The sequence below is a fragment of the Magnolia sinica genome, chromosome 18 (assembly GCF_029962835.1).
Source record: "Magnolia sinica isolate HGM2019 chromosome 18, MsV1, whole genome shotgun sequence".
Taxonomy (NCBI): Eukaryota; Viridiplantae; Streptophyta; class Magnoliopsida; order Magnoliales; family Magnoliaceae; genus Magnolia; species Magnolia sinica.
Window position 1 is genome coordinate 55,745,061 of NC_080590.1, and position 72,089 is coordinate 55,817,149.

At 41.3% G+C, this 72,089-nt stretch overlaps 1 protein-coding gene across 1 annotated transcript; it reads right to left on the reverse strand.

Annotated features, from left to right (window-relative positions):
• Window positions 1-836: 836 nt before the first annotated feature.
• Window positions 837-40,597, reverse strand: LOC131232544 (binding partner of ACD11 1). Its single transcript, XM_058228849.1, has 8 exons — window positions 40,527-40,597; window positions 40,273-40,376; window positions 39,972-40,053; window positions 6,999-7,064; window positions 6,800-6,865; window positions 5,557-5,897; window positions 3,985-4,108; window positions 837-1,248 (listed from the first exon to the last, which is right to left on the reverse strand). The coding sequence occupies exons 1-8, from the start codon at window positions 40,536-40,538 to the stop codon at window positions 1,228-1,230; spliced, it is 816 nt and encodes a 271-aa protein (XP_058084832.1). The 5' UTR covers window positions 40,539-40,597; the 3' UTR covers window positions 837-1,227.
• Between the last annotated feature and the right edge of the window lie 31,492 nt (window positions 40,598-72,089).

The following is a 72,089-nucleotide window of genomic DNA, read 5'->3' on the forward strand; positions in this document are numbered from 1 at the left end:
TCAGAAGATGATGGTCAAAATCATCTGTTCATCCTAATTTTGTTACCATGGCCTGCTAGCATAGATTCCACAACACAGACGATCCCAATAATCGGGCACTCAGCAAATGCCCACATGTCAGTTCGGATCATATATTCTATATAGCAGTCAATAGCATAGATCCTTCCAATCATGAACTTTATTTTCCATGCAGACATGATTTTTTATGTTTATAATTATGTATGTTAGTCATAATTCAGTTATCTGTTGTTGAATTCCAGCTTTTGAGCTGGTTGTCGTTGTATTCTAGCTTTAGGCTTTTTTAACTTCTTCTAAGTTGTATCTTTCTCTCTCTAGTGTCTTCTAGGTTTCTCTTTACGTTTTTTCTAGGTTTTTTTTCTTGTTCTTTTTGTTTTCTTTTTTATATCTCTTTGGCGTTCTTGGTCTGTTCTGTCTTTGATCTCCCTCTTCTTCCATTAATAAAATTTCATCTTTCAAAATTTTAAATTTGAAAAAAATAAAAAAAATAAAAATAAAAATAAAAATAAAAACCCTCATTTGCCTGTGTACTGCACATAATGTCAGGTTTGGGTTGAGTCGGAATAGGTGAGGTCTCAAAACAAACCCCACCCAACCTCGGGTCAGGTCAAGAAAAAGGAACAAATATGTCAAACCTAACCATTGAATGGCCCAACTTGGTGTAGATATTTTACACCAAAACATCTGTTGACACCAGTCTTTATGAACGGCAAACCCAAACCCACGAGAGAAGGGAAAAGGGAGAGAATGAAAGAAACCAAATGAGAGAGAGAGAGAGAGAGAGAGAGAGAGAGAGAGAGAGAGATACACCAAGGAACTGTAAAGAATAACAATCGATTTCATTCATATTGGGCAATCAAACATGAGAAACAATAAAATTTTGAATCAAACATCCTATGGAAAATGCAAACAATAATACAAGAAAATACACAGCTCCCACTTGCAAACTTACACCTACGAATGGGGGGAAAGGAAATCAAATGAATACAAAGCACAATTGCATATCTAAGCTCACAAAGCCTACCACAAAGCAATATGAAATGAAGAAAATTTCTCGCATTCATCGCTTCAACGCCATTACTACACCCAACTTATGTGCCTTCAGATATCAATCCATCAACTGTAGAAATTATGTATGGAGAAGCCCAATTCCTTCAGACAATGACCTGAAGAACCTCCCAGACATCATTGAAGCTAGAAGCTACTGGCTTACATTGTGGCAATGGGATCCTATTTTCAATAAAAAGAAAAAAGAAGTTAGTAGAAGAAAATGGGAATAAGGATACTTGAATTCAAAAATCAACAAGATCTGCAATTTCATGAAAAGAACAGTTTCTCCTCTTTGACATCAGACTGTTAGATTGAAACAAAGGAACCCAAGAATATGATGAAAAGAGTATTCAGCAGTTAAGCAACATTCAAACAACAAGTGTTGAGAAATGATGGGTGTCAAAGACCAATACAAGCACGAAGCATTGGTTCTTAAGAAAACCAATCAGCACGAGAAGAGTCCATGGTTCCATACTTTATATTTACTGTCTACTAAGTTTTTGAATACAAATAGAAGTTTAAGTTGAACAGGTCTCCAATAAAAGATTAATATAACTGAACATAAAAATCTTGTTTCTAATATTTTTTATTAACAGAAAAAAAAATGATATGGTTTAATTTTAAAATCTAGAATTCAATGCTACAAGTAGGAAGTGATTACATGCAAACAAGATGATATCTTTCCATCAAATAGTGACTGGGAGAAGAAGATCAAACAGCATTGACAAGCTTGGTCGTGAAGAACAAGCCTTTGAGGAACCAGTTATTACTAAAACAGTGATTGTTGATTACTATAAAAATAATAAAAATAATAATAATAATAATAATAATAAATAAATAAATAAATAAATAACTTTATGCTAAGAATTCTTTCCTTGGACCCAAGATCAATAGTCAAGATTTTATCAATTTCAGTTGGAGGTCAGCATGTGATTTGAAAAGTTCAAAGAGTTTGAGATCAAGAAGGGTATAAGCAAATTTGTGGCTTTTATGGAGGCATTCCATGAGACAAGCTAGACTCAATAGTGATGATAATCAAGGAATTTGGATTTTATTTTTATTTTTTTTCAAAGACCTTTTTAATCCCAGGGAGAACCACTCTAATTAAGGCTAAAAAAAAAAGAGAGGCTAGTCTCTCCGAGTTTCCCATTTACTTCATATCCTTACTAATGATCCTAGTAATGGTTCCTAAAAAGGGATCAAGAAGCTTTCAATGGTTCTTTTTTTTTTGTTTTTTTTTGGAAGGTTAATATACAAAATTATCTTTACTTGATAAGTTTTCAAGAAATTTCCTTTGGAATGGGAGGCAATGGTCAAATATTTCCTTAATACTCTGGAAGTAATGCACGGGTATTTTCACACCAGGCTCGAGTGGGGTGGGCTGTGAGATGCAGGGGCACACTCGGGGTGAGCGGCCCGTGGAACCCATGGATTTGGGGTTCATGTGAGGCAGGTGACTCGTGTGAGGCGGAACCTATGGATTTGGGGCCCACAAGGGGGCGGAACCCATGGATTTGGTACCCACGAGGAGGGTTCGACTGAGGACCTAACCCATGAATTTGGAGCCTAGGCTATGAGATAAAGGGATTGATTCGCCATGATCTATCAGTTCGAGCTTTTAGAGCAAGTGGTTAATTGCCCTGGATCAAATTGGTATCAGAGCAGGATGTCTCGTGTTCGAGACTCTTCATCGAGGGTGATTAATGCAGGGGCATTTTCACACCAGGCTGGAGTGGGGTGGGTTGTAGGATGCAGGCGCACACTCGGGGTGGGCGGCCCGCAAAACCCATGGATTTTCTCTGGATGAAGGTGGTTGTCACTAACTCATCATCATCATCATCTAACCTTATCGCAAGGCTACACGAATCTTGTTCCACCATTCCACTCAATCAAGGACCATATCCTCAATTAAACCATAGGCAATCAAATCTTTTCTTACTATCTCCCCCATCCTTCTAGGGCTTCCCCTTACCCTTTTAGAGCCTCCAACTTGAACCAACTCACTCCTAACTAGCACAGTTCTTGGTCTCTGTTGCACATGGCCAAACCACCTACGTCTACTTTCTCTCATATTATTACCTATTGGGAGTGGGGAAGCATTTGTTGCAGGAAGCAACAAGCGAAGCGGCAATAGATTTGAGTGTGGGAGTGGGGAAGCATTTGTTAAACAATGCCAGCAAGTATAAACAACCATGAAGCGACAGTGGGAGCACAGGTCGAAAGCAGAACTGAAAGCATTGGTGGCACCCGGTTAGAAGGATTATGCAACTAAGACAGTTGCTGGAATTGGGTATCATGGTAGTTCTGGTTGAAACCACTGCTCTATAAGAAAGTCAACAAATATCATGTCTTTGAGTTTCTGGTGCAGGAGGAATTGCAGTAGCAAAGCACCTCGTGTGTTTCTCCAAGTCTATTCATAATCGACTGCATGGAAATATTATGGAAGGATCCTAAGCACCGAATGGCAGTTACCAAAAAGGGCATGCAGGAATGGATGCAAGAGTTAGGAGCAGCAATGGCGAGTAGAAGATAAGCTATTTATGACCCAAACCACCAAGAAATTGCAAGGTACTGAAGCTGGACCAGTGCTTTAGACCTGCCACTGCTTGAGAAATGGTAACAGTAGGTTACAACCAGGCACTTGGACATTCACCAATCATTTTCAGCAGTCAAAAGAAATCCCAGATGCAGTTCTTTTTGGATAGACAGAATTATAAGGTGACTATGGCATTTGCTAAAAGACAAGTTCTCCAAGCTTTAGATAATTTGCGAACATTGGACACTCATTTGGGTTACTCCATGTAGACAATGCACTATTTTTTCATGACTCTAGCTTTTAAGATGTAGAAGAAGAGAAAATCCAGCAACCACATCATTGCATGGTGTACTGGGAAGAGGTGAGATAATGGAGCTTACCTTTGCAGTTAAGTTTGACACTGCCAACTGGAACTTCTCTCTTGTTTTCACACCTGCAACTTGCCCAGCCTTCGCCACCTTGCTAAAAGCACCATTTAGCCACGCCGTTCCTGCAGAAACATACCTGTACAAAAACAGGAAAATAACAAAAAATGTATCAAGCCAACAGGATTACTGTGCACCAAGGGTCTATGAGCACCAATGAGCAGATACTAAAACACAAACAGATGTCAATTGTGTGTGGCCCACTTTTCCAAGTCATAATTTGGTTATAATTACTTTAGAGGTTCAACCTTCAATGTACGGTTAATCTGGATACATTTTCTATCTGATGCTTTCAGTAATGGGCATTCTTCCTGGCAATTATATGTTAGTGTATGTTTTGATATTGCCAAATAAACATATAGATTTGTCATTTGTGTGATTGTCAGGCTGTCGAGGACCACCATGTCTAACCGTGACACAGTGTCTAAGTTGCATAGGTCATGATCAGTTTGAGAATCTGAAGTCAACAAATAATATCTTGAAAGTGCAGTCAATCATTATTGATACTCTTCGACTCCCAATTCAGTCCAAAAAGTGACCTACGAAATCACAATAAAGGAAATGGGTGATCCTGTTAAGCATGAACTTGGTTCAACATGGATGGGGGACACAACATAGGGGATTTTTCCTTCAAAAATCTGCAGATTGGAATATCCTAAATTCAATCTTCAGTTCACTGTTGAATGGAGACTGTTGCGGTATTTTGTTTGTAACTACCCATTTACAGGCTGTCGATCAAGTAGTTGGGACTGTTCTGTCAGGGGGATCATTGGGCAAAATACCCCATCAACAGTAGATCCATTATACAAAAGATTTGGATCACCGAGCCATGGCCCCCACTGATTGCAACTGAGAGCTCGAAGCTACCATGTACATATCCTCAAGTAATAAAAATAAGTTGACAATACACCGTATGGTCTTCAAGATTTCTATGCTACATATAGCCCAATGATGGGTCTGACCCTCTCATTTAGGCATTAAAAGATCCCTGACCCAAGGATATGCATAGCATCCACAGGTCATCTGTTTGAACAAGCAGGGTTAATAGATTGATGATCTAGATCACTGGTATGATGGCACCACAAAGGATGGAACATGCTACAAAACTTCCCCAAACTGAGATGCTAGTGATCCAATACGTGGCCTTTTGTCCATTGAACAACGACAGTTGTTTTTTTAATAATGGTCTAGAATCTATTTGTGAGTTAGCAATCAAGGGTTAGGATGTCCCATAAAGGAGGCTTTCAGGAGAGTAGGTGTCCTTGGTGGGACCCATCAGATAAATGGACTGGGTAATCAATCCCTGGGCAAAAACCCAAGTGTCATCAATCATCAACAACACCTTGTATTTGGTATTGGATACTCAAGACCAAGGATGCTATTAATACTATCCTCAGATCAAGATATATGACCAACACATAAGTAACTACTTAATGGATTCACCATCTTCATATTTGCAAGCATGATCTTGATAACATGATTCATCAGTGATTTTGCACATTCCATACCAGAAAAGGTCCTTCGTACCTGTTCGTTTTGACAGCAGATCCTGTATCATTCAGCTTCTGTTCTGCTACAGTTAACACTGCCATAGTTTTATCTGATACATGCAACCTTTGATCAACGGACTTCACTTTCTCATTAACAACTGAGATGCCCACAGTTAGTTTCTCAGTGAGCCCAACCCTTCTATCAAAGGAAATGACTTTAGCAGATGCATTGGCTGTCAGGCGATGCTTCTCGTCGAATGCTCTAGCCTTGTTCATGGCATCTTGTCCAATAGCTGAACCCTTTGCAAACATACTCGTGACAACATCTTGAGCTTTACTCACATATACCCGTCCATTGCTAGGAGAGGTGTTTTCAGACTACATGAAGAGGGGTGAAAGGGTAGAATTTGAAGAATGGTCCATAAAAACAAATGAAATACCTCAAAATAAATAAATAAATACAAGAAATGACTTTTAAGCAGTACTCGCACCCCCTTACTCTCACACCTTACTCAAAGCCTACATGCAAACATGGGACATCTAAGCGACTCGTCAGGAGGACCCACCCATTGAGATGAGAAAATACAACAATCAGGCTTATGAGATAATCCTAGGCATTTGAAGATGGAGTTTTAGAGAAAAACTTTGATCCACTGGCACAGCATGATGGATAATACACACACAGCCAGGCACTTAGAAACTACTCAAAAATTCCACACATGGCATACAAGTAGTCAAATTGAACCACCCAATTATGGGACCCAATGCAGATGTATCATGAACCAAAAATTAAGCTTATTTGATTTTCCAACTATAAGATTGGTGGACAATGATTGGATGGATAAGGATGAAAAATATGCAACGGTACTATTTCCACAAACAAGTGTCCACAAATCAGAGGTTAGGATTGTTCAACCAATCTGATCTTGGAATTGTGACTTAGAGAAAGTGGTCTGCACAATCTAGTCAGTTTGTTGGATTGACATATGCCACATGTACAATTTCTAAATGCCTGCATATCAAGCATCATATGCACCCTGAGTGTCGTGTCACTCAGAGTTTTATCAACCATCCATCCTTTTTTCCCAAATTCATCCATCTGAGCAGCCTGAACTTTGGATGATCATCTCCATGGTGACACCCTCTTGCCGTGCAAATTGCATATAACACATGTACAATGAGTAAGGCGCATAAGATGTGGAAACCACATCATTTCAATTATAGAATATTGTCCAGCAATGAGTAAAACAGGATATAGTGGGTCCTAAAGTTACGCATACCTCAACATCTGGCGCACGGTCATCAACAGGACTTATGCTCATGGTTTGTTCTACCATTGCCGTTCCCTGCATGCAATTGCAGCGGACATAAAGGAAAAAAGAAAAAGAAAAAGAAAGAAAAAAAAAGAAACAATTGAATCTTAAAGAAGGAAGTTAAAATAACCGTAGTCTAGAGATATAATCTGGAGTTGACTCACACCTCAACTTTTGGTACATAGTTTTCAGCAGGAGTTATAGTCACAATCTGGTCTACTATTGTTGCACCCTGCAAAAACCGCAATAGAAAATTTAATAATTCTTTAGTGCACCGTGGAAGATCCATATCCTCTTACTATAAAAGATTTTGGTGTAAAGTGGATCTTCAATCATTTACATGTCAATGCTAAAATTGAGGAAATATTTAAAGCCAAAATGGTCAGGTGCATGGTTTATCCAAAATGCCCTGAGCAGAAACAGAGATAGATTAAAAGGCAGCCTTCCCCAATCTATTTTGTTTTGGCTCCTCAGAAAGAAATAGATTGGCTAAGAGGATCCAATTTGCTCAGAGCTGATGCACATAGGCCCTGAATATAAACACAGATCTGGAAGTAAATCCCTTCAGCAGAGGAACAATCACAAAAATAAGCATAACAATGAATTTGGAGGCTAACTCTTAGAATTGAACCCAATATATAACTAATTAACAAAAAAGATTAATTAGTGCCAGCTACAGCAGGACGGGGTGGACACGGGCTAAATGCCAAGAAGCTGGAGAAATGGCGAAGGTGAAGAATACTCACATAAAAGGATTTTTATTTTATTATTTTTTTTTTAATGGCACGAATAACACTCATTGACTCGGAGTGGATAAAATCCAAACCATCCATTGATAAGCACATACTTTAAAAATTCCCTAAATATCCCAGATCTATGCCGTAATCCATTTTAATGTCCTAATAAATCTCAATGTTTATGACTCTCCTAGCAAGCAAACAATTCTGCCAACACGAATTTTTTTATCCTTCAAAAATAATTGCATGGGAAAAAATTCTGTTTACTACCAGTGTAATCACTAGGGGCTATCATGTCCGTGTGTTATTGCAATTTGCAACTAGTAGACACCTAAAATGAACCTAAAGTCGTGTTTGGATGATTGAGGGAAAGCGAAGGAAAACTAATGAAAGCAAATATTTTTCCTTAATGTGACATTTCCTCTATTTGAATTATATAAAAAGAAAAAGAAATCAATTTTCATTCCTTAGCAAGGGAGTAGAACCTTCTTCTTCTTTTTATCATAAAGTCAAATGGTAGGAAAAGAGTTTTTCCTCTGATGTGACGTTTTAAATGGCAAAATTTGAGAGAAAAGAGATTTCCCTTTAAAAATTACAATCCAAACACTAACAAATGGAAAGGGAAAGCATTTTCCTTCTAATTTCTTTAGCAAAACAAACAAGTGTAAGGTATTTCCTATCCTCACTTATGTCAACTTTACACTCGCTTATGTCATCAACTATGTTTTACTTTCCCTCGTTTTTTTCACCCAATCCAAACCTGGCTATGTGTCCTTGTTAATAAAAGACTAAATGGTGACTACTTCTCCCAAAAAGCCACAAAAGTAGACTAACGACAGCCTCAATGCATCGGAACACCATTGGTAATGGGGATTATATATATATATATATATATATATATATATATATATAGACGCGCACACACACGATAAAAGTATAAAACCCTACTAGTCACATAATGCGTGTTTGGATTGGGGGTAAACTAGGGCTTTAAAGGGAAAGTAAAAGTTTGACATGACTAGATGGGTAAATTGATATAAGTACAAGGGGAAGAAAACTTTTTGCATTTGTTTGTTTTGCTATAGAGAATCTTGGAAAATGTTTTTCCTTTGCATTTTCCATTGTTCGGGTTGCACTTTTCAAAGGGAAACCTTTTTTCCCTCCAATTTTACAATCTAAAACATCACATCAAAGGAAAACCTCTTTTCCCACCATTTGAATTTACGCAGAAAAGGTTTTACTCCATTGCTAAGGAAAAGAAATGAATTTCCTTCTCTTTTTGTGAAATCCAAACAGACAAAATGTCACATCATTTTTCTTCTTTAGCTTTCCATCATTTACCCTCAATCCAAGCACGCCCTTAAGGAAAATTGCTTTAGATAAAAAGCCCTAACTGATCGATGGACTAAAACCCTAACTTAGCAACTTTGTCAAAATGGCAAAACATCCCTGTTAGAAAAATAAGGAAAACTGCAAAATCATTGATTTTCCCCAATCAAATGGAATGGGATCTTCTAGCCTTTTATATGCCATCCAAAGTTCCTTTGAAAGCCTAAAATACCTTCCATGGATTATTTTATTTTTTTTTATGCTAGAATTTTTTTCAAGGAACAAAATAAAACTTCACTAATTGACCCAAGATCCCAACACAAAGCAAATCCAGCTCACTACAAAATTTGACAAGGTTCCCTATAAGATCATTAGGGGCAAGGTTCTGTATATTAGTATCATATCGGCTGTGACAGCATATTGGATCTGTATCAAACAGTAACAATACACATAACAAGGTAAAACCAGCCATCTCAAAAGTCAGCAGGTGATGGCCCCTATTAGGACTGATACACCCCCTGCATGTCGCATTACAGCCAAGATGCTTATAAAGAACTGTAATTTTTCTACTTTCTTTTTATTCAATTTAACCTTAGAGGAAGATTAGAAACCCATTTTGACTAAATCTAAGCATATTTGGAAGATTAGAACACAAGACAAGACTGGAGCAAGATTCAATGAATCAAAGTGGAGTGGACTATTTCAAGAAAAACAAGCAAAACAGGTAAACCATCACTTGTTTTTCTTTCCTTTGTTTCTTTTTTCTTTTCTTGTTTTTTTTTGTCCTTTTGTTGTATTTCAATATGCCATGCCATAATCCACCAAATCGTGCTTGATTGTGTTCACTTAGGATTAGGACCTACTCGGTTGATTTTCCCAAATTTTCACATTTTTAACCTTTATTTTTCTGTTTTTCATTTGACCAATTATAGCTCCTTATTTTTAGCCTTCTTTATTTTCCAGTTTTTCAATGGTGTGGGTTCTATCGATAAAATTCCATTACCTTTCAGAAGAAGAAAAAATAGCTCTTCATATTAAATAGATCAATTGAGATTTTTAACACTATAAAATGGCATATATTATACGCTTTGTTGGTGCTCCCCCACCCTAGTTGTGGTATTGGATTATGTCAACATGCTTACAATTACTTCCATTAGGATATGTTCATGATATTTGTGATTGTAATAACATATATTTTAATTTTGAATAATCTGTGGCGATTAACTATGAGTTTGGTTAAAAATAAGAAAATGTAATAAAAGTATAAAACCCATTATGGTAAGAATTGACGGTCAACCAAAGAATTTGTAATATATGCTTTGTCACTAAATTTCGAAGTGAAAGACTCGAAACTCAGCTTTCAACAGGTCAACCTAGTAATAGTGTTTATACCAAAGAAGGGCCTGATACACCATTGAATGCATGTTAAAAAAAAAAAAAAGTAAATGATCGATTCTTGTTCTTTGCCTTTAGAAATCTCTAATCGCCCAGCCATGTACTTTGGACACTAGGTCCTGGATGTTTTAATTTTAATCAGTTGTTTGTTGCTTGCTTGTTCAAAAAAAAAAAAAAAGGATTAATTCTTGTGTTTACAATTTTTCTTCCTTTTCTCCTGACACTTCCCAACATTTGTTGGCCAAAAAATCCATTACGACCACATAGCCGTTTGAAGATGCCCTCCAATATCAATATTTAGAATCTTGATTAGGACATTCCTTGATCAAAAGGGGATTATCCACCCAAAAAGATGCTCTACAATGGTGCTCACTGGCCATTACCATGACCTTCAAATTTGTGAGAAAGTCCGTAGCCAAGGCACTCACTAACAGAGCTCTTAACCCAACCAAAGAAGCAACAACGGTTATCTTCTTGTTGTCAAATATGCATCTATTTCTCTCTTTCCAAATGTTCCAGAACGTGGCAAAAGTAACCGATCTCAGAAGCAATCTTTGAACCTTAACATCTAATGCCTCACAAAGAACCAAAGTGTTATCCTAATTGAGCAATATCTGAGCAGGCAAGTTACCCACATTGTAATCCAAGATTAAACCACCATCTTCAACCTTTTAAAACATTTTGCTAATAAGTTCAACCATCACCAGAAAGAGGAGATGAGATGAGATGAGAGTTTCCTTGCAATGGCCCCTAGAACTCGCAAACTAGTCAAGAGAAGAACCATTGAAGGGGATATTAAAAGAGGCAGTAGCTGTACATTCCAGGATCTTCACTCTCCATTGATTTCTGAAGCCTATACACCTAAGCATGATTCACAATGTACACAGGCCATAAGGCTTAATCATGTTGATTTTGCATAGGGCACCCAAATTTTTGCCATTTCCCTAACGAACAGAAACAGGCATCAGCAATACACACAACATGGAGAATTAATCACTCCATGATAAATACATCTTGAAAGGGGACACCATTAACTACAGGAATTTCTAAAACGGTACAAAAGGTATTCATGAGACTAAGAGTTGTGAAATCTAATCTTTCATGTCCAGCACAGCCACTTTCTTCAAGAAAAAGTGTGCCAAACATAGACTTCGTACCCCTACTAAATTTCTGCAAGAATAGCTCACTCACTTCAAATAGCCTACACTTTGCATATGTTTAAAAGGCCTTGGCAGATTGACATTTCCTTCTGTGCAATCCACCTGAGATAGTGATATGGATGGAAAAAGATTTTAAAGAGGAGAAACTAAGAGGTATTCAAATAGGGAAGTGATAATCTTACATGACCCTCTTAATTTAATTACACATCTTCTAGCATCCATACAGTTGAAGTAACTGGCACTATTATCTCCTTCCTCAGGGCATTGGGCTCTCAATTTTTGCCTCGACATTGTTTCCTCTCTTAATCACCTCCAAAAAGCCCTTTCTTTAGCAAAAATCTTCATTGTTTCTCCCCAATCGACAACACCCTTTCTTCTTAGTCCAAATCCAAGGATTTGATTTTCTGAAGTTTCCATTTTTATTCTCTCCAATCTTTCTAAACTAATCAATGTTCCACTTCTTTTTTAAAAAAAATTTGAAGATTGCAACTTCCTATGAAATTTCAACCTTGCCAATCTTTCAACACCTTGCTATTCCACCATTCACCACCTTCTTATTTAAGTCTAGGTCATGAAGCAACATATTCTCAAATTTAGACAATCAGAGGCCCCAAAGAAATGGAAGACATCTAAAACAGCACTGGATTGTAGTCTGAAAGAGGACTGGTCAAAGAAGACCAAGAAAACACCTCAAAAAGAGTATACCAATCCTTAGAAACAAACACTTTGTCCAGTCTGCACATAATGAATAGTCCAGATGACCCATTGGCATACCAGACACAAGGATTAGTCTTAATCATAAGGCAAGTATCAGTACCAATCAGGCATCAACAACACCTAAAACAGGACAGAGCCTTCCTCAGTTCCTCTACAGTGTGTACGTCAAGCACATTGGCCTGTGAAAGAGGGCACTAGTAAAGATTAGAAAGAATGAAGCAAATAAATCTTTGCCCAAACTTAGTTGCATGAACCTTCTACCAGGTGATGCTCCCACTTTAAATCATGTTTCAGACACACACTCCCATTCCTTAGCTATTTACACTTGCCAACACTCCAATCCTGATGCAGGATATGAAAATTAAATATGATATGCAAGATTTCAGGCTTAAGATCATACTAATTTGGAAACAATCATAAAAATATTCCACATCCCACATAAGGTCAAGCATTCAACGAGGGGAATCTACAAGGGTCCAAGCCTACACATGTTAGAGCTGATCAATTAAAAATTATAGACCAAACAATGCTCAAAGGAGAGTAGATTCATCCACACATGCAAAGGATTATTACCCAATCCAGGGGATTCACCATGTTTCAATTCAGGAAAGCCTAGGGTTTGTGAAAGTGGAATAGAACTTGGAATTTAGAATTATCTAGGGTTAAGGTTAGGGATTTAAGGCGAGAGAGGAGAGGATTAGAGGTGAGAGACAAACCTGAGGTAGTCCACACGTGTGGACTGCAATTGGGTCCAGACGCACGTGCGTGGGATCATGCCCGCATGTGTGTGGGGCCCACGAACCAAAAAGGGACAGCTTGAGGTTGGTCGGCCAGGGGTGGGCCACCCACACACCAAGTTTCAGGCCAATAGGGCGTTCGGTCTGTGCACAGTGATCCGCCGAAGTTTTAAGCCTCCTAGAGGGCCTGATTTTGCAAATCTACTGTAGAGGAAAGATTGACTGTCAAAAGGGGGTGGTGGATTTGAGGATTGGATAGCTATGGGAGATGATGAATATCGAGGGTAGGAGGTGGGGGCGATTTGAGATGGGTGTGGCTTCGCACGACGGTAGTTAGCCCTTCGAAGAACAGAGGGTTTTGCACCCAATTGGATTCCTCAACTCAGAGAATTAGAGAAGCAAGAAAACGAAGAATTTTATTCATAATCTTTAATAATAATAAAAACTACAAGGGGTTGCCTATTTATAAGAAAACCCTATACCCCAAAAGCCGCGCCACGTGAGCACACTATTACTTAAAGACAAATTAACAAAAATAACAACTAATCAATGCAATCTAAACCGTTCATGATATTCCTAATAACGATAATAACCAAAATCCAAAGTCCTAAATTATCTAGGGTAGTGGGTCACGATCATGAGATCCAATGGCGGGATCCACATGATGATCGGGTCCACTCCAAGGAACCATAGCACAGCCCTCTAACTAGGAGACCCTCCATGGATGTCGTCATTGATCCCAAGGTATCCCGTATCGGTATCGGTTGGCGTAACGGTGCCCTCCGTTACCGATACGAATACGAGGGTGTAACAACAATATGGGAGCATAACGGCCCGTAACGGTACAATTTTTTTTCCTCAAAAAAATATAAAAAAATATGGATTAAATCCGAAATATTCTAAGCATTCCAAATATGCATTCATTTATAAATTGGAACATGTCTATGGTGGTGTAATGGTCCACTCTTTGGTAAGAAGTTGTATCGGATTGTCTGAAGAATTTATGAACCAGACAACCTGGATTTGACTGCAAAACTCATATATTTAATTTTCTATCTACTATCAATGATAGATATATTAGAATGAATGTAATATGAAAATATCTTACATGTGTAATATATTCAAATTTTTTATTTTTTAAAGGGCTGAAAATAGTGCGTAAATAGAAAAAAAAATTATAAAACAATATAAAATGACAACAACAATTTATAAAATGGACATTAACATGTTCTACTATGATTAACACATCATATTCTACCATTAAAATAGCAAAACATTTAATAAAAAATGATTTTTCAATTTTTTTAAAAAATGGCCAAAAATAATGCATAAATAGGAAAAAATTATAAAAAAAGATAAAATAACAACAACAATCTGTAAAATGGACATTAATATCTTCTATTTCGATTAACACATCATATTCTACCATTCAAACAACAAAACATTGAATAAAAAATATAAATACCTATTTTTGAGGAATTTCTGAAAAATGGCCCACGGAGTTTCGAATCAAGAAAATCCTTAATATAAGTTGTTTTTATCTGTAATATCAAGCTAAAAGTGGTCGAAAATATCAATAGAATGATTTAGGAAGAGTTTGGAAGAAAGAAATTTCAAAAAAAAAATAAAAAACAGACCTTAAAAAGCTTTTTAAAAAAATTTGTTTTTTTACTATTACACCCTGACCGTTATGGGGCAGGAACAGCCGTTACAGCTACAGAATCGGGGGGTGCCCCGTTACGGCCCCGTATCGCGTAACGACCACTGCCGTTACCGATACGTATCGGCCAATACGACCGTATCGTAACGGATACGGGACACCCTGATCGATCCAGATCGATGGTGGGGCCCTCCTCCTTGCATACGTGCATAGGGGAGGCATGCATGTGCACGTGATGTTCTCATCAACTCTCCCCGATTGCGAAGATTTCGCCACTGACGAAACAAAACTCCTAAACCGCTTCAAGATGTTAGGATCAATTCGTTGAAGCTCCTCCTCAGTGAGTCACGTACTATTTGAAGTTGGGCGTGACTTCCACTTAAGCAGGTACTTTTGAAACCCGCCATCCAACTTGATATTATCTGATGGTCCAGAATATCCTCTATCTCCTCTCTGGGTGGGGGAAGGGTAGGTATGAGAGATAGAGGCTGAGAAGAAGGGTCGGGAAGAGGCCATGGATTAAGGAAAAGGTCTGGGGAATCAGGATGGTTCGGTGAAAGGATGGACAATATATCAGAGGTCCCGTGAAATGCAACTAGATCCTCAACATTGAATGTGGAACTAATTTCCATGGAAGGTGGAAGATCTACCACATACGCATTAAGACCATTTCGTTTTATAATTTTGAATGGTCCAGCGCTACGCGTGTGTAATTTACGAACGGCTCCCTGAGGGTACCGCTCTGGCCTGACACGGACCATCACAGAGTCCCCTACATTAAATTCCTTGAAACTTTTATGTTGGTCTGCAGAAAGTTTGTAATGTTCATTACTAGTAGTGATCTTTCACCTGATTTCTTGATGCAATGAATGAATGTGATGCGCAAAGGACTCTGCAGACTCTGATGGCCTATGGAACAGTGACGTAGGGACGAGATCAATAGGCTTCCTAGGTTTATAACCAGTAACAACTTCAAAAGGACTTAAACATGTGGATCTATTGACAGAACTATTAAATGCAAACTCGGCTATAGATAGTGTAGTGTCCCACGTTCTGGTGTGCTCCCCTACTAAACATCTGAGCAAACTCCCTAGGCTCCTATTGACCACCTCAGTCTGACCATCGGTCTGAGGGAGATAGGCAGAAGAAAATTAGAGTCTAATATTCATCATATGTTATAGTGTCTTCCAAAAATAACTCATGAATCGTACATCACGGTCAGACACTATGGTTTTTGGTAACTCGTGAAGTTTGACGACCTCACTAAAGAACAGCTTAGCAACATGAGATGCGTCAGAGGTCTTAGAACAAGAAATAAAGTGGGCCATTTTAGAAAAACGATCCATGACAACAAATATGGAATCCTGTTTCCGAATAGTCTTGGGAAGCCCAAGCACGAAGTCCATACTGATGTCCTGCCAAGGGATGAATGGAACTGGCAAAGGTGTGTATAGTCCCCTATTTTGTTTTTTCCGCTTTGCCAGTTGACAAGTACAATATTGCCCAATAATTTTGGTCACGTCTTGCTTGAGTCTTGGCCAATATAACCTATCCTCCACTAGGGCAATGATCTTGTCTCGACCAAAATGACCCACGACCCCTCCTGAATGTAACTCCCAGACAAGAAAATCGCGAAGGGAGGTGCGCGGTATGCATAAGCAATCACTCCTAAACAAATATCCGTCTAAAATCAAGTACTCACTGCCACCTCCTGACGGACTTTCTAACAACGACGCGTACACAACTCCAAAATCTAGGCACTCAAAATAATCCTCCCTGACATGCTCAAGGCCCGTGACTTCGACACTCATGGAATTGAGTAACGCAACTCGACGATTCAATGCGTTGGCAGGCTTATTCTCTACACCGGCTTTATGCTTAAGCATAAAAGTGTACTCTTGAAGGAATTGAACCCACTTAGCGTGCCTAGGATTTAATTTCTTCTAAGAGTTCAGATATCTCAAGGCCTTGTGATCTGAGATCAAGACGAATTCTTGCGGCAATAGATAATGACGCCAGTAGCGTAGTGATTACACTACCGCATAGAATTCTTTGTCATAGGTGGAGTATTTTTGCTTTGCCTCATTCAGTTTCTCATTAAAAAAAGGCGACAGAGTGCCCTTCCTGACTAAGTACTCCTCATATGCCGACTCCTAATGTGTCGCATGCGACTTCAAAAGATTTCGAAAAATCCAGAAGTCGCGTGGCTAGAGCTTCGGTCATCCTGACCTTTATCTCCTTGAAGGCTTTCGAGGCTGCCTTCGTCCATTGAAACTCTCATTTTTTTTATGCAATCCGTGATGGGAGCCATAATGGGATTAAAACCTCAAATGAACTGCCTATAGAATGTGGCCAAGCCGTGAAAGTTGCGCACCTCGTGAATATTGCGAGGTTCAAGTCAATTGACAATTGCTTTGACCTTCTCGGGATCCGCCAACACACCCTCAGCTGACACAACAAAACTTAAGAAGATAACACTACTAGACATAAATGCACACTTCTTAGGTTGGTGTACAATTTCTCGGCTCTAAGGATCCCACAAACTTGCCTCAAATGGTTAAGGTGTTGTTCCTTGGTCATGTTATAAATCAAGATATCGTTAAAGTAGACAACCAGGAACTTCCCCATGAAGGGCCTCAACACTTGGGTCATCACATGCATGAAAGTACTTAGGGAGTTAGTCAGCCCAAAAGGCATGACTAGCCACTCGTATAGCCTATCCTTCGTCTTGAAAGCTGTCTTCCACTAATCACCAAGGCGTACACGGATTTGGTGATATCCACTTTTGAGGTCAATTTTTTAGAAGATAGTAGCGTTAGCCATCATATCTAACATGTCATCAAGACAGTGGTATAAAAAACTGATACTTGATTGTGATTTTGTTGATGGCTCGTTGATGGCTCTACTATCAACACACATCCTCCATATGTCATCCTTCTTAGGTGTAAGAAGGGCCGTCACGGCACACGGGCTCATGCTCTCTCAAATGAAACCCTTTCCTAGGAGCTCATCAATCTGTCTTTTCGACTCTGCGTACTCCTTTGGGTTCATTCTGTAATGAGGGAGGTTTGGTAGAGTCGCCCCAGGGACTAAATCAATGGCATGTTGTATATCCCTCATAAGGGGAAGCTCATTCGGTAGATCCTCAGGAAAGACATCATGGAACTTATCACTACCGAAATGGCTTCAGTGGGTAACTCTACACTAGCCTCTAATGCACTCTCCCTAGCCACAAGGGCGTACACCACCGAGTCCGACTCAGTCTCTCGCTCAAAGTCTTTGGCATTTAGAATATGGAGAGGCTTAGACTTGGACTTCGACTCCTTCAATTCCTTCAAGCTGCTCACACCACTGTGGTAGACTCCCTTCCAGTCGTGTTCTTGGGTGGAAGTGGATTTAGCTTGACTTTCTTGCCCTCAAACCAGAATGTACACACATTTGAATGACCAAATATGGTGACATCTCTATCGTAGAGCCAGGGCCTATCCAAAATAATATGGCCAACATCCATGGGAACAACATCACACCAAAGTGTCTTTATATGATCCAAACTAAATAGGAAAAAAACAACGGTACGAGACTGGAATGGAAGTCTCATCAACCTAAGACACTCTATAGGGTTGAGGATGGGCTTCGAGCTTCAAGCCCAAACGGCTCACAGTGCCAGTTGATGCCACATTAGCACAACTACCACTATCCACAATCATCTTACAACTCTTATCACCACACTTTGCATAGGTATAGAAGATCGTGTTGCGGCGCCAATCGTCGGTATTCTTTGCTTGGGCAAAGGCGCGACGCACAACTGTCAGGGTCGCAGACTTTTGCGCTCCCTCTTCCTCATCACTAGGGGTCTCTGCTAGCTCATACTCTTCCTCCTCACAGTCACTTTCTAGGCACTACTTCTACTTGCTCATCAATAAGGAGCACCTTGGTGCCCTCTTTCGTGCCACACTAGTAGGCAAAGTGACCAAACCTCTGACATCTAAAGCACCTGGTTGCATCACTTCTGCGTGAACTAGACTCGACAATTCTTTTACCCTTGTCATCATTGGGCCTAGACTGAGAACTACCGGAAGGCTTGTTTTAGGATCCAGTGTTAGGCTAAGCCCCAGAAGGGTTGGCCTTAGCGCCAGAATCGCGAAACTCAACCCGTCTTCCCATAGATGCTCTGAGGCATTGCTCAACCTCCAACACTACTTGATACAACTGTTCAAGAGTATCTATGTCTTTGGCGAGCAACTCTCTCCTAATGTCAGAACGGAGACCCGTTTTAAAAATGACAAGTACACTTCTACCCAACTTAAAAGAGCTGTGAGAGAAAAGCGCAATCCAAATATATCACTTATCATATGAAAATTCCATGAATCCAAAACAGAAATGGCGTCGGAAGCTGGGAGATCTAAAAGGAAAGGGAACGAACAGTGTTCCGAAGATATTGAGTAGGAAGAAGATACGGAGGCGGAAGGCCAAGAACAAGAATGGCAGGAAGTTCAGCGTCAGAAACGGACCACCATGGCGTCGGAAGCCCGAAAGCGGGCAACTCTCCCAACCCTCTTCGTCAAAGGCTTTCCACAAGGTTGGTATCCCCTAAATATCGAAAGAATCTTTGGACGAGCAGGAGCGGTCATGGACGTCGTAATGCCGCGAGACAGGGAAACGGGACTATATAGAGGATTTGCTCTTGTTCGCATGTCCTCCGAAATCGAGCTAGCTAGAGCAGTGACTATGCTTCATGGCATTAAATTTGCGGGCCGCCCTCTCCTTGTTCAGAGGGCTCGTTTCGGACCAAATCCCTTGCCTGTACCCAAACCCCAACCTAACCGTCCATCCCCCCCCCCCCTTGCCTGAGATGTCCTATCCCTTCTGCTCGAAGATGGGAGTTCCGATAACTGTTGATATGCAGAACTTTCGAAGAGCGCAGCGGGACCTAAAGGAGTCCATTGTTATTCACTGTAAAGAGGGAGCGTCAATGGCTCAGGTGAAGGACTGGATCTCGGAAACAACAGGTTTTCATCCAAGGAACTATACCATTAAGCCAATGGGATACAATGACCTCCGGATTAAGGTATGTCCAAGAATCAACCCTGAAATGCTTCTAATGGCTGGTCACCTACATTCCAGTGGGCACTTCAGTTCTACAATGGGAAGATTTCTCTATGTTCGATATGGAGAACGTTTGGATTCAAGTTTGGGGTATACCCCTTCAACTTTGGTTTGATGAATTTTTTATATCCGTAGCTGCTTATCTGGGTTCTTATCTTGCATTGGATGAGAAGACGAAGTTAGGAGTGGAGATTGGGGTCATCAGGGTCCGGGTTAGAAGAAGAAAAGGGGCTCCTCTGCCTCCGACGGTGAAAGTCTTCGTAGACGATTGCTGCCTCGACTTTCCGATCGTCTTGGAGGCGAACGATGATCCAATCCCATGTTGGGGTGATCTATGGCGAGTCGGAGAAGCCATCTTGCCGGAGCAGACGACGGCTGAGGGCATACCATCTCCAAACTCCAGCGGACTATCGGTTAGAGGGTTTGTCAGTCACTCTGACGTTTCTGCTCGAGAGAGACCCTCATTTTATCCGCCTTCGACACATGTCGCAAGCCCGTCGCTCGATCGGCTTCATCCATCTCCCTCGCCCCTCCGTCCATCGCCTGAAGTGCCTAATCCTGCTCATCAATCGATGCGTGATGCAGGTTTAATATCCAGCGGATCTAAGGGTCTCTCTCCTCTTTTTTGTCTAGAAAGTAATTCAGTTCTACCGATGCCCGACCAACCAAGACTACCTTTTATCTAGTTAATACAGCGCCCTCTCTCAGTTGATATGCCTCCCGAGACACGCAGGGATGGACGCGTGGCTCTTACAGATAACGACAACGCAGCCTCCTCACCTATCCATGAGCTGAAAGCCCAACACGTGGAGGCGGTTGAATCTCCATCGGGTTCTGCTTCGGGTCGTGAACACCGGTGTAACCCAGATCCGAATCTAATCCCGAACCTGCTGGAATGTCTTAATCCGTCTTTGCTGCCCTCTGGATCGCTAGCCTGCATTCCTACCACCTCCTCACCCCGCTCCAGCCTCTGGCCCGAAGACGCTTTCTCCATCGGCCGTCTCCTAACCAACTGCTCCAACTCAGATTTTGTCTCAGCCCTCCTTGCCTTCAACTGCCTCTGGTTCTTCGTTCCCTCAGGATGCTTTAGAGATGGGTCCTCTCACGCTTTTCCAAGAAGAGGTTCCCTCTGAGATCATAGTGGCAGAACCCTTACAGATGATAGCAAAACCTCAGATTGACTCTCATTCTTCCGATTCTAACAGAGCCAGGTTGTTAGCGAAAGTTCATGGGAAACGATGGATTAGAGAAGCCATCGGGAAGGTGGGTAGATCCCTTGGCAGGTTGGAGGATTATGTTGCTCTGTTCCAATGCATAGAAAATGGAGGTAGACCCATCGGGACGAGCCGTTCTTCATCTAAACAGTTAGTCAAGCTTTCAGGCAGTAGGGAACTACATCGTCTTCAAGCAAGTTCAGGTTTCATTTCCACTTCTACGCCAACCTCAAGACACTAGGGAAATCGGGGCAGTGTGGTTAGTCAATGAAGATCATATCTTGGAGTCGGCTCCAAACACAAACGGAGTCTGATTAAAAGTACTATTTCTCGAAAGAACCCGGATGTTGTTTGTTTGCAAGAAACGAAGGTTTCTCTCTTCAAGGATTCTCTGTTGACCTCGCTATGGAAAGAAAGGGCTGCAAATTTCTTGACGTTGGACGCAAAGGGAAGCTCAAGTGGTATCCTCATTGCCTGGAATGCTTCTAAGTGGGAGCTTTCTTCTTCGCATGCTGCCACTTTCTCATTGTCAGTTGTTCTAAAAGATAAGTCTTCTTCTTTGCTATGTTTGCTGACTGTTGTTTATGGGCCTAACAATGACTCCCTTAGGAATAATTTTTGGGAGGAGATTGCTCTCGTTCGAGCCTCCTTTTCGGGACCTTCGTGTGTTGTGGGTGATTTTAATATTACCCGTTTCGCGGAGGATCACTCTAGGAAAAGAAGGCCCTCCCCGGCTATGTTGCGATTCTTAGACTGGATCCAATTGGAGCAGCTTATCGATCTGCCCCTTCTAGGTGCTAGATTTACCTGGACCTACAGGCGTGCTAATCCTACTCTCCCGTCTCGACAGATTTCTGGTTTCGACGGAGTGGATTGATTCCTTCCCCTCTAACAAACAATTTGCGATGCCCCGCACCACTTCGGATCATTGTCCCCTGCTATTATGTGAGGAGGATCTCAATTGGGGCCCGAAACCCTTCAGATTTAATTCCGCTTGGCTTCAGACAGGGCCTCCGTCAGAAGATCATCGACTGGTGGCAATCTTTCCAGGTGAAAGGTTTCGCTGGTCATCACTTACTCCTCAAACTCCGTCTTCTAAAATCCAAGTTAAAGGACTAGAGGCGAGAAGTGCTTCAGGAATGGGAGGTGGTAATCGCTAAGCTCCAAGCCGATCTTCAGCGGTTGGATCCAGAAGCTGAAGTTGGTTTGTTGTCTAAAGAGATGTTGCTCAGGCGTATTTCAATCATTCAAGATCTCTCTTCTATTGCTCAAGAGGAAGCCTCTTAGAGGATAAAATCCAGAGTGAAATGGATTGCGGAGGGGGACAAAAACACTAAGTTTTTTCATACTCTGGCCAACATGCAGTCTCGTTCGAAGGCAATCCTAAGTATTATCGATAAAGGGAGGCCAATCGAGGATAAAAATGAAATTGCCGCCTTGGCGACAGCCCACTTCAAATCCCTTCTATCCTCATCTGGCTGGATCAGACCTAAGCTAAACAACCTTTCTTTCTCCTGCTTGCAGGCTTCAGAAGCGGATCAATTGGAAGCTCCTTTTACTGAAGAGGAGGCCAAGGCGGCGATTCAGGCTTTGGGTGCTGATAAGTCTCCAGGCCCTGATGGTTTTCCCATTAGTTTCTATCAGAATTTTTGGGAAACGGTCCGGGTTGATGTTCTATCTTTTCTTCATGAATTTCACGATAGAAGCAGATTATCTAAGGGCCTAGGCGCAACTTTCATATCTCTCATCCCAAAGTGTCCGGGGGCAGCTTCGTTTGCGGATTTCAAGCCCATTAGTTTGATAGGGAGTCCTTATAAAATTCTAGCTAAAATCTTATCTTCTCGCTTGTTTAAGATTGTTGGGACCCTCATCTCAATCAATCAAAATGCTATCATCAAAGGTAGGCAGATCATGGACGGAGCCCTAATTGCCAACGAAATTCTTCACTCATGTCAGAAGTCCAATTTGGAGGTCGTTTTATGCAAGCTGGACATCGCTAAAGCTTATGATCACGTCGAATGGGATTTTATCCTCTATATGCTGATCCGGATGGGTTTTGGCCCAAAATGGCGAACATGGATTTCCGAATGCATTAGTTCTGTTCACTTTTCGGTCATCATCAATGGCTCCCCCTCCGGTTTCTTTTCAAGTTCGAGGGGCCTTCGCCAAGGAGATCCTCTTTCTCCCTATCTTTTCCTGATGGTGGCAGAAGCGCTTTCCCAAATGCTGAAGAAAGGACAGGAGCAAGGCCTTCTTCAGGGTTTCCCTTTACCTGGTCTAGCAACGCCTCTCACCCATTTTGACGCAGGGATGAACGTGATGAGGATAACTACTCCGAATCCACGAAGCTTCTCTGGACTCCTCATAAAGACCTCTCGAATCCACGAGGAAAGAAAGCAGAAAATAGAAATAAATTCTAATAAATTCGAAATTGATTAATTGATGAATAAAACGAGTTCACAACCCTTTAAATAGGGGTACCAAGCAATGAGAAGCAATGAGAAAGAAATCAGAATCAAACTACAACTCAAACTCCTAGAATCCGCGACTTACTATTTATAGACGGTTGTGATGTCCACTAGTGCGCAAGGTTTTCGGCCAAAAATAGTAAGTGTCCTATTTGGCTTCACCAAACCGTTCTCCTAATTATTCTACGCTCTTTTCACGTTGGGCGCAACTCCTAAAGCCCAACGGATGAAGAGTTATAATCAAACTAAAACTTACTATTTATAGTAAAAACAAAATTAAAACAGGGAAACAACCGTCGATCCGGGGGTTTTTCGCAATTCCGGGCTGCGTAACCCAGTGTAGCAGGGTTGGTTGGCTAAAGTAGCTCGTTCTACCCCAAAATCATATATTTTACGTCAGATAACTCATTCTGGATTGTGAGATACGCCCAATCTAAGGTCCGATGGTCCGAATCACTTCTGTCGTCGACCGGGCCTTTTCTGATCCATCTTGGCCATGAAACTGTCCGCGACCCGCTCTACATCACATATCCAATTTGCAGACGACACCCTTATCTTCTCAGAGGCTTCCAAAGTTAAAATTCATCATCTTCTTATAGCTCTCCACTGTTTTGAAGCTGTTTCCGGCCTCACGATCAACCTCAGCAAATCTAAACTTTTTGGAGTTAACGTTTCGCAGCTTTCCTAAAAGAATTTCGCCGACACCCTAGGTTGCAGCGTGGGATCTCTACCTACTTATTTTGTTGGCTTACCTGTTTGCATCGGCCCCTCGCCTAAGCACATGTGGGACAGGGTTACTTCCAAATTCCATAAGTACCTCACGTCATGGAAAAGTCGTTATCTTTCCCTTGGTGGAAGGCTGACGCTGATTAAATCCGCTTTGTCCAGTATGCCCCTCTACTTCATGTCGTTGTTCGTCTGCCCGGAAGCGGTGCTCAAGAGCATTGATAAAGTCAGAAGGGACTTTTTATGGTGTGGTAAGGAGAATGAAAAGAAGTTTCATTTGCTGGATTGGAAAGAGGTGCAAAGTTTTTAGCAAGCGAGGCGCAAATGTAAAGAATCTGAAGTTAATGAATCAAGCCCTGTTGGGGAAATGGGCTTGGAGATTCACCTCTGAAAAAGATGCTTTGTGGTGCTCTATCGTGAGGGGCAAATATGGGGCAGCCCAAGGAGGTTGGTGGCCTAAACGTTCGTCCTATTACAAGGCGTCTTTCATTTGGAGGGGTATTTTAAAAGCAAAAGACTCTGTTTGTTCCAACTCTCATTTTCTGCTAGGAGATGGCGCCTCTATCAGATTTTGGGAAGACCCTTGGCATGGGGAGAAACCTTTCAAACTTCGTTTTCCCCTCATCTATAGGTTGGCCTCGGACAGGACCACTTTCATTAATTCTTGCTGCTCCTCTTCCACCGATCCGCCGATTTGGGATATTCGATGTAGGAGAAATCTTACTCAAGCTGAAACCGAAGAATATATGGAGTTACAGAGATGCATATCCATTTTAAAACCTCATGGCTCTCAGGCTGATGGAATAGTTTGGCCTTCAGAGAAAAATTCCTCCTTCTCCGTGAAATCCCTCTATACCATCCTCGACTCTCAAGTGCAAATCAAAAGTGACGTTCCCTCCTATCCGTGGAAATATCAGGCTCCTCCGAATATTCTCTGTCTCGGGTGGTTAGCTAGTCGTAATAGAATCTTAACCATTGATAATCTCATCAAGAGAGGCATGTATCTTGTCAACATCTGCTCCTGCTACATGCGTCAGGCGGAATCCGTTGATCATCTTTTGATCCATTGTCCCTTCACCTCCTCTATTCTCAATGATTTTTGTCGTCACTTCTCCATGTCTTGGTGCACCCCCCATTCTGCGGCCAGCTTGATGTTCAATTGGCATGGTTTCAAGCTTCGTAATCCCTTCTCTATAATATGGCGTATGGCTATCCTGGCCATATGGTGGGCTGTCTGGGAGGAAAGGAACGATAGGTGTTTCAATGACCGTTCCTCTACTGCTAGGACGGTGGGGGCTAGGGCAAAAAAATGGGTGATTGAATGGGCTTCTAATGTAAACGCGTTAAAAGGGTTTGATTTTTCGTTCCTAGGTGTTTAGGCGCTGGCTTCTTTCTCAGCAGTCTGTCCCTCTCCTTTTTTCTTTTTATGTTTTCTCGCCTTCTCTTCTAATAAATTTTGCAGTTACCTTTAAAAAAAAAAAAAAAAAATCGAGTAAGAGTGAGTACGGGATCCTCATCAACTTCACACCTCGTCAAGTATTCTTCGAACTTCTCAACGTATTCCGCCACACTCATGAAACCTTGTCGAGAGACTATCATTCCAAAACCAACCTCAAGTGATAAGAGAAAGGGAGGTACTTCTCCTTTAGAGTTGCTTTCATTTCTCCCCAATGGACTATTGGGAGCTCCCTCGACCTTTCTTTCTTTCGCTCAATAGTAGCCCAAAACTTCTTTGCTTGGCCGACAAGCTTCATCTTAGCGAATCGGACCCAACGAGCATCCAACATGTCATACCACTCAAAATAATGGTCCATATTCACCAACCAATCTAGAAATGCTTTAGTGTCCAAGTGGCCACCAAACATAGAGGCATCTACTCTAACTCCCTTGAGGAGTTGCGCATCTGGGTAATAATGATCATGATGTCCCTCGCGAGGTAGGTGCACGGGTGTGCGCCCATGATCATTTCTTTGGCTACCTCCATTCCTAAGTCTATCCTCTTGACCACCTGCTTGCGATTGGGCATCTTCCTCAATGGTGGTCTCTAGTTGGGTAACACGCACATTAAGCTGATCCAAGCGTTGGTCAATACGTTGTTCCAAGTGCCTACCCAAAGACTCAAACTGTTGGGTTAGGTCGTTCACGGATTCTTACAATTGCTCCATGTTTAGTGTAGGGTGCAAACTAAAACCACGACCAGTACGCGTGGGCATACAACCACTCACTCAAAGATCCCCTAATGCAACTATATGCGTCTAAATGGGACTAAATGATCCTATAGGACTATGAGGGAAACTACACAACACTACAAAAATTCCAGCAATATAACTGCCCAAATAGTTTGTTAACAGAAAATTCAGCCATGAAAATTGGAGATTTTCTGACAACAGAAAATTCAGCAGTCCATGTTGTGAATGATGGGTCCTAAACAGCCCTATATGATGAGATTTGATGCAAAATAAACGTGAGTAGACTAAACCCTAAACATGCAATGCAACCCCCTATGAAAAAACCTAAGCTCTGATGCCAAATTTGATGCAGGACATGAAAATTAAATATGATATGCAAGATTTCAGGCTTAAGATCTTACTAATTTAGAAACAATCATAAAAATATTCCACATCCCACATAAGGTCAAGCATTCGGCAAGGGGAATCTACGAGGGTCCAAGCCTACATATGTTAGGGCTGGATCAATTAAAAATTATAGACCAAACAATGCTCAAAGGAGAGTAGATTCATCCACACATGCAAAGGATTATTCTCCAATCCAAGGGATTCATCGTGTTTCAATTCAAGAAAGCCTAGGGTTTGTAAAAGTGGAATAGAACTTGGAATTTAAGATTATCTAGGGTTAGGGTTAGGGATTTAAGGCGAGAGAGGAGAGGATTAGAGGAGAGAGACAAACTAGGGGTAGTCCACGCGTGGACAGCGATCGGGTCCAGACGCACGTGCGTGGGATCCTGCTTGCACGTGTGGGGCCCACGAACCCAAAAAGGGACAGCTTGGGGTTGGTCGGCCAGGGGTGGGCCACCCACACACCAAGTTTCAGGCCGATCAGGCGTCTGATCTGTGCACGATGCTCCGCCAAAGTTTCAGCCCTCCTAGAGGGCCTGATTCTGCAAATCTGCTGTAGAGGAAGGATTGGCTGCCAAAAGGGGGTGGATTTGAGGATTGGATGGTTGTGCGAGATGATAAATATCGAGGGTAGGAGGTGGGGGCGATTTAGGATAGGTGTGGCTTCACACCACGATAGTTAGCCCTTCGAAGAATGGAGGGTTTTGCACCCAATTGGATTCCTCAACTCAAAGAATTAGAGAAGCAGGAAAACGCAGAATTTTATTCATAATCTTCAATGAAAAAAAAAACCTCCAAGGGGTTGCCTATTTATAAGAAAACCCTATACCCCAAAAGCCGTGCCATGTGAGCACACTATTACTTAGAGACGAAGTAACAAAAATAACAACTAATCAATGCAATCTAAACCGTTCATGATGTTCCTAATAACGATAATAGCCAAAATCCAAAGTCCTAAATTATCTAGGGTAGTGGGCCACGATCATGATATCCAATGGTGGGATCCACATGATGATTGGGTCCACTCCAAGGAACCATAGCACAACCCTCTAACTAGGAAGCCCTCCATGGATGTCGTCATCGATCCAGATCAATGGTGGGGCCATCCTCCTTGCGTACGTGCGTAGGGAGAGGTGCATGTGCGCGTGATGTTCCCATCAAATCCCGCACCCAAATCTGTTGTTACTTCCCTTGACACTTCGTATAGCTATGGTCGAAATGCATCGTGTGAATTGGGGACTCTCTTTACATGTTCTCAAGGAGATTTTTGCTTCCAATCTTCTTCCCAAGTGGAGCGTAGTCATTGATGCCTATCATAAGAATTCTACTAATTTCAAAGTGTGGGTCCCCTCCTTACAAGTTGGTGCAAGATCCAATAGCTCGATCAGGTAATCCCAACGCACTTTAAGATTAGAGGCATATTGAGGGATGAGTGAGGTATTAAACTCTCTTTCCCTGGTCATGTGGGTGTCCAATTCCAATAGAGCTGAGTTAATAATGATCAAACCCATAGTTGGACATTCTCTCGATGAGTCAGGGGGCATTTATTTGCAAAAGGTGGTTCACATAATGCTATTGGATGGACCTCCAAGAGATGCACAATTCCTTGGGAGCTTCCATGAAAATTACTTTTCACCATGTTTATAGGAAGTTCAATTGTCTAGCTGACTCCTTAGTTAATGTGTTTCTAGATCATTCTTTGTAATTGTCAGTCCCAATTACTAGCTTGATGGGTCTTTTTTTCTTTTTTCTCCTCTTTGGAATAAAACCTTTGCCATTACGAAGAGGGAGGGAGGGAGGGAGGGAGAGAGAGAGAGAGAGAGAGAGAGAGAGCACCAATAGCACGTAACTATAGTGGAAGGCATTTTCCAGAATAACAGGTCCACAATCCCTAAAGCAACCACAATCAAAGTTGGGCTTGATGCAGCCCAAAAAAGATGGAAACTATTGTTATTTGAGGTAATGAGATATCTCTATAAACCTAATTCAAACTCGACATAAGACTACAAGTTAATACCCCATAAGGTATGGTAAGCTTTCTCGTCAATCTCCCACTTCGTTATAGAAAATGCCATCAAAGATCCTTGAGTTCCTGTTGTGCCACATATTCCAAGCCCGAGATTGTAAAAGGGCACATGACCAAGAGGTGGCACAAGTTCCATCAAAGTAAGAAACATGAAAGAGAGAGGATAGAACAAGGAAGCACACATTCAACCATTTTGGCCTCCATTCCATGTACTCTTACCGATCCTAAGGTGCCCAATCAAGGTTGCTGGCTAAAATCAAGGACATTCAGAAGCAGTACTTGTGGAATGATTGAGCGGAAGCCCGCAAAATTTCACTTGTTGGCATGGAATGTGGTCTGCAAGCCCAGTAGGTGCAGTGGTTTAGGGGATCAGAAATTTTTTATCGATCAATCTGGCATTGGCAGGGAAAGGGCTATGGCGAATGGGCAATAGAGAGAAGTCATCATCATGGTTTAAAAGATAGTCCAATATGACACAATATCGTCCAAGTTATATCTAGTCCAATATGACACAATATCGTCCAAGTAATATCCCTTTCAATCCAGAACAATACAGGTCTCCAGACCAAAACAAGACTGAAAGCGACTGAAGCAGAACAATGCTGACCGATACCAAGCAAATCGTACCAGTTTTGGTCCCCTGCATTCTCACACTTCGAAACCGCTATTCAAATTCATGCTTGTAATTGAGAAGGATTCTTGTAGTAAAGTATGGGGAAGAAGAAGCCAACTAGGATATGAACTCTACATCTCAAAGCGATGGCTCTTCCATTTGGAGAGTGAGCCAGCGGGCATGTTCTTTCTGTTACAACCATTTCCCTTCAGAGTCGCAAACAGAATTAGGATAAGGTGTTGGGAAGATATTTGGTGTTCAGGAGTTCCTTTGGCTGAAAAGTTCAAAAATATGGATCTATCAACCGTCAACAAAGGAGCTACAATGACCAATTTTATGAAAGGTTGGGTGGCAAATTTGTTAGGAGACCCTTCCCTTCATCCAAACCTCTTTGAGGACAAAATTTCCTATTTTGTGTTAAGGCAGGAGCTGCTGAGTTTTGGTTACATCCCTCAAACTGGTGCCAATCGGAGGATTTAGGATTTAGAGTCTAATGGAAGGTTTTTGGTTAAATCATTGGCTCAATTGTCCAATGGCAACTCGGGTAGAGCCATAGCATTCTCAAAGATCTAGATTGTTGCTACCCCATTGAAGGTCAGAGCTTTTGTTTGCACAACTTGACCTGATACAATGCTATCAACCACCTCACGAAAAAAGGGATGATTATGCCAAATAGACGCTTGTTTTGTTGCACCAATGAACAGTCGGGCAATCATCTCCCTCTTCACTATGACTAAGCAAGAGAATTACAATTAGTTGTCATCTCCAAGTTCAGGATGGTTTGGTTCTTTCCCAATATTATCCTAGATACAACCAACAGCTGTTCCACAATGGCTTAGGGCCCTATTGGTCACATCCTTAGGAGCACAGCTGCTCATGTTGTTTTGTGGTTTCTATGGAAAGCTGGCAACTAAGCCTTTCAACCTCGTTACATCTGGGCTAAGGCCGACTCTAGATTCACAAGGATATTCCTCTGCAATGTTGAAAGCTAGTTGGATTGAGGTGTTGTAATGCAATTGGAAAAAATCAAAGTCTACTACTTAGAATCCTCCACCACTCAGGCTCTTCAAGGCAAACTTTGATGGAAGCCCACTAGGCAAACCTAGGCTTGTTGGTGTGGGGGTTTAGTCCACAATAGTATAGGAGTGATTCTTGTGGAGTTCTCCAACCCCATTGGCTTCAACAATTCAAACTTAGCCTTGCAAAGCTTAGGGCTTTGAGGAATGAGCTTCATACTGACAATAGGAGACGATTTTTATAGCCTATGGGTGTTTTGCATGGGTAGCTTGGTGTTCTGTTAGTTGTCGTTCTTGCTCATAGAAGGCTTGGTTTTGCTTCTCCTATTGTATCCCTCTTTATTCTTTTAATAAAGTTCTCAATTTACTCATAAAAGTATAAATAATAATAATAATAATAATAATAATAATAAAACGAAGCCTGCATTCAGTAAGGCCATAAGGATACCAATCTTAACACCCATCACCTTTGTTGTGACAATCATACGACATACGATCATATTGTTTCTTAATTTGAAAAAAAAAAAAAGGGTGTGTACTGAACTTGAGTCCTAATGATAATTAATATGTAAAATTGGCATAGTTAAGTTTTTTTTTTTATGATGATTAAATAGTTCAGGTTAGTGTTATGTAAGAGACTAAAAGACTATAACATGGAAAAGCAGGTACCATAATAGGATTGGCCTCTTTCCGATGGCAGATTGGTCTATGTTGTCCTATTGCCATGAAATGTTATGACTTGATTATAAGATTCGGGGCCGTATCGGCCGATACCAATTTTTGTACCCGTATCGGCCGATACGGGCCCGATACGGGCGTAACGGCCGATACGGGCGTAACGGTCACCCGTAACGGTCAGCCCCGTAACGGTCGAAAAACGGCCATTTTTTTTTGCATTTTAAGGTCCGTTTTTGATGTTTTTTCGAAACTTCTTGCTTCCAAACTCCTTCTCACTCCTTCTACTGCTAATTTCGACCAACCTTGGCTGGATATTTGAGGAAAAAACACATTATATTGGCGGATTTTGTTGAATCAAAGCTTGGTGGGCCATTTTTCATAAATTTATCAAAAATAGGTATTTATACTTTTTTAATATGTTTTGCTGTTTTAATTATCTCATATGATGTGTTAATCATAGTAGAACATGTTAATATCCATTTTACAGATTTGGGGTGCCATTTAATATTTTTTTAATATTTTTTTCTATTTACGCATGAATTTTGCCCCTTTTTTTTAAAATTCAAAAAATCAATTTTTAATGATTGTTTTGCTGTTTTAATCACTCCATATGATGTGTTAATCATAGTAGAACATGTTAATGTGCATTTTACAGATTTGGGGACCCATTTTATATTTTTTAAATATTTTTTTATTTACGCATGAATTTTGCCCCTTTTTTTAAAATTCAAAAAATCAATTTTTAATGATTGTTTTGCTGTTTTAATCACTCCATATGATGTGTTAATCATAGTAGAACATGTTAATGTGCATTTTACAGATTTGGGGTCCCATTTTATATTTTTAAATATTTTTTTCTATTTACGCATGAATTTTGCCCCTTTTTTAAAAATTCGAAAAATCAATTTTTAATGATTGTTTTGCTGTTTTAATCACTCCATATGATGTGTTAATCATAGTAGAACATGTTAATGTGCATTTTACAGATTTGGGGTCCCATTTTATATTTTTTAAATATTTTTTTCTATTTACGCATGAATTTTGCCCCTTTTTTTTTAAATTCGAAAAATCAATTTTTAATGATTGTTTTGCTGTTTTAATCACTCCATATGATGTGTTAATCATAGTAGAACATGTTAATGTGCATTTTACAGATTTGGGGTGTCATTTTATAATTTTTTTCTATTTTCGAATTAGTGACTTTATGTTTTTATTTGCTTATATTGGACAGGTTTTGCCTTGGAGCTTCTTAGGGTTTAGTTAGAATATAAAATCATCTTTATTAACATAGGTCATACACTCACTCATACTCAAATCTAATTATCTAGTGTCTACCTACGCCTAAAGAAATGTCTGGATCTGGCCAACAACAAGTAAGTGATGATATTGGATGGCAACATTGTGAGAGGGTTGGTGGTATTAGGCACCAAATGAAGTGCAAGTATTGTGATAGACTAGTGACTGGTGGAATTACCCATCTCAAACAACATTTGGCACATCGAAAGGGTCAAGTTGCGCCATGTAGTAGAGTACCGAAAGAGATAATGCTTTTAATGCAAGCTAGTCTGGATGAGTCGAAGGGTAAACGTGCTGTTGTACAAAAGAAGAAAGATGATATTTTGGATGCGGCTCGACAGGAAGTGTTTGGTCTGAATATATGGGCATTCGTGATGAAGATATTATTGATTCGACGAAGATTCGGATCGAGAACTTACTATAGCTAGGAGAGAGAGCTTGCGTCTAGCTCGTGAGAGGAAGAACGTCGCCGCATGTTTGGCACGCATGGGTCGGTGCGTGATACGGGGGAGTGGGAGTGGGAGTGGGAGTGCAAGTCCGAAGCACAATTCTGCAGTGGGGGTGGGGGTGGGAGTGGGGGGTAGGTTTGGTGGGTTACGACGTATGTTTGGGAGCCGACGACGGACATCTTCACATGATGCCCCTATACGTTTGGATGAAGAAGTACATGAGCCTAGAAGACCCTCTATTGATCCAATCCTATTTAGGAAAGAATCAACTAAACAAAAGAAGATAAAACAAATGTGGAGTAGAACTTCCGTTGAGAAATTAGGTAGAACCAGCAAAGTTATTTATACATGCCAACATACCTCTTAACGCAGCCAATTCTCCATATTGGCAGGTGGTAATTGATGAAGCAGCAGCAGGTGAAGGAAGAAAAGCTCCCACGGCTAAGGAGATTAGGGAGAAATGGACAGATGCAGAGTATGCGGATGTGAAAGCATACGTGGCTACCTTTAAACCTTAATGGCAAGCCAGAGGATGCACGATCATGGTGATGGTTGGACTGGCCCAACCAGACGCAGCATGATCAACTTCATAGTGTACCGCCACTTAGGAACTATATACCACAAGTCAATTGATGCCTCGAGGCAACCAAAAATTCTACTTATATTAATGAACTAATGGATAAAGTTGTGGACGAGATTGGAGAGGAGAATATAGTGCAGATTGTGACAGATAATGAAGCAACATATAAGCTTGCAGGACATATGTTGATGGATAAGAGAAAACATCTTTTTTGGTCACCATGTGCTGCCCATTGTGTTGATCTTATATTGGAAGATATTAGGAAGAAGAAGAATGTTAAGGAAATGGTCGAAAGGGCAAGGGAAGTGACGACGTTTATTTACAACCATAATCAAGTAGTTGCAATAATGAGAAAGTTTACGAAAGGACGAGAGTTGTTGAGGCCTGCGGCGACTAGATTCGCAACAAACTTTATAGCATTAGAGAGTTTATTCCAGCATAGAGAAGAGTTGAGTGAGATGTTCGCTTCCCGAGAATGGCTCAACACAAAACATGGGAAGAAGACATCAGGAATACCGGTCGAAGTTGTGAACACCATACGGGACAACAAATATTGGAAGAAGGTCAAGGCGATCCTAAAGGTGATGGAGCCACTAATGAGGGTACTCCGTCTTGTTGAATCCGATGAAGCACCTACCATGGGCTTCATATATGATGCCATGGATAAGGTAAAGCTTGCAATTCAACGTGATTGTAGAAGTTGGCAGACTTATTGGAAGATGATCGACAAGAGATGGACAAACCAACTCCATCACGATCTTCATGCGCAAGTTACTACCTAAATCCTAGGTATAGATATGCCCAATCATTTGTTGCGGATGATGAAGTTCGTGTCGGGCTAAAAAATGTGATAAAGAGATTAGAGCCTGACTTAGATATGCAAATAAAGGCATTAAATGAATTAGATACATTTGGAAATCGCCTTGGTAGCTTTGGAGATGCTCTTGCACAGCATGCAGTATCTAGATTGCAACCGGCCAAATGGTGGATTAATTTCGGAGAGAGTACGAAGGCTCTCTAAAAAATTGTAGTAAAAGTTTTGAGCCAAACAACATCTTCCTCTAGTTACGAAACGAATTGGAGTTGTTTTGCGCTTATTCATTCAAAGAATAAGAATAGATTGCAGACTAGAACATTAGATAGACTTGTCTTCATGCACTATATAAAACTAAAAATATGACGACATCATAGGAGCATTACAACTGCCGATGACGGAGACTACTGTCCAATAAACTTGGATAATATTTATGATGAGGATGACCCACTTCTACCTTGGTTGGAAATAAAGGAAAAACAAATTGAAGAGGATAGTGAAGAATTGGAAATTGATGACCCGGAAATACGCGAAGCGCAACATGAGAGTCGTGCAGATGTGTTGGACCCAGTAAGAGGGGCAACGTTTATGCCAAGTACGGGTACGGCTCAAGATCAACGAAAGAGTACGAGCAGTGGTAGCGTGACCGTGTCCGATGATGGTGACGATGACCCCCCTGCCCCTGGTGCTGGCACTTCCGGTGTTGCTCAGCGCCTTATACAGCCGTCTACAGATCACGATGTCGATGAACATCGACGAGGTGGTACACGAGGTCGGACTTATGAGTGTACCGAGTCACGATACAGCCAGCAGGAGGTGGGTACATCTAGTGGTGCATCGGGTCCGGGAGGTCCGGAACATCAGCAGGCTCATGGTCTTGGTTATTATGATGGATATTCTTATGGTCAATTGAATTATGATGGTTATACTGAGCCTGTTCCATCACATTCATGTTGGAGTAGCCCTCCCGATCAATATCCATATGATTATAGATATCCAGATCCAAATCCAAGTTACTCATCACAGCAGACGCACTCTCAATCTCAAGATTCTCAACAGCCTGAGTATGGGCACCAGTATGGCTATTCGACGGGCACTGGTGGATATCCTTACTCCGGGTCAGAGTCGTTGCCTAGTCAGGATCAGTCATCCTCTAGTTTCGTTGATCTAGTATTTCCTTCTGGTACTGGATATTATGGATATGTAGCACCTACACCTATCGGACAGCCTCAGCCTGATGGTGACGATGACGATGATGTGGAGGTCGAGCAACCACAAAAAAGCAGATTTTCATTTTGGTGGTGACTTGTGATTGTGACTTGTGAGTATATATTTGTGTTAAGGTAAGTATTTGTTGCAGCAGACAGCTCACAACAGTATTATTGCAAGAAGCCATGCACACACTTGACACTGCCGAACTTGTATTTAAAATAGCTCCCCTGACAACCAATCAAGTAATCCTTAATCAAGTTGCAGGGAGTATATCAGACACTACTAATTTTTTATTTTTTATTTTTTAATATTCTTGACTTGAGGATGACAAGTCATAGACAAGAATCACAATCACAGTCACGTGCATGGTGCACCACACTGCACAGGACCACAGGTATGTTCGAGAAATTCCTCAAAAATAATTGCAAACACCTGATGTAAAATATTTTCATTTTACATTCATTCTAATATATCTATCATTGATAGTAGATAGTTAGAAAATTAAATATATGATCAAATTCAGGTTATCTGGTTCATAAATTCATCAGACGATCCGATACAACTTCTCACCAAAGAGTGGACCGTTACACCACCATAAACATGTTCCAATTTATAAATGAATGCATATTTGGAATGCTTAGAATATTCTGGATTTAATCCATATTTTTTCATATTTTTTTGGCAAAAAAAAAATTTTGCGCCGTTACGGGCCATTACAAGCAGGTACCATAATAGGATTGGCCTCTTTCCGATGGTAGATTGGTCTATGTTGTCCTATTGCCATGAAATGTTATGACTTGATTATAATTTTATGTGTAACAGTAGAATGTTATTGATTTGAAACTATATTACTTTTCCATGGCATTGGCATCATTGCAATTTGTAGCCTGTCCCAGCTATTTGGTATCTTATTCTGCCCAAGTCAAAACAAGAATTATCATGATTGCTTGCTGATAGTTCAGCAACCAGCTGCACGCCTAACAGCAACCATCCTTTACCCAGGCTGGGGACCAGCTGATGTAATCACTGCTAGGCATGGTGTGCCGTAAAGGCCGTTACGTAAAGGTAATGGTGGCAACCGTTACACATTATGGGGTAGTAAAGGTCGTAATGGCCGTTACGGATAAAATTACCAAGGTGTCCCATATCGGTATCGGTTGGCGTAACGGTGCCCTCCAAAACCGATACGGATACGGGGGCGTAACGGCCTGTAACGGCGCAAAAAAAAAAAAAAAAAATTGCCAAAAAAATATGAAAAAATATGGATTAAATCCGGAATATTCTAAGCATTACAAATATGCATTCATTTATAAATTGGAACATATTTATGGTGGTGTAACGGTCTACTCTTTGGTGAGAAGTTGTATCGGACTGTCGGATTAATTTTTGAACCAAGTAACTTGAATTTGACTACAAAATTCATATATTTAATTTTCTAAATATCTAATTTATATACTTAACAACTTGATATCATTTCTCCCAACAGTTCTTTAAAAAAATGAAATTAAATTCAGGTAGATGGCGTTGCCAACTTGGGGCTGACTTGAAGGACCAATCTATGCTCCAAATCAGCCTCAAATTCATGCAATTTATTGTCATTATCCCACTTATGAATTGGTGGACATTTATTGGATAGTGAATCATGAAAAAAAATCAAAAGGCCCTATTTTAAAAAATAAAAGTCCACAAATTAACAATTAAAACTATTCAAACAATTTGATTTTGGCATTGTGAGTTAGCAATTGCAGTTCATAATTTAATTGCTAAATTTTAAATTAATATATGTCTCGTGTACAATTTTTTAAGGCTCGAATTAGGCAGGACTCGGATTGTGAAGTGTAGCACACGTGTCAAAGTTTTTTGGGCCCCACCCGTGATGAATGTGTTATATCCACACCGTCCATCCATTTTGCCAAATAATTTTAGGGCATGAGCCCAAAAATGAGGCACATCCAAAGCTTAGGTGGACTACACTATAAGAAACAACAATAATTAAACGTTCACCATTAAAAATTTATTGGGGGCTACAAAAGTTTTAGATCAAGCTGACATGTGTGTTTTCCCTTCATCCACGTCAGTGTGACCCAATTAATAGGTTAGATTGAAAATAAACATTACAGTGGACCTTAAGAAATTTTTAATGGTGAGCATTCTATAACCACTGTTTCCTATGGTGTGGTCCACCTGAGATTTGGATATTACTAATTTTTTGGATCCTGACCTAAAATGACGTGGCAAAATGGATGGACGACATGGATAAAATATATACATCATGGTGGGGCCCACTCGGGTCTAATCAGATTGGATGGAAAATAAACGTTACCATGGGCCCTACGAATTGTTTAACGGTAAAAATCATTATCTCCGCTGCTATTTTTGGTGTGGTCCAGATGATCTTTGGATATAATTCATTTTTTGGGTAGTGCTCTAAAATGATCTCTGAAAATAGATGAACGGTGTAGATGTAATAAATACATCACTGTGGAGCCCATAACTTTGATCTACTTTGAACCGTTCGTACAACTCGGAGCTCGAGGAGTGTCAGCGCTCGTCTTAGCGTGACACGTACCTACAACAGCTAGCTGGTCCGTGGTACACCTGCAAAAAAAAAAAAAGGGGGGGAGAGAGGGAAACCGAAAAGAAAAAAGAGGGAAAGAAGAGAAAAGAAAAAAGAGGGAAAGAGGGATAGAAGATAGAGAGAGAGAGGAAGAAGAAGAAGAACGGGAAGAAGGCTGCAGCCACAGCTGCCCGAGAAGAAGAAGAAGAGGAAGAAGAATAAGAAGAAGAAAGAGAAGAAGAAGAAAAGAAAAGAAAAAAAGGTAACCGTAATAGCCGTTACAAGTCCGTAACGGCCGTTATGGCCCGTAACGGCCGTTACGGTCACAGAATTCCGTAACGGCCGTTTCGACCCCGTATCGCGTAACGGTGTCGGCCGTTACCGTTACGTATCGGCCGATACGGCCGTTTCGTAACGGATATGGGACACCCTGAAAATGACCCATAAAGGCCGTTACAGCCCCTGTAACGGCCCGTTACGTCCCCCGTAAAGGCTATTATGGCCGATACAGGTTTTTCGGGTTTTTTTCAATAGAAAAAAAAAAAAGGGTCGTAACAACTGTTACGGGGGCCGTAACGACCATTACAGCCCGTATTGATCACCGTTATAGAATACCTTGCTGCCAGGTAGAGTTTGTGATTCAAGTAGTTAACCATTTCAAAGACTAAAGCCACCTTCATTTTTCTTGGAAACTTTTGTGGAGGAATTGTAAAGCTGTGGAGAATATGTACAGTTTACTCAGGTTCTTTCAGCTTATGTGTGAATTATTTAAATTGTTCTACACGTTAAGAATCAATTATCTTTTTACCTGTCATCATCATCATCATCATAATCAGCATCATAGCCTTATCTCTTTTGCTTTATTTTCCAAAAATTAAAATAATTTACAGCTTACAACATGACTTATTGATTAATATGACAGGTTGGCAAAAGGTTTTCTCACCTGATGTGAGTTTATGAATATTAAGGATCATACAGGCATAAGACCACTATGAAATGCAACAGGTGTTATCCAAATATGTCAACAAGGGACCGAAAAATCCCACAAAAGAGAATCCTACAACATAATCATAGCAAAAATACGCCGAAGTGTTAAAAAACAAGAAGCAATCACGTCTATTAATCAAAAAAATCTTAGATTCATAAAAAAAAAAAAAAAGAACTGATATTCAAATGAATACCTAAATTGGATACTTAGCTCCCACATGCACCTCACTCAATAAATGTTCTCATTTCAAAGTTACTTTATTTGAATTGAGCAGAATGACCATTGGCTCGAACAGTCACATGCACAATTCATCAATCCGCCACACTGAACTTCTGCAATGGGATTTCGGTCATGGTATGCAAAAATAGTGATGTAACACCCATTATGGCCATTACATAATGGTAACAGCTTTTATGTAACCGTAACAGTGACCACCATTACACATTATGAGGTCGTAACAGCCATTACAGAAAAAATGCCCCATAACAATCCATCATGGGGCAATAAAGGGTTTTTTTTCTTTAAGAGAGAGAGAGAGGGAGACTGCAGCGGCCGTTATGGCCGTATCGTAACAGTAACGGTGGTGGCTGTAACGGCCATCATCACCATTGCGGAATTCCTTGGTTTCTACACATTCAGAACCGAAAAAATGAGCAACAATTTTGAATCTAAAGAAGGTGCCATTGAAATAGAATGTAATTGCCATTTTACCACTTTCCAGATGGTGCATAAATATATTGCGATCTTGTTCAAATTACATCAAATCCTAGACCAGCGCACAAAATCTACTACTCCACATACATTTGTCCTATTAATCAAGGTTTGCAAATTGGTTTCCGTCCACCGTATCGTTCACCACTGATACGTATTTGTATCACCCCATATTGTCCTGGTATCGGGCTGTTTTCAGCCACCGATACAGGTATCCTTCATGGGCGATACTGGTACATACCGGGTGACACGTACCGGTTAAAGGAGATACATCAGACCATGCTATCAAACAAACCTCAAAAAACAAAGGTATAAGCATTAAATAAGTTATAGAAGGAATAAAATAAAAAAAATAAAAAGATAAATGGACCAACCGATAACAGCAATGCGATTTCGAGTGCCTTTGGATCTTGAAAGGTGACAAATGCAACCTTTGATCCCCCAACGCCACTGCTCCTAAAATTCCAGAAAACCCAAATCATCAAAAAATTAAAAAGAAAAAGCAAAACAACAAAAGAAACTTCCAAAAATTGAAAAAAGCGAAGAAAATATGAGAAGCAAGACCCAAAAAAATCGGAAAATGAAAATAAAAGAAGCTTTCTAATAACATAGAAAAAAATCTCAAAAAAATACAACTAAATAAAAAAATAATAATAATAATAATAAAATACTGACCGTTGGATCTCTATGTGTTCGATGTCGCCGGAAAATGAGAAGAATTCTTTAATCTCCCTCTCTCCTGCTAGATCTGAAATATGCCCAACTTGAACTGTCCTTGTCTAAAAATATATATACATAATATTTAATTAGATAAAGAATAACAATAAATAAATTGAAAAGGAAAAAAAACGAAATGAAAGATGGAAAGATCTTGCAATCGCAGAACAAAAATTATTATAAAAAGGGAAATTTTGGGTGTTAATCTCTACCTGCATTTTCATGGATCTTTCCTCTTCTCTCTCTCTCTCTCTCTCTCTCTCTCTCGACTGAAAAAAACAAAAAAAAAAAAAAACCAGATACAAAGAAAAGTAGTAAGCAGAGAGAATATTTCTTTTAGGTACCCTTGGTTTTTCCTGAAATATCGAAACTGACACTTGTGCAATCAATCTGTTAGTTCTGCACCATTTTTAAAATGGTGGTGACTCGTCAAATGTGCACATGGCACAGTTTTACTAAAATCCATAACGTCCAAATAGCTTATCCAACTGTAAATGGGGCAGAATCGAAAATTTTCACTCGGAAGAAAGTACTAAAAATCTGATATTTGCCTTTGCATTTGGACCACTCACTAATTTACTCTTAACCGTTCATTTAATAACATTTAATTGGATGCGTAGCATTGCTTGATCAGTATTTTTCTATAACTTTGATCCCCAAAATGCGACCCACAATTTAGATGGCCTGGATAGCAATTCATCAGTGCCAGATTCGAGGAGGATGGGTCAACACCATTTTTAAGTAGTCCAACTGAAACAGGAGTTTGTCCAGCACGACTCGGCTGCGACGCGGAACCAGCGATGTGGTAAGACCTTAACCGTACGCAGACGTCGGGGTAATCATTGTAAGCACACCACAGCAAATGTTGGTCATTAAATACCTACCAATAAAAGCTTTTCAGCATCCACCATAACGTTTTTTAATCATCCAACTTGTTGATACAGTCATACAAATTGGATGAAATTAAAATATATATATATATATAACAAATATTAGCTTGATCTAAAACTTATGGCCCACAAAAGTTTTTAATAGTTAAAAACCACTATATCCTATGGTGTGGTCCACCTGAATCTTCATCTGCTTTTATTTTAGTACCGTTGTCTACAATAAGCTGGAAAAACAGATGAACAGCTTGGTTATACAATTTATACTCTGAGGTGGGACCCCTATAGCGTGTCTCACCTACAATTCATACTCTTAGGTGTTCCCGGGTGGCAGCCAAGTCACAGTAGAATGTATCCCATTTTCTTATTAAAACCTGGTAACGAGAAAGATCAACTACACGATGTTCGGCCCTAAACATTCTGTACAAAACAATTCGGGCCTTCGGTTTGTAAGATACGCTCATTTGTCAGTGATCCGATCTGTTGATTTAATGGGACCCATTGGGGATGGTCCATGCAAAGTAAAAAATCAGTATCTTGTTCAATAAATAGACGGTTAAGAAAGAAGCATTTTACGGCACTTCTTTAATAATATAGTATAGTATTGCCTACACATGGACTAAGCCAATGCCCCCGTGGCAGACTTTTACAGCCATCTAAACAGTTCGAATGGTGAGTCACTGCTCAAGGGACGCAGTTTGGCTGATGATACAGTGCTACGTGTGCTTTTATTTACAAGGTTTATCTATTTTTGTGTATTATTTTAGGGCTTGATTCATTAAGGCAAATCTAAATCTTAGGTGGATCATACCACTGGAAGATAGTAAGAATGTCCCCGCTAAAAATCACATGGGGTCATGATAATGTTTATTTGACATCCAACCTATTGATTAGGTCATGTGGAGAAGTTTGGAGGGTGGGAACAAATTTTAACTTGATTCAAAACTTTTGTGGCTTCTAAGAAGTTTTTAATGCTAGGTATTCGATCAATATTATTTTTTCTGATGCAGTATACTTGAGATTTGGATTTACTTTATTTTTGGGCCCATACTATAAAATGATTTGAAAAAAAAGAAAAAAAGAACAACATGGATGAAACACATACATCATGGTGGGGGCATAGATCAATTGTCACGCCCCAAACCTGGAGATTGGATTCACAAAAATCCCGATCGCCGAATCCGGTGCCGACAGCCTTTGTAGTATCCCATTCTCGGCTCCTAGCGTTCATACGTCAAATTCCGATCCTGAGATCCTACAAAGAGGATGTTTTTTTGTACATTTAACTCATAATAAGCATAACCACAAGATTATCCAATTCACAAAGGCAACATCATCATCACATATTCACTAATATAATCATTTGAGTACAATGTTAAAAGGGAAATACATAAATAAAAAATCAAGCTCCAGAAGACCGCTGCACGCTCCAAGCTCAACACTGCTGCAACCTAACATCACCGGCACGCATCTATCGTGCATAAGCTTATAGAAAGCTTAGAGAGTGGTGTAAGTGTGTGCGCAAGGTAAGTGCCAAGTAAGCAATATTAGAGTAATCAGAGTAAGCGGAAATATTGACAAGCCCATAATCATACAATATCATAATAATGAGAAAAACATGCTGATATACCCATAAATACCATCAGCCTTATCCAGGCTATGCGATGCAAAAATATAATAAACTAATATCATATACTGAGGAAGCAATATAGATCAGCTATACAATGCGGAAATAGTAAGCCAAATACTATGTGCTGAGGATGCAATGCAATATGCGATGCGCATAAAATGACCAAGCTGGAGTATGAAGTCGGGATGTTAGTACGTAGTATCGCAGGCTACGGGGTCCACCACAAGGGACTTCTATCCAAACCAGTCTCATACCTAAATTTGGATAGTCAGATTCAATATGGTAAACTCCTGATCTCAGGTTAGTCACATGCCCAACCGAAATCCTGACCATGCGAAGGTACACAACAATTAATTGCGCACCACCAGCCCGAGTGGATAGTGAATGAAATGAATGCATGAGTATACAACTCCTACCCAATAAGTCCACATATCAGTATGGTTCCTCTCTAAAAAATCACCGGGGTCTATTACACTCCAAAAGAGGTTGCCTCCCCATCGCGCGCAACAAGGTGAGTGGAAGAGACCTCACTATCCATCTGCCAATATCGGGCCCGGCTCATCGATAGCGGACCCATTCCACGAGCTGGTCAGACTCAGCCTAGCATTGCCCCCTCCTCTCAGGCAGGTAAGGCCGTACTCCCTTCCAACAGACCACGACACAGTGGAAGACCCGGCCTAACGGTATACGGCCCTCATGCGCTCGTGCATCCACTCGGTCTAGACATTGGAGCAACCTTTGGAACCAAGAGGGTTTAAGGACTTTCATCTAGGGATATCTATAGCACCTAATGTAGAACAGATTTTCGGTGTCCCATCTGGTCATCCACGAAATACCTGTGAAGGCTACGCCCCTGATGTCACTAGGGCGTATAGTAATCACAATACACAATGCAAGATGCATGAGTCATATAATCCATTCATGCATCAATCTTGCGCATACTATGTACTCACGTAAGACAATCTCCGCCTATCAGTGAGTCTTATAACAACATACCCAATGTCATATGCAATGGTCAACCACATCTCATAACAAACATGCAGATGATGCGTATAGGTATGTATCGTGATAATATGCTGTCACATACTCATAATCAGTATCAATAACTAGCACCGACAATCGGCATCGACAATCGGCCTCGACAATGTGGATATTTAACCAACATCACCCCCAAGGAGTGGCCCACATAAAGCCTCACATATAGTGGACTCATGGCCTCACAAAGGGCCTGATATACAACACCATGGGCCTCACTCAAGAGCTTAATACACATCACAATGGGCCTTTCACATGGGCCAAACATACATCACAATGGGCTCCATTGCCTGACCCTCAAATACATCATAATGGGCCTCATCACATAGGCCTCAACAATCGGCCTCGGCAATCAATCGATAATCGGCCTCGACAAATCGGAATTAGTATCGACAATCAGAATTGGCCTCGATTATCGAAATCGACAAATCGGTCACGTCAATCAAAATCGGCAATCGGCCACGACAATCGAGATCGATCGGTAATCAGAATCCACAAATCGGTCACGTTAATCGGTCATGTCAATCGAAATCGATCGATAATCAAAATCGGCAAATCGGTCACGACAATCGGAATCGATCGATAATCAGAATCGGTAAATCGGTCACGTCAATCGGAATCGGCAATCGGTCACGACAATCGGAATCGATCGATAATCAGAATCGGCAAATCGGTCATGATAATTGACCTCAATCGCTAATCGGTCAATCGGTCACAACAATCAGAATCGATCGATAATCAGAATTGGTAAATCGATCACATCAATTGGAATCGGCAATCGGAATCGATCAATAATCAGAATCGGTAAATTGATCACGTCAATCAGAATCGACAATCGGTCACGATAATCGAAATCGATCGATAATCAGAATCGGTAAATCGGTCACGTTAATCGGAATTGGCAATCGGTTACGACAATCGGAATCGATCGATAATCAGAATCGACAAATCGGTCACGATAATCGGCCTCGATCATTAATCGGTCAATTGGTCACGACAATTAGAATCGGTAATCGGTCATGACAATCAGAATCGATCGATAATCAAAATCGGCAAATCGGTCACGACAATCGAAATCGTCAATCAGAACCGATCGATAATCAGAATCGACAAATCAGTCACGATAATCGACATCGATAATCAACCTCGACACAAGGCGGGGTTCATAAATGGACGGCCGATAATGGGTCGAGCAATATCAATGGGGCCCAATCGTTTGGGTTAACCCACTAGAAAATGATGGGGACGAGCCTAACAAGACCTAAGGGTAGGTTACAATGTGGACGTTCAACCATCATTGCCCATCGATGTGGACATTTAACCATATTGCACCTAAAGAGTGGCAAACATAGAGCCGAAAGTATCATGGGCCCATGGCCTCGCACAAGGGCCTAATATACATCAATAAGCCTCATATCTGGGCCGTATATACATCATAATAGGCCTTGCACATAGGCCATGAATACCTCACAATGGGCCTTGCCCATAGTCCTCAGATTCAAACAGTGGGCCCCATCATATAGGCCTCAAATACATAACATGTAGGCCCTGCACATGGGCCTCACCAGGCACTAATGAGCTTGTATATCACCTTGGGCCTCACACATCGCATTGGGCCCCACCAGATGAACAACGTTGTTGAAATTAGGGCGGCCTGCTGCGGGACAGATAGTCCAACTGCATCCCGGCCCTGCTGGCTGTCCAATAATCTAGACGGTTGGATAAAACATATCATTGTGAGTCCTACTGGATGTGGGCCACCTCGAGGAGTGGGCCGACCGTTAGGCCTCCCACAAACATCACAGTGGGCCTAAGGAGGCCCCAAATGGTTGGGCGCCAGCCCCTACTATTTGTGGTGCGGTCCAACGAGATTTGGATCTGGCTCATATCCAGGCCCACGGCTTGATGAGTTGGAAAATTGGATGGACGGCCTAGATCAATGCATACAACATGGTGGTGGACCTCACACCTAACAATGGGCCCCAAGTATTTAGACGGCATGGTTATGAAATACATGCAGCAAGGACCAGCGGCCAGCCGCTTACTGCATGCTGGCCTGCTTTGGGTCCAGGCCCTAAAATAATTTGAAAAACTAGATGAATGGTGTGGAGTTTTCACACGTGTCCACATTAAGGGCTGTGGAAACGGATGACAGCGTGGATAACATGCATGGACATCCACGATGACTCCAGGGAGGTTCCAATGGTAGGTGTTAATCCATTGTTGTCCAGCAGCGTCCCAATTTGCTGCTGAACGGTGTGTGTCCCACCGTCCCATAGATGGACGGTGCAGATGAAACACAAGCATCAATGGGTCTCACAGTCCTAGCTAGATGGTGGATGAGACATGTACATCAGGGTAGGTCCCATAGCCTGCTAGACGGCGTGGATGTGAGACATATACATCACGGTGGATCCCACCATCCTTACTGGACGGTATGTGCCACACGTCTGATGGGTCCCACTGTCACACGTGCTGATAGTGGATAACACGTATATATAAAGGTGGGTCCCACGTGGGGCCTTCACCCTATGATATACAATATATATTATATATATCATATTATATAATAGTATTCTATACAATATTTAAAACAGTCCAGCATCTGGACGAATGGTGTGGATGAAACCCTCATCACGGTGGGTCACGTCCTGGACAGATGGTCCAGATACACCACATACTCCATGATGACCCACAGACCTTGCTGACGCTGTATAGCAGCAGCAACAGGTGGGGTCTACAAGGGTGGACGGTCTGGATGATGAGACCCCACTTGCTGACGCTACTAGCAACATCTGTGTTGCACGGGACCCACTGTCCACTGGACGGTGTGGATCCAGCATGCATCCAGGTGGGTCCACACGTGAGTGGCCCACGGAATTTTAGATTGGCTGATATTTGTGTTTCCATTCGTCCAGGCCTATCCTCAACGGACAGCTAGGTGGGCCCTGATAGACGTGGCAGCGGTGTGGGCCCCGTTTGGTGGACAGCTTGGATAACATGTATCATCGGGTGGGCCACACATCAAAAGGGGAGAGAGAGAGAGAGAGAGAGAGAGAGAGAGAGATCGAAGAAAATGGGAGGGACCCCACCACTATGGGCCCCTCCTTGATACAAAATATACATCAAGATGGGTCCCACCACATGTGGGTCCTCAAATCACAAAATCAATAGTAGAAAATCATAAAAAAGCACCCACTTATTGGCCTCCTTCTTGGTCCAATGGAACGCCCAACTCCTTGGCTTCGGCTTTGACGGCGGATGATGGAGATTGGATGGTTGGATATGGTGGTAGGGAGGTGGGCCACACATGACCTCTCTCTCATGGACGTCCACCTCTCCCATGGTTGCTTGGGAGAGAGATTTTTTTGAAAATGAGAGAGAGATGAGAGAGAGATTAAAAGAGAGAGAGTGATGGGGTGTGTAAGAGATGGGATGGAAAGGTTGACTCTAGGGATGGTGTTGTGTACTTGGGGATGTGATATGGTACTTGACTTGATGGGTTACGTACTTTTATTGATTGATGGGATTAATTTGACATTTGGTAGAGATTCTCTTGGGATTAAAAACATGCGGCGTTTTCTCGAACTGATCGCGAGCCCACATTTCCTGGCTCAAGTATCGCATCGGCGCACGAGACGCGACGTTGGAACCGCGGCGACGACGCGATCGCAACGATACAAGTCTCGGGTTGAGCCGATTCTGAAATACGGGACACGATTCAGGATCGTACGCAAATGTCGGATAAAAGTTGAAGATTGTCGGAATTCGACTAGGGAAACAACGGAAGCCTACGGAACAGTACGGGCCAGGATATGGGTCTCACATTAATGACCACTAGCTAATGGTAGGATCACTAGCTAATGGGCGTCCGCACATGGGTAACCACCCCAAATAATCTTATTGAAGTATCAATGTATCGTGATAATTAGGGATCGATACTATGTATAAAAAAAATGAAACTTGTTCGGCATTATATTTAAAAAGAAAAAGAAAGTTTTATAAAAATGAAAAAAAAAAACTTCATTATTGCAGAATTTATATCCTATCCCTGTTGGGGAATCGCGGAAGCACACAGAGATGAATTTAGGATAGCAATCCAATAGCATTGAGTAAATACAAAGAGAACACAATGATTTAACATGAAAAAATCATTTTGGAAAAAAATAATGGCACAAAGCGACAGATATCACTATGAAAGCAAAAATTACAAAATAAAGAGCTTACTCGATTCAAACAACCTCAAATCACACCCTTGCTACACCCTTTGAAACTCTTGAACGATTTAGAAACCCCTAGAATCTCCTTGATGTACTCACAATTCCAATTGCACTCCAATATATAGCTTTTGGAAGAATCACAATCAAAATAAGAAACAAATCTCGCAAATTCGTAGTTTTATAAAAATCTGTGGAGAATTTGTCGATGGCATCAAACACTCATCGATGGTATCAAAACTAATCCTTCGATGGCATCAAAACCATATCAATGCCATCGAACTAACACCTCAACTGTCTAGAGAAAAAACATAATTTTCTAAAAATTCTCAATGACATCAAACACTCATCGATGACATTGAAAAGGTGGCCAGTTAGTCCAGTGACTAAAAGAAGAAAATCTGAAAAATATTGATGGGATCAAGAACTGTTCGATGCCATCAGTTGAGGGTCGAATATTGCATATTAGACCCCAATTATTACCTGATTTTACGAGCATGATACCGGTTAACGCCATATTTTAATCGTGTTTGTGATACAGGGTGTATTTAGGAGCATGGACTGAAAATTGATATTAAAAGTGTGGATTTGATGCTTTGAAGCCACTAAGGCAAGGGACAGACCCCAAAGGACCGAGATTAAAGAATTTACATACCAGAGATATGAGAAAATCATACCACTCACATTAAACGAGCCCAAAAATCTTCCAGAATGTGAGATCATAGGGTTTTCACCATCTATTTGGCTCAAAACTTTATATATGACCTAAGGACCATAAATTAACCGTATAAGTAAAATTTCAGCCATTGGATCATTGTGAAAGTGGCCCGATGGATAGATCAGCTCATAAATTCTCGATTTGGGACCCGCCTGATATCTGGATGTGCTTCAAATTTTGTCTCAACTCCTTAGATGAGGTGAAAAAGCGGATGGACGGAACGGATTCCACATATACATTACAGTGGACCCCACATGTGTAGCGCGTGTACACATGGTACACGCGCCCGCGTCGCACCGGACCAACTTGTCCAGTCAAACATATTTGACCCGCCATCTCCTCGCACCAGCGTCCAGCGGACGGACGCTGGTCGGATGGGTTTTGATAGTGGGCCCCACTCATCACCCATATCAGTAATCTAGACCGTCCATTACGTCCAGAAGAGGGGCAAGACCTTCGCCTAGGTGTCTGTTTTGTCTCTTACAACGTACACAGATTCCAGCCTTTCAAATGGAAGACGGACGGTGGCTTTACAGATTCCGTGGGCCACATCAAAGGATGGCCATAAATACTCTTTCCCAACCTAAATTTCGATTAGAATACAATGGACGATATGGATTTCCAAAAAGACGGTGATCATGGGCCCCACCAACGTCATAGCATAAGCTCTGTTACGCAGGCCCTGTTTCTGCGTCCGAAACTGACCCATTCTGGGGTTGTTGTACGCCCATCGTGATGATCGGACGACCGATCTGGACCGTCCATCATGTAGGCCTGTCCAAAATGCCCCAACGGATGTTATTTTTTTGGACAGAATCAAAGGAAGAAGGGAGTTGGGAGGATCCATTCTTGGCTGCGTAAGGAGAGCTGCGCATGCTTTCACAGCTGACTCCAGCTGTCTACGCATGTCAATTTGTGCGGAAATTCTCCACCGACAATCCTCTCTTCCCTATAAAAGAACGAGAATAGAGGGGGGGGGGGGGGGGGATGGAATCCAGCCGGGGGGAAGGACGTCTGCACAAGAGAGATATAGTTAGAGTTTTTTGTTTATTTTTTATTCTTTTCTCTATTTCTGTTTAAGAGATCCAGCCCAATCATGTTGGGCTAAACCTCTTAGCTAGGGCTTAGAGGTGAAGCTTGTAGCAGGATGGGGTTTTTCTACAGATTTGATTCGTGATTATTAAACTCTCTTTTATTTCAGTTTGATTAATAAGAATGCTTTTAGTTTTTAATGGTTTGTTGTGATTGAAATTACAATAGATCTGCGATAGCTTTGAGTATCTCTTTTCCCGTATTTTGATCGTGAAATTAGGAAGCCCTATTATTCATCATTGCCCCTTGAACAAGGTTGGATGATGGAATCTTTTTTAACATTCATACATCTTCTGATTGGTTGTGAATTGGTTTGATTTTGTTGTTTGCTTTATCTCATGGGCATGGTTTTGTGATGGAATCGTCTCTAATTCTTATACATTTCACCTCTTTGAAAACTAGATCAAAGGAAGTTTAGATTGAGCTTTAGTGATGTATCTTCCAACTGGATGAAGATGGGACTCGAAGTTCAGTTGAGTTCATAAATCAAGCGTAGATATCCCTGATCTCTACAAGTGGATCCTCTGAATCCCTAGTGTCGTATCTTTGAATTTACAAGTTTTAAATTAATATTTCACCATTATTTCCTTATAATTTACTTGATTTAGATTTCATCTTATCTTAGTTCTAGTTCTGGTTATTTTCAGATTATGTACAAGTTTCAGTCCCTGTGGATTCGACCTCGGTCTTACCGAGTTTATTACTACATCACAACCCCATACTTGGGGCGTGAACAAGTTTTTGGCGCCGTTGCCGGGGACTGACGATTACGTTTTCTGAGATTAACTAGTTTTAGGATTAGTTTAAGATTAGGATTTTTCTAATTTTAGGTTAGAATTTTTTCTGTTTGATTTTTAGAAACTAACCTGTTTTCCTATTTTGTAGGATCCTAACATGCACTTCTAATTCGGTAATTCTTTCTAATTTCTCTACTTTTTCTATTTTTAGAATTAGAGCTTTAGTTTTAGAAATTTTCTAATTCTTGGCTTTCTTTTTTTTAGAAATTTTCTATTTTCTAATTTTAGATTTAAATTCTTCCTCTAAGTAACTTTCTATTTTTTAGTTTTAGAAATTTTTTCCTTTTTTAGAAACTAACTTAGCTTCTAAGTTTAGGAAACTTTCTTAATTGGTTTAGAAACTTTCTAATTTTAGGATTTCTATTTCTAGAAACTAATTTCTTTTATTTCCTTTTGCAGGATTTTAACTTAGGAATCTCTAACCTGGTAACTTCCTTCTAACTTCTCGTCCTTTTACTTTCCATACTGCTGTGGGATTATTTTTTTTCTTCTAGGAGTAGACTCAGAGTTAGGGTTTCACTATGGAAGAGTGGGTATGTCATTATGCTAAGATAGATAAGAGATATTGGGGAGGAACGTTTAATGATTCTTATGGAATTCGACTTATATCTCAAGATTTTTCTCAAACCATCATCGAGAACAAATTGGAATATTATACTTCATCGGTTAATAGGTCCTTATGCGACCATAATTATGGGAGTGAGGACTATTATCAACCATCGTATTCTCCCACTTATGATTCGTATGACTAAAACCAATGGAAAGACCAAAATTGGGGAAATGAACCAACAACATGTTATAATGATTATTCTTTTGGATCCCCTACCTTTGAGATCCAACCAGAAACAATCCAAAAGGATTCATTTCAGCGTAAGATAGCCTGTCTTGCGGAAATTAACAAATTGTCGGAAGCACTTAATTCACGCCTTGATAAGGTAGAGGAGTGTAACACCCTGATTTTTTAGGACCCGAGTATATGACTCGTGTCCTAAAAATCCAAATGTTAACCTTAAAGGATGGTCAGATATAATAATTTTCTTTTATCAGAGTAAGCAGATGAGCGTAGAGTGGACAAATCAGCATAAAGAAAAATTTAAATTACATTTAGAGTATATAAGAGAGTGCCCATAATGACTTATACAAACCAATGTCTCCATCCTTACGAATACAAAATGAAACAACATTACATGTGAAACGAAGTAAATTTGCAACAATCTTGAGCTGTGAAATCCTGTAGCAGCCCTTAGTAAATATAATCATGCACCCTTGTCAACCATAACCTGCTCCTCACCAATATGAATGTGAACATCATCAGGGCCACCTGTGCTACATGTACGGTTATATATTTGATGGATGAGTGGCCAACTCAGTGTGAACTCCCTTTAAGATTACACACCGCCGCATTAGGTAAGAAATAATATAAAACATCCAAACAACAAAAACAGAGTAAATACAGTCTTATTAGATACATGCATGCGTGAATGCATGAATGCAATCATTGAACCTGAGAAACATCATCCAATTGGGTCACCCATGCAATCATTGAACCTGGGAAACATCATCCAGTCGGGTCACCTATGCAATCATCGACCCAGGTAAAACATCCAGACGGTCTGTGCCCCAGGTAAAACATCCGGACAGGCATATGATTGGTCATCAGTGCAACATTCAGCATAATTGCGGGGCATGATGATCTGAGTCATCATCATAAATCGAATGACTAGTCATTAGTGTAACATTCAGCATAATCGCGAGGCATAATGATCCAAGCCATCGTAAATATGTCATGTATGCATGATTAGCCAAGTCATTATTAGTCCATTTACAACCAGCCAATTTACATAAGCTCAAAGGTCACTACGGAGAGTGTATAGCCTAGGTAGGCCGACAGCTTGGGCATAGGTCACATACCACCATCCCCGGCTCATGAGACTACTACCTTAGGATGTTTAATGGTACTCTGTCGACTAGTGACCAATCATATTACAATATATGGGGCTTACCATCGCATGGTTGCACTATATAAAACATCGAACCCATCTATGACAAATACTAAAACAAAACCACGTAGACGAGTATCAAAATATGCCACATAGGGCCGATATCAAAACCATACGATAAAGATCATCCTTAAAAACCATTGGGCACAACAACCCTGGATGGTAGGCTCACATCAATGATCCATCTAGACCACCACTCAATAACCACCAAGTCGAAGGTCCATTACGATCATAACTAATTAAGTTACATCCCAAGTATAGGTGTACATTCATATGTAGGAATTTCTCACTAATGTACCAGTTTAAGTTCCACAAGCATTAATCCACAAAAGAAAATCCACAAGCATGAACAATTGTACAGGATAATCATAAAGCATGTAATACAATAATTAAATTTCCACCAGCTAACACATTGATTATAAATGGAGATATCAATTATGAATTTAAATAAAAACTATAACTCAAGCTAATGAGAAGATGAAAAGCTCAAGGGGAAGAATCATCACCTTATACTTTGGATTGCCTTCTAGTGTCGCTAAGTACTTGCCCTTAGGATCATATCCTCTCACAATCATGAACTTGTACGATTAGATCCAAGCTCTAAGCACTACCTAAGGCTTAAGATCATAGTCTAGGATTATCTTTTTAGGGTCTTAGTATATAGTTAGGGTTTTCATCCTAGGGTTTAGTTGTAGTCTTAACTCTAGGGTTTGAATTGTAGTTGATGTGTAATAGCTTATGAATGTTGATTTAATAATTATAAAATATTTACTAACATTAGTGTTATAAATATTAGTTAATAATTATTATGATGACAATTAATATTATGATATATTATTTATGATAAAAAACAATTCATTAACATTTAATAATGATATCATTTTAATTTCTTGTATGTAATAACTTTCATTAGAATAGATAATTTACTAATGGTCATGCATCCTAATATTTAACAATCCTAATAATGATGGAAATGGTAACGATGTTAATTTAATAATTAGAAAATAATTGTTAACATTAGTGTTACAATTAATATTAGTTAATGTAGCAAAATAATCATCATGGTGATGCCAATGACTATCCAAAATGAATATTTAAGCATGATAGATAAGATATTACTATTTAATAATTGCATTTTGTTTATAATAACTTGTTTAGCATAATGATCCACTAATGGCTAATCTTTGCTAATATTAATAATCCTAATAATAATAATGGTAATACTTGAGAATAGTGCATTGAAATAAAACTAAGATGGGGAGAAAATGCTGACTCACCTTGTTGACTCGGATCGAGTCGAGTTGACTCGGCTCAACACAAACAACCATCTTACTCTCTCTCTCTCTCTCTCTCTCTCTCTCTCTCTCTCTCCCTCCCTCCCTCCTCTTCTCTTTTCTTCCTTTCTTTCCTTTCTTTTCACTATGCTGGGAGGTCTAGCAAGAAACTTGGACACATCCCAAACCAGCCAGACCCGAGATTTGGCCTAACTTAGCTCGAAACTTGGCCTGATTCGGACTAGCGAGTCGACTCGGCTCGAGCTGGTGCAACAACGCACCATCTCCTTCTCTCTTATTCCTTTATTCGTTTCTCCTTCCTCAAAGCCAAAAGACATCTAAGCGAGTTACTGGAGCTCGAACTCTGTGCGGTAGCAGGTAACCGCACCAGCCTGCCTATCTTTTTCTCCCTCATTTCTCCTTCTCTAGTTTTTCTTTTCTCTTTCTCCTTTCTTCCTTCTTCTATTTCCTTTCTCTTTTACTTCTTCTTGGGATTAAGAAGACCCTACACATGATCTAGGAAAACATGCATAAGACTCAGGACTCGGCTGGATCGCACAGTGTGACATTGGCACATACACGAACTCAGTGTCGTTTGTGTAAGATTTCTGGATTAGGCTTTCGATGGATCTTGCTCACGGATTGGGGATAAAATACTGACTTAACGACTTACCGATTGAATGCTTCAGATCTATGAACGAGCCATCCATGAAATTGGATGACTGCTGGTGAAACGGGGAAGAAGACTCAGCCGTTAATGGCAGATTCTCCCCCTCAACTTTCTTCTTTAATCCGACAACGTGGGAGCATCCCTACGGGTGCATTGGAGCTTAGAGGATGGACGGATCGAAGGTTTGAAAGGTTTTTGGTGGTGGGTTTGAGCGTTGAAGGTTGCGGTTGATTTTCGAAGGTATGGCTGCCAAAATGGAGGGTGAGCTCTCGTTGCTCGATCTAACTCCTTTTATTCACTAACCCTAGCATCTGTAACGCCCTGAAATTCGGGGGTCGAACATGACTCAGCTCCCGAGTTTCAAAACATCACTTATGCAACATATATAATGATGAATGTATGTTGTCTGTATTAGTGCATAAAACATGAAGTAGATTAAGCCAAACTGCAAACATAATCCAGGGACAGGTGAAATATGCAAGCGGAAGACTGAAGATATATATATATATATATATATATATATATATATATATATATATATATATATATATATATATATATATCTAAGTCCCTAAGATATGTATGCTCTGCCAGGTCATAATTACAAGTATTTGTTTCAAAATACAAGTATCAAAATAAAATAAACCACTGCAACAATAACCCTGAATCCCTGTAACTCAAGACACGGCTCACATGAACCCGCCTGAGAACTGCATAAAGGAGAACGCCTCCTCATCATCCTCATACTCCTGCTCTACCTCATGGGTCGCATCATCGTCTGCATCTAAGATAGAGTCTGGTTGGTGTTTAAACACCGTCCCAGAACGTGGGAGTGAGTGATCAACTCAGTGGAACTATACAATAAAAGTAAACATGTTATCAATTCAATCAAGCAGTAATGATAAAACGATACAATCAAACATGTCCTAATTACTCTTGTTAATGCAAGGATGTATGTAGAAATGATGCATACCCTCGTCTACACTCCCTCAGCGTCTTCATCTTACGGTACGCATGACAACCTCCCGCAGTGCTCCACAACGTCAAGGCACATGCAATGCAGTGCATGAACATGATTACCAAGTTGTTATTAGTCCTTTTCATACAGCAGGATTGGGAAGCTAAGGTACCTTCCTTATATCAATTCCCAAACAGTGATCCATTCTAGGGTCATCAATCGTAGACAATCTCATACGATATTATGGTTCTAGGTCGCTGCAAAGGGCTCATCACCAACTAATGTATGCCTAATCATACCTTAGTTGCTACAATAAGGCTCGTCGCCTCAATGCAGTATCAAGGTATACTCGAGGTCACTATAAAGGGCTCGTCACCAATCGATGTAGGCCGACAGCACAAATATAGTGTCCCATACCACCATAATCGGCTCATGAGTCTGGATTACTCACTGGTCACTACGGGGAGGCTCGTCACCCCAGCGTAGGCCGACAGCTCGACCATGGTGTCCCATACCACCATGCTCGGCTCATGAGTCTTAGCGGATCGAGGTACCATGGTTAACGGGGTTGCACTGTTAAGTTTGATATCCTAAATTCAAACAGTAGCGTCCATACATGGTAAACATCCACCAAGACAATCGGGTTACTTGACGAGCTCGACTAGCACGAGCGCACGTTGAGTTGAATGACATGAAGTGCGTAAACACTCAGTGTGGCCAAACCACTGCCGACAACCCCAATATGACCCGGGTTCATCAAACACGTCCTACGTGATGAAAGCGACCTTAGCCACGAACTCAAAGCTTGTTACCGATTGCCTGGACCATAACGTGGCCCCATACACATTCAGACATAATAGCAAACATATTATAAAATGCAAGATAATGAGAATCCATTCATAAGTAGGGCGGTAAAATTAACAACTTGCATGAAGGAAATCATACACGTAGTTAACATGGATAGTTAAACTAAGAAATTCATGGAGGAAATAGTACATATAAGGAAATAGTTGGAATTTTATATCTCAACTCCCTCATAATTCACACTTTACTAAATACGAACTTATTCAAGCATTTTCACAAGCACTTAGACTACACTTGGTAACATACATCATATATGTCAGCCATATTACATAGTAGGGCAAATCCTTTCGACAAGGAGTTGTCGCATAAATAACAATCATATTCCTATGATAATTAATCATGGCAATCACAACGCCAAATTCCAAATGCATACAAACATTTCAACAAACACATGAATCACACTACTTACAATATAGATTATCTATATACGTAAAACGAAACAGATATCGCATTTGGCATGTGAAATGGCACCCATGTCAGTAATAAATCATTAACTGACATTGAAAGCTTTAAAAATCATAACCTATACGAATATAGTCCATACCTTAAATCAGAAATTGTGCAACGGATTTGATTTAGACGATAAGTCTTCGTCAACGGCGAATAGGTAACCTAAGGCATGAATTAGATTAGCTACATTAACACTTAAACTATTCTAAGTTCCAAAACAGGTTAGGGTTTAATTAACTTACCCAAAAATGAGATTAGAATCACCGGAATAACGATTCAGATGTGATGGATTAGGTGCGCAGGGTAATTGGAAAGAATTCCAAGATGATTCACCAACTTCTCTCTCACTTTCTCTCTCTTTTCCTCTCTCTCTCTCTTAGCTAGGGTTTGAAAAATTCGTATGGAATTTGAGAGTGAGGGTTTAAGGTCTTTATATAGGCTTAAAATTGATGGAATTAGCTCTAGGGCCAAGGTATACTTAAGTTATAACCAAATCGAGTCTACTTCGATTCAATGGAGCGTTTCTGGAGGTCATTTTTCTGAATGCGGTCGGACTTAAGCTCACTAATATTGGATCTTAAGCAAGTTAAGTTTTCAGTCCGATCGGGTTTCCAGATCGCTCATGGCGGACCAATTTCAATTCAACGGTCACCGAAACTCGATCAGGGCCACAAGCACTTTGACATGTGTGGGCCATCTTCCCTGATCCGAGGGTGGATTTAGGTCAGAATCCAATGGTCAGAATGATTAAAATTGGCGCGCAAGCAACACAATTCAGATTACTTAAATTCATCTTTTATTTCTAAATAAATTCACCTTTCTCACACTCTTCACTCCGGACTCATGTAAATCGTCTCAGGACATCATCTGGACTTGATTTTCGAGGTGATTGTCAAGCCCAACAAGGTAGTCATAATTATCTAAGTTTATCGCTATCGGACTTTCAACGTGCGGTCTAGGTCCGATACAAAGTTTCCAAGTACTCCCGAGAGTAACTGGGTTTAGTGTTGAATCCTAGATTTCAGGGTAACGTAGCGCTAACGATTCTACAGGTTTTGGGTCTTACAGATCGTATTTAACGTGGTTAGTGCTAATTTTCACAAGTAATCGAGTTTAGCGCTAGTTAATTCACGTTTAATTTCTAAAGGATTGAGTCCTAAGAGAATTCTAGTTGAGGTGGTGCTTGGGTCTTTGTACGAAATTTTTTGGAATGTTACAATCTACCCCCCTTAAAGAAAAAATTTCGTCCTCGAAATTTGTACCTTCTCATACTCCTCGAGGATCTGAGGGTAGTTCTTTCTGACCTCAGCTTCAGTCTCCCAAGTAGCCTCTTCTTCATTGTAATGCATCCACAACACTTTCATAAGTGGGATGACCTTGCTACGCAGTACCTGCTCCTTCCTATCTAGGATACATGCCGGTCGCAGTACATAGGTGGCATCCTCGCTCAACTGCACCTGCTCCCAACTGATAATATGCGAAGGATCAAGAATGTACTTCTTCAACATGGATACATGAAATACGTTATGCCCGCCCGCGAGTGGTGTGGGCAAAGCAAGGCGATAGACTACTGCTCCCACTCGATCCAATATTTGAAATGGACCAATAAATCTCGGCGTGAGCTTCCCCTTCTTACCAAACCGCAGGACTCCCTTCATGGGGGAAACCTTAAGAAATACATGGTCTCCAACCTCGAACCCAAGCGGTCGCCGCCTCGTATCAGCATAACTCTTCTGCCTGCTTTGAGCTGTCAGAAGTCAACGTCTAATAATGTCAATTTTCTCTAAAGTCGCCTGAACCAACTCTGGGCCAATCAAACTACGCTCGCCAACCTCCACTTAGCAATGCAGTGCTCTACACGGGCGACCATACAATGCCTCGTAAGGAGCCATGCCGATACTCACCTGGAAGCTGTTGTTATAGGCGAACTCTGCGTAAGGGAGACAGTCATCCCAACTATCCTTGAAATCCAAAACACAAGCTCACAACATGTCCTCCAAAATCTGATTCACACGTTCCGTCTACCCATCTGTCTACGGATGAAACGCGGTGCTGAACTTTAATTTCACACCCATCGCTTCCTGGATACGAGTCCAAAAGATAGATGTGAATCGCATGTCTTTGTCAGACACGATCTCCAAGGGAACTCCGTGCAGACGTACAATCTCCTTGATGTACAACCTAGCCAACTCCTCTGCAGAGTTTTGTAACTCTGATCGGTAAGAAATGAGTCGATTTCGTCAATCAGTCGACGATCACCCAAAGGGAGTCATGTCCCTTCCTCGTTTTCTGTAACCCTGAAATAAAATTCATAAAGATAAAATCCCACTTCCATTCAGCTATGGGCATGGGCTGAAGCAATCCAGGAGGTCGGCGATGCTCTACTTTGACCTGCTAGCACGTGAGACAACGGGATATGAACTCAGCAATGTGAACTTTATGTTGTCTCACCAGTAGGATCTCCTCATGTCTTGATACATCTTCGTGCTACTTGGATGCATCGCAAGCTTCGAATTTTGGGCTGACTCGAGAACCTCCCGTCTCAAGTCAGGAACGTCTGGGACACATAGGCGGCCACGATATCATAGGCCCTCATCTGAACCAACACTCCACTCGGAGTCCTCATCTGTACGAACCCGTTCTCTCATCTTCGCCAGTAGCTCATCATCTGCTTGAGCTGTAATGATCCTATCATCAATGAGGGGCTGTACTCGAATATGTGCGATAACCTCATACGGCTCTTCCACCGTGAGTTTCTGCTCAAAGTCTCACACAAACTCTATCATGTCCTATTCTGCTATCATTAGCGGAGCCGCAAACTCTATAGTCTTCTTGCGACTCAACGCGTCTGCCACAAGGTTTGCCTTGCTCGGATGGTAAGAGACCTCGAACTTAAAGTCCTTCAATGTTTCCATCCATCGGCGTTGCCTCATATTCAAGTCACGCTGAGTGAATATATACTTAAGGCTCTTGTGGTCGCAAAAGAGCTCGAACTCCTCTCCGTAGAGGTAATATCTCCAGAGCTTATTGCGAAAATGACAACTACCAACTCCAGGTCGTGTGTAGGGTAATTCTCTTCCTGTTTCCTCAACTGTCTCGAGGCATATGCAATCACCCTATCCTTCTGCATAAGGACACAACCCAGACCAATGCGATAGGCGTCAGTATATATTGTATACTTAACCCCTTGCTCTGGCAATACTAGCATAGGGGCGGACGTCAACTTGTCCTTCAGCTCCTGAAAAGCTGTTTCGGCCTTCTCATTTCAGGCAAACTTCAAGTCTTTCTGTGTCAACTGAGACAACGGTCTGGCTATCTTTGAGAAATCTCGTATGAAGCGTCGATAATAGCCTGCTAGGCCCAGAAAGCTTCTCACCTCAGTAACCGAACCAGGCTGCTTCCAGTCCTGAACTGCAGCTACCTTAGCGAGGTCGACTGCTATCCCTTTCTTGGACACCACATGTCCTAGGAACTTGACTTCCTCTTTCCAGAAGTCACATTTCTTGTACCACGCAAAAAACTGATTCTTCCTGAGAGCATCCAAGACCGCTCTTAGGTACTCCTCGTGCTCTCCCTGACTCGTAGAGTATATCAAAATGTCATCGATAAAGACAATGACGAATCGGAACAAAAACGGCCGAAACACCCTGTTCATCAGATCCATGAACACGGCCGGTGCGTTCGTAAGACCGAACGACATCACAAGGAACTCGTAATGGCCGAAGCTAGTTCTGAATGCGGTCTTCTGCACGTCCTCATCCTTGACGCGCAATTGATGATGCCCTGACTGCAAATCTATCTTCGAAAAGTGTTGTGCCCTCTTCAACTGATCAAACAGATCATCGATCTTGGGCAAGTGATACTTATTCTTCACTGTCACCTGATTCAACCTGCGATAATCTATACATAATCGCAAGGAACCACTTTTTTCTTGGCAAACAGAACAGGTGCTCCCCAAGGGGACACACTAGGTCGAATAAAGCCCAAATTCAACAAGCCATCAATCTGCTTCCTTAATTCCTCCATTTCACTCGGAGGCATGCGATAGGTGGGCAATGAAATAGGTGTCACACCAGGCATGAGATCAATGGTAAAATCAATCTCGCGCCGAGGGGGTAATCTAGGAATCGTCTCGAATACATCCTCAAAATCCCAAACCACTGACGTGTTTTCAAGTGCCGAACCAGCAATACTCTCCAACAGAGAAGTATAACAATCAAATCGGGAAGGGTAATTGACCTGAACAGGGAAAGTAAATGTCTCACCCTTAGGTCCATAGGTTGTCACCAGTCTAGCCTCACAATCAATCTCTGCTCGCATCTTCGTGAGCCAATCCATGCCCAAAATGACGTTGTAATGATATAGAGGTGCGACAAACAAGTCAACTAGAATCGATCTGCTCCTTAGATCTATCGAACAACCCATACAAACTCTGGTAATATTAGAGGAGGTCCCTGTAGCAGTAGTGAGTGTCACTCCCTTCATAGTAACAATGCCTAAACTTAGGCGCTTAACTGCCGCATACGATATGATAGAGGTAGTGGACCCAATATCCACCAACAAGAAGATGGGAATACCTTGGATGTGAGCTGAAACCTCAAAAGATCTCGGTGTTAAGTCAGCCCCTGGCGCTTCAGCTGTAAGCGCGTGAACTCGAGCCTGCTGTGGGCGATCCGATGGTGGTACCATAGGCCGTTGAGGTGGCCTGAAGCGAGGTACGAAAGGTCTGAAAGATGGGTGAGCTGGTGCTGAACGAAGGGGTGGAGTTGATATGACCCGAGGCATCGGATGGCTGATCCTCTGTGGCAGCGTAAATCCACTGTCTCGCATTCGCGTGAAGCAATTACAATCTAAATGCCCGACTTTTCCACAATATGTACAGCATAAATCTGAACGCATTAGCTGAGCCGGCGACGCTGCATGTCTCGGAGGAGAATCTGCCAGTGGCCTCTTACCGAGAAATGGTCTACTCGGAAAGTCAGGTCGCGGTCTGGGAACCATAGGTGCTCGCATACGGGACAACCTGTCCCCGTCCTGCTTAGCTCGCAGAGACATGCTCACCAACTCAACATAAGAAGAGATGCTAGCACATCACATCTCGATCGAATCTCAGGCCTCAGCCCCTCAGAAAAATGCCACATCCGCATCGACTGATCACCCATAAGCAAAGGAGCATACCTACCCAGCTCCGTAAACTTGTTCTCATACTCTGTCACCGACATCCCTCCCTGATGGAGGTGAAGGAACTCACTCTCCTTCTCGTGTCAGTAAGTGATCAGAAAATACTTCTCGTGGAAACGAGTCTCAAACGCCCCCCACGTCCACACGAAACCTTCCGCAACTGTGCGGAGAACACTGTCCCACCATAAACTAGCCTCCTTCTCAAACATGAAGGAGGCAAGTTTGACCTGCTCCGCCTCAGAATAGTGAAGCGGCCTCAGCATCTTAGAGATGCGGTCAATCCAGTACTCGGCCTCCTCGGGTCTATGAGTACCTGCGAATGTGGGAGGTCGTAAGCGTTGAAATTGCTCAAATGTGCCGCTAGCACTAGCGTTCCCAGATGGGTGCATAGGTGAAGCAGGTGGAGTCGCCCCCATCGACTGAGCAAAGATAACAGCCATGGTAGATAAAAACTACTGCTGCTGCTAGATCTGCTGCTGCTACATCAACAGCATCATTTGCTCTAGCCTATCAGGAGGCGGAGTGAACGGAGATGCATAAGGCGTCGACGCAGTTGCACGATTCTGCTCAGGAACCGAAGGCATGACTGGAGGAACCATAGATGGTGTCACAAGAGTCGGCTCAGCAGCGGGGCCAGTAGCTGACTAAGAGTCCGGCCCAACACCAAAATGAGACGGACCCGACTGGGGGTCCGTCTAGTTATCGCCTAGGGGGGAGACCCCGTCAAGCGACTCACCCAAAGAGAGACGAGCCGAAGTCCTCGAGCCCTTAGGAGGCATACCCTACATTCAACAGAGGGTGCAACCTGTGAGATTTAATATCCACATAATCCACCCACACAGTATTCACATCACAACTTAAGGAAAATAACATACATTTCATTTAACAAAATTGTCGCAATACAAGAAGTGCAGCATTACATGGATCGCGACAGAGAGAGCATGCGAGCTAATACAACTTAAACTTCAAACAACAAAATAACTTTCAAATTACTACGCCTATAACAGCTACACACAATAACAAGCAATAAAATAGGGCAAAAGACAACTACATAAGCGACTACTCGTCAGAATCTGGTGATGGAGGAGGGGCACCCTTATCCTGCAGGCAACACAGGATAGACTTCAAAGTGTGAGTTACCTTCTTGAACTTATGTTTCACGAGGCCTCGAAGATCCAAATGTCCTGTCGTAGGACAGCCTGACCCTCCTCAAGTCGAGCTATACGGGCATCCCTGTCGGCCTGATCCGTGCCCTGCTCCGGTGCCGTAGGAGGAAAACTCTCACTCGTGTCCTGGGCCTCCACTTCTTCCTCGTCCCGCTCTTCTTCTTCTTCTATTTTAGCTCCACCTTCTTCATTACTCTCTTCCTCTTCACTCTCAGTCTCATCCTCACTTTCTTCAAGTAGAGCTTGTCGTCGTTGTGGCCTGATGTCCATCTGATTAAGAGTCATCTCATTGATGTAACGGACAGGTACCGGCCTTTCCGCCCCAAGTCTGTAGCCAAACTCATGTGCAATCTTACATATGAGTCGACCAAATGGGAGTGATTCAGTCCTTCTATTCGAACATGCGATAAGGACTATCTGTCGTAAGATGTACGTAGGCACACACAGCTTCTCTCCTTACCCCACCTAATACAAGAAATCCACCATCAGGCCCGTGCACTCATTGCGGTTGGCTCCACCTAGGATAGATGTTGAATGTACAGATGTGGTGAAGCAAGTGAAAGTCGTCCGCCATGTTGGTCACTAAAAGGCTTCCGTTAGGCTGCCATTCAACCAGACGACCACAAAGGAACCGCATGCGGTGATCCCTTTTATGCGCACTACTCAGATTCTTCTCACTTGCATGAACCTCGCCAAGCGGCACATTCAGAAGTCGGGATATCAAAGCAACATTGATTGTGACCTCCCGATCTCTTTCATAAGGGATTTTGAATTGCAATGGCTCCAGCGAAGGTTCTCGAATGTGGGCATAGAAAGCTCGAACAGTACCCACATTTGCGCGGTATTAGCCCTCAAATAGCGGACCCCACCTGGCCTCTTCCAGGCGCTCAAATAAGAGATATTCTTCAAATAGCCGGGCATCTACATGAGCTTAAAAAAGGACCCTATGGCCCTCATAAACTCCATGAGATAGCTCCGCCAACAAAGTCCTTCCAACGGGAGCTTGGGGATCGAGTTTCCGCTTTGTCTGAAACTCTCGAGTGGCGGTTGTGCTCGTGGCGGCACCTCTCGGCCTCCTTGAACAGGTTGGGCGACTAGGCCTGGCTTCATCAACGGGAGCTCTCTTCTTCCCCATGAAAGAGAGAATGGTGGAAATGGAAAATATGGCCACAATAAGCTCGAATAGGGCCATGAAAAATGAAAGAAAAGAGGAAAATGGAAGGAATGATGGGGCTTCCACGAATTTGAGACTCAAAGTAGGGATTTGAGTGGTCAAATGGAAAGAAAAGAAAGGAAAATCCACAATGGAGGTGGGTTTTGAGACGGGTAGAGTGAGGGTGCACGAAAATGGAAGAAGAAAGGGTTTGGAGAGGGATTTTTGTGGGGTTGTGAGAGAAATTTCAAGAAAAGGAAAGCTTGGAAGGGTGATTTATGAAGGAAGGAGGGTTTGGAAGGTTATAAACGTCCGACCGTGGAGGAGTGGGCCACACTAGGCCCTAGCTGCGTCTGCCCGAGCCGGCCTGCCCGGCCAGGCCCACTGGGCGGTGAGGGCTCGCTGAACCGGCGAGGGCCTCACCGGTCTCTGGAGTGTTTGGCAAGGGCTCGCCATTTGGGCGAGGTCCTCCTGTCCCCTGGGTCATAAAATGATGTGGGTCCCACCTTGGGTCCCCCTGAAAATGCCCCGATTAGGTCCCTAGTCCGTTTTGACTCATTTCGGGTCAATTTGAATAGATCCTGATATAGATTCAAGTTTACCAGATTTTTAATGGCTGGGATGTGATGATACACGGTCTAAACCCGTTGATGGATGGTCTAGAAGTGATTTGGGGTCGTTGTGTGTGATCAAGAGTGTGCACGGACTCGATCTCGGCGATCGTTTTCAGAAAACTTTCGTCGATTGGTACAACTGGGAATCCTGCATTGTTTCTAGATTTATCTTGCACCCTCCTATGCTAAGGTGGCGTCAGCGTGTGTTGTGTGACCATAACCTAGGTCCGGTTTAATCCAAATCATGCTCTGATACCAACTTGTAATGCCTTGAAAATCGGAGGTCGAGCATGACTCAACTCCCGAGTTTCAAAACATCACTTATGCGACATATGTAATGATGAATATATGTTGTCTGTATTAGTGCATAAAACATGAAGTAGATTAAGCCAAACTGTAAACATAATCTAGGGACAGGTGAAATATACAAGTGGAAGACTGAAGAAATATATATATATATATCTAAGTCTCTGAGATATGTATGCTCTGCCAGGTCATAATTACAAGTGTTTGTTTCAAAATACAAGTATCAAAATGAAATAAACCACTGCAACAATAACCTTAAATCCCTGTAGCTCAGGACACGGCTCACATGAACCCGCCTGAGAACTGCATAAAGGAGAACGCCTCCTCGTCATCCTCATACTCCTGCACTGCCTCATGGGTCGCATCATCATCTGCATCTAAGACAGAGTCTAGTTGGTGTTTAAACACTGTCCCAGAATGCGGGAGTGAGTGATCAACTCAGTGGAACTATACAGTAAAAGTTAACATGTTATCAATTCAATCAAGCAGTAATGATAAAGCGATACAATCAAACATGTCCTAATTACTCTTGTTAATGCAAGGATGTATGTAGAAATGATGCATGCCCTCGCCTGCACTCCCTCAGCATCTTCATCTTACGGTACGCATGACAACCTCCCGCAGTGCTCCACAACGCCAAGGCACATGCAATGCGGTGTATGAACATGATTACCAAGTTGTTATTAGTCCTTTTCATATAGCAGGATTGGGAAGCTAAGGTACCTTCCTTATATCAATTCCCAAACAGTGATCCATTCTAGGGTCGTCAGTCCTAGACAATCTCATACGATATTATGGTTCTAGGTCGCTGCAAAGGGCTCGTCACCAATCAATGCATGCCTAATCATACCTTAGTTGCTACAATAAGGCTCGTCGCCTCAATGCAATATCAAGGTATGCTCGAGGTCACTACAAAGGGCTCGTCACTGATCGATGTAGGCCGACAACACGAATATAGTGTCCTATACCACCATAATCGGCTCACGAGTCTGGATTACTCACTGGTCACTACGGGGAGGCTCGTCACCCCAGCGTAGGCCGACAGCTCGACCACGGTGTCCCATACCACCATGCTCGGCTCATGAGTCTTAGCGGATCGAGGTACCATGGTTAACGGGGTTGCACTGGTAAGTTTGGTACCCTAGATTCAAACAGTAGCATCCATACATGGTAAAAATCCACCGGGACAATCGGGTTACTTGACGAGCTCGACTAGCACGAGTGCACATTGAGTTAAACGACATGAAGTGCACAAACACTCCGTGTGGCCAAACCATTGCCAACAATCCTAATACGACTCAGGTTCGTCAAGCACGTCCTACGTGACAAAAGTGATGGAATTACTTAGGTTATAACCAAATTGGGTCTATTTCGATTCAATGGAGCGTTTCTAGAGGTCCTTTTTCTGAATACGGTCAGACTTAAGCTCACTAATATTGGATCTTAAGCAAGTTAAGTTTTCAGTCCGATCAGGCTTCCAGATCGCTCATGGCGGACCAATTTCAATTCAACGATCACCGAAACTCGATAAGGGCCACAAGCACTTTGACATGTGTGGGCCATCTTCCCTGATCTGAGGGTGAATTTGGGTCAGAATCCAACGGTCAGAATGCTTAAAATTGGCACGCAAGCGACACGACTCAGATTACTTAAATTCATCTTTAATTTCTAAATAAATTCACCTTTCTCACACTCTTCACTCCGGACTCATGCAAATTGTCTCAAGACATCATCTGGACTTGATTTTTGAGGTGATTGTCAAGCCCAACAAGGTGGTCATAATTGTCTAAGTTTATCGCTATTGGACTTTCGACGTGCGGTCCAGGTCCGATACAAAGTTTCTAAGTACTCCCGAGAGCAACTGAGTTTAGCGTTGAATCCTAGATTTCAGGGTAATGTAGCACTAACGATTCTACAGGTTTTGGGTCTTACAAATTGTATTTAACGTGGTTGGTGCTAATTTTTACAAGTAATCGAGTTTAGCGCTAGTTAATTCACGTTTAATTTCTAAAGGATTGAGTCCTAAGAGAATTCTGTTGAGGTGGTGCTCGGGTCTTTATACAAAATTTTCCGGGATGTTACAGCATCCCAGAGCCATCTGCTTAATAATAAATGAACCAGATCTGATCTGGTGGAAACTATTTTCAAAAAAATACGGTGGGCAAGGAAAAACGAAACCGGCCACGGTTTCATTTGGAAAACCCTAAGCGAGATAGATGGCTAAGATGGCTTCCTTTGGGACGGTTAAGATAAGCAGAGAGGAGATCACGTGGATTGCCCAGCTGGCATCAGTAAGGCAGTCTCCATTTTTAGAAGTTTTTGTGCTTGTAGACCCTGTTTGTACTAAGAAACGTGTGCCCATATGTACATGAAAACCTGTTCTAACAGTTAGGTTTTGGTCGAGCCCATGCCCTAAATCAGATGGACGGTTTAGATTATGAAAATGGGTTGTGGAGGTGCGCCGCTGATAAAAACGTGGACATCGTCTGTTTCACTAGCGAGAAAATGAAAATGAAGAAGAGAATTTCTTCTTCGGGGTTGTCAGGTTAGCACCCGGTTTGAGTGCGCTGATCGACTTGTGCACTGCAGGTACACTGCCCATGCCACACATGCTCACTAACGTGGGGTCTATCGTGATGTTTGTGAGAAATCTACTCCATCTAATAGGCTCTAGGGGCCAAAATGGGTCCATCGACTAAGGATCAGGCATATCCGAGATTTAGGTGGGCCTTACTAACGAAATTAGAGTCCTTTGGTGCTAATTGCATTGGTCCGATGGTCGGATCGATTCCAATAAGAGTATCAACGGTTAAAAGGTCCTACGAGATCATTTGTATGTTTAAGTGTACCATCATATGTCACTATTTAAATAATTATATTAATTGCTAATTACATTATTATAAATTACCTCATATTCACTTTTCATGTGTTTAGAGTAGTAAATCAAATTCAAACACATGAACTTAATTAAATTAATCAATTATTTTACTTAATCTAAGACACGTACTTAAGCTAGCTTACCAGGTATCCAATCACTTCTAAGGCATTAATTTAAGTCAACCTATTAAGTATTCTAATCCCTTTTAAGACATTTATTAGGTAGCTAACCAAGCATTACAATTAATTCTAAGACATGCGTTTACAAGAGTTAGTCAGGTTATCTAACCGTCTTCAAGACATGAGCTCGAGTAAGCTAACCAATGGTTAAATCACTTATAAGATATGTACCCAAGTAATGCTACTGAATGATTAACCATTTAAGGGTCATCGTTCGTAGTTATAATAAAAATATTCTTAGTCTATTAGTGAATCAGGATCCTAAAAATAACTATCTCTAGTGGTATGGTGATCTATCATGGAGGTCGATGGATGGATAGCTTGATGTATGGACGGGGATTGTTTTCAAGGGTTGGGTTTAGGCTAGAATGAACGTGAGTGTTCACCTAAGCCAGGCTCGTATTTATACTAAGTTAGATTACATGGTAACACTCAAGTACTAGAAAGTACAGAGTGTTACAGGCTCGTGCATCCCGATCCAGAAATACAATGCGAGGAAAGTGACACTAGTTCGCTTTTGGAAAACTCTAGAATTTAGAACGAAGAGTTGGAGTCCATTAATAAGTATATGTTTTAATTTCCTGATGAGTGTATCTCAACGACAGTCCAAAGGAATGGTCAAGAGACGTGGGTATCTTTCAAATATAGTGATGATGACACACCTCCCTCATATGATACACAGGATTTCAATGATGAGGTAAAGGTTAGTACATTCGAACCTCAACCCAATTCAGGAATGAAATGTGAGGAAAGCGATCCCATCCCAAGTGTGCACTACTACACAGAATTAGACGATGATGCGTATTGGGATGACTATTATGAACATGCAACCCAAATTCCCCCAAAATTAATCTCAAGTTTGGTCCAAGTCAATGATTAAGACATACACGAAGTGGTTGGTTATAATAATTCACTCCTCTCACCTGACATGTCTGATTTAAAAGTGGAGGATGAACCTCTTACAATCAACCCTTCAAACTCATGTGAAACATGTTTGGACCACTCTTTTGAATCGAATAATGATGTGATTCAGGAGAAGGACGAGTTGCTCTCTACGACTCTGGAATTTGAAAGCACTCAGTTGAGGCCACCATCTGAGCTATACACGTTTGACAATTTAACGCCTCGATTGAGTAGTTTCAATGAATAGAGTGATCGCATCGATGCTTCCCCTATTGATTTTCAATCTATCTGTGTAGGACTGGACCAAGAGAGCATACCTCCATCCACTTTCAAGGACGATGGATTCCTTGGGCAGATCATCACGAGCTCTAATGTGAAAAATAAGTCACGTTTAGTTAAATTTTCTAACTTTTTGGATGATTGTTTGGAACACTTTGTAGATTCAAACGATCCTATGTCAAAAGACAAAGTGGATGCCTTGCAAGACAATACCTCGGTAGATGTCATGGACCAAGAGAACCCTCATTCTAAAGTCCCTCCTTCTCCAAACTCTAAATGTTTACCATTAAAGGAAGAGGAGCTGAAAATTGAATCGAAGTCTAGAACTTCGGAATGTTTTGAGACTACATTACTTCCTGAGAATTTTTCTGAATTTTATCTACTTGTAGTCTCTGATTCACCATGGGGTACTAACTCTGAAACTTTCTCTGTCATAGGTGAATCATATATACTTTGGACACCTCAGGAAATTAAAAGGAAACCGTATGTTGAGGTCCATAAATTTCTCTAGAAATTCATACTCTAGGGCATCCAAGCCTATTACAAAAAGGGCTTTTAGATGATCTTGTTGAAAAACCTACTGAGAAATTTATTAAGATACTGGTCGGAAGAGGAACCTTGCGGCATGACTGAGTAGTTTTCCCCGGCTTTCATAGTACTTGGGTTGTTTGCTTATGTTGTTCTAGGTTAAATAGTTTTATGCCACTGGGTTTGTTTTCTTTTTAGTTGTTTTAGGATACACTACACCAAAATTGTCTATCTGGTACGTGTAAGTGCTATAGTTTATATCCCTGTCTGTTGTCAAATTTGTGGTGCCAAAATCACTGTTATATATAACTTGCATAAGTGAAGCTCTCTCAAGGATCAACATTCATAAACAAGCTAAGCTCACAACAAGCAAAGCTCACAAGTACAAGGATCAATCTTGAATGCAAGAACTGCTCACAAGACAAGACTCAAGCTGCAAGACTTCAAGAAGAGTACAAGGCAGTTTGTAAAGAACTCAAGACACTTTCAAGATTGAGCTACATCAAGATTTCAAGATTGAACTACATCAAGACTTCAAGGCTTATACTTCAAGGTCACTAGTTCCTAATGTTTCAATGTCCTTACTTCATGGTTGAGGTTTGACTGACCATAGGTTGACCTTAGAAGTAGGTCATTTTGGATACATAAGTCGAATGTTATTTTACATAAGTTTGGTCTGTTCTTCGACTAGTCCTAGGCCTTCTTCGACTAGTCCTAGAGTTGCTTCGACTAGTCTAAGAAATTCCTCGACCAGTCGTGAGTTTGTTACAAAAATCGGATAATTTCTGTTAGGCTTCGACTAGTCCAGGAATCTGTTCGACCAGTAAGTAAAGTGTCGATTGCATCTTCGACCAATCGAAAATCTTTGACTCAAAATCCAGCGATGTTTTTCGTGTTCTTCGACGATCGAAGGAGACCTACGACGATCGAAGGAGACCTTCGACACCGTAGAATGGTCAAAGCTTATCGCGCCGATTTTTCAAATATCTGTTATTGCTTCAACTAGTCGAAGAGCTCCTAGACCAGAGTCGAAGACGCGATCTGCTCACCTATAAATAGTGCACGAATCTCAGAAGAAATCATCGAATTAATTAATCCATTCAAGCCAATCTTCGTCGAACTTCTGAGAGATAATTCTGTGCTCCATCTAAGCTAAGTGTCTCTATTTAATATTCTCTTTCCTTAGCTTTATTTAATTGATTTTGTTTCTGCTATTCCAATCTAATTTGATAAGAGGAATTGTTATTCCCTTTCTTTGGAATCAAAATCAATTAAGGCAAGCCCTATTTGGTTTAATTTAAAATCTATTAGAATTAGAACCATTGTAATTGAGTACTGGACATTGAACTTGGACATTTAATCATCTACTCTGATTTGGTTCTATCGGGCTGCTACAACGAAGGAGATAATCAGGTATTTTACATTTAATTGTAAATTCCTTTCTGTTTTGGTTTCTTTCAAGATTTGCCAGAAAAATCTTGTTGTATTGGTTATCTGAGGAGAGCCAGGAAAACTCAGAAGTGGGGTTTTTTAATTGTGTAAGCCCACAGATAAAGACACAATTGTAAAGGTTTTGGGTGAACCTGGGAAAACCTATTTTGTTAGTGAACGCTAATATCCCCTGTGTGAGGATATTAGGAGTAGAGTAGCATTCTGTGTGGCTGTTGTTTAACAGTTGGTGAACACACAGGCGAACCACTATAATCCCTTGTGTTGTGGTTGAATGATTTATACTTCTGATCTTTAATTATTCTTTTGTGGGATGTTATGTATGGTGGTGAATGTTGTAATCATTTAATTCAAGCATTGTGAGAATTTTGTAATAGTTTAGAATTTATTTTCTGCTATTCCTTTATCAGCTTGATATTCAATTTCCTTTAAAAGTTGTTCCAGCAAGGTTGCCCTGTCATTTTTATGGTGTATGGCTGTCCCTAGAACAATACATTTGTGATTACAATTTATTTTAATTCAGTTTGTATTTATTTTTGTATTCCTC

Coding starts and splice junctions, on each gene's coding strand:
- LOC131232544 (XM_058228849.1), bottom strand. Junction 7,065..39,971: donor AAATCGCATTGCTGTTATCG/GTTGGTCCATTT, acceptor CGGTTTTTGCAG/GGTGCAACAATAGTAGACCA. Junction 6,866..6,998: donor ACTATGTACCAAAAGTTGAG/GTGTGAGTCAAC, acceptor AATTGCATGCAG/GGAACGGCAATGGTAGAACA.